Source organism: Ictidomys tridecemlineatus, chromosome 5, assembly GCF_052094955.1.
Source record: "Ictidomys tridecemlineatus isolate mIctTri1 chromosome 5, mIctTri1.hap1, whole genome shotgun sequence".
Classification (NCBI taxonomy): domain Eukaryota; kingdom Metazoa; phylum Chordata; class Mammalia; order Rodentia; family Sciuridae; genus Ictidomys; species Ictidomys tridecemlineatus.
Window position 1 is genome coordinate 143,461,531 of NC_135481.1, and position 72,089 is coordinate 143,533,619.

Here is a 72,089-nt window from a genome sequence, read left to right on the forward strand (position 1 = left end):
CCTAAGTTCTTCTTTCTCATCATTGTCTGTAAACATGCCTCTTTATAGCAATGATTAGAAATTCCTGGGATGGAGATGCTGATGCAACTTATGCTGTCACCATCCTAATTTGGTGCAGAACTTTTGATGCTACACCCAGAATTTGGCATTGAGATTCAGGCAGCCAAAATGATGGTGAGGTAGAACACATCAACCATGGATGAAGCTAAGGAATCTTGCTGCATTGTAGGTGTTGGAGTCACAAGATTAAGACCTTCTTCCCCTCTCTATGTTTCTTTTGGGAGCTAAGTTAGCCTGTTCTGACACCTCTACCTTGGTTTCCCAACAGAATGGGAAAACTAAAGAATAGTGCGGTGCAAATGACCTGCGATGATGGCAGAAAAGAGCATGGGAGGCCAATTTTTGGCTAATTAAACATGGCATTTTAAATTTTTTTATGTGATGAAATAATTTCAGAGAAGCTTTTGCCATTATATTTTTTTTGCGGGCAATTATTCATTCATTGCACAAATACAGCTGAAGAACTTTTCAAAATTCTACAGGAAACAGCAGAGTTGAAGGAATTTGAAGTCCATTATTAGAAAACTGGTTTCTTCTTTCTATTGGCCGGAGGAGCTGGGAAGGAAAAATCTCCCTGAACTTCAGCATCTGTGAAATGAGCTTACTGCAGCCATTACCTGGGCATTTTATCTTATAGTGTTGTTAATATAATCAAATAAAACAGCATGTAGTAAAGGACTTTATAAGCCCTAAGTATATATACAAATATAACGTGGCATGTGGTCAGAGGTTTAGAAAACAGTGGCTATTATTAGAAATCTCCAAAATGGCAGTAAAGACAGTTGGCAGACTTTTAAAGAAATAATCTTTTGAGAAATTGTTTATGTTTCTTCTTATGGTCCCCTCTCCCTCCTTCTCCTTCTTTCTTATTTTTGGTTTCCTATTTAAATTGTGGGATACTGCTAATTTTTTACATTGCATTAAGGCATTTTGTAAACTTATTAGTAAGAAATATTTAACCTTAAATCTAGGGCAGAGAATCCAATGATCCTTAAATTCTACCTTATTCTTTGAGCTCCTCCTAATTGTCCTAGAAAATGTAATTTTCTGACTGCTTTGAATTTCTGAAGTGATTTTTTAGTATCTGTACTTTCTGTGTTCTTAATTTAGTTTCTTCTCAGATTTCTTCCCGTTAAATTTTTTGGTTCTTTAGAGAGAGGGACAAAATCTAGTTCCTTTACCTTCAGCAACAAACACCCAATGACACCAAACATAAAATTGCTCAAGTGACTTCATTTTCAAAAACATTTGTCAGGAATCTACTCTCTGCTCGTCTCTGTGCATGTAGTATAGAAATAAGTGACCTGTTTGAGGCTACATATAAATATTTCCATGAACAGAGAATGAATAAAAAGGAATTTGATAGTTCCCTAGGATCTCATGTAATTGGGGTTTATTTTTCAAAATGTAAAATGAATGTCTATGGATCTAATACTTATTTAAATAAACAGCAGCACCCAGTCAACTGTTAGGCAAAAAGTGCCCCCTTTTACTTCTATCAAGGCCACCAGCCTCAGAGTGGTCTTCCAGGAGATTGTAATGTTTGACCTGCCACTCCCTGCTCTTCTCTCTGGGGTACTTTGAGGTCAGTATCACTCTTCCCTTTGGAGACTGACTTTTCTATTATTTTTTTTTCTCAGAGCCCTCAGTAACTTGGGATCCATGGATTTGTCTGCCTTGAGGACAGGAAGCATCACTAAGAGAGACTGTCCTAAAATGATCTATCAAGAAGAGCCAAGGAACTCTCAAACTATTCATCTTCTCCTAATTCTTCCCCCTAATTCACAGGTTTCTGAGAGACTAGCCCATCTTCTCCATCAGCAGACATACATCTTTGCATGTCCAAACTCACCCATTCCCCCCTTTCCCCACAAAAACCCAGGCTGATTGAAGGGCTGTTTCTCTGTGTGTCCTCAAAGTACACCACCCATCTTCTATCACCACACTTGCCCCATGGACATGACAACGGTCCATCTTAGCTCTTAGTCTTGAGATCTGGAAAACTGGGAAGAAGTCTAATTCATCTTCATCTCCTCAGGTCTTAGTGCACCATTCATACATACACTAGGCACTCAATACATGTTTGTTGAATAAATCAGTCATAACTAGCAGAAGTAATCTCTTCCTCCTCTCCTACATTAATGCTCCCTTGTTATGCTTCTCCCTTGAACCTTGAACTTTAAAAATGACATAAGATTTGTGTCTTCCTAATAGCAAAGTCCCGCCATACACTTCCCTGGAGAAAGTTGCTTGAACATAGTTTCCAGGTCTGTTTAATTTTTAATCTTTACAAAACTTGATCCTTTTCTTAACCAATCACAATGGAGCTTTCTCCACATGCGATAAATATACAGAAGCTGGAGACAGTGGCAGGTAAGATGGACACAGTATTCCTACCCTCAAGGATTGTAAAATCTATTAGAGGAGACAAGCCCCTAAACCACAGTGTGAAGGTCCTGGGAGAGGCACTCAAGCAGGATTGTGTGGTGCCTGAGTGTTGCATTCTGTCCTTCATGTTTCCACGGGGCCTGAATAGTGCCAAGCATGGTGTCAGCAGCATTAGAGAAAGGGGGGGGCATGGTCTCTGCCTCCAGTGTTTGAAAAAGAGTAGAGAGATGCAGAGTGGCACCTACACAGATGACCAAGACGTTAAAATCATCCCAGTGTGAGATGCAGGTACCAACTATGACAGAACACCAAAGAAGGACTGAAGGGAAGATATTTGACTTTATGCCTTTACAGGAAAAGAATGGAATTGCCAGGGGGACCTGATGGGACACATCAGGAATGCTGGTAAGTCTTGTTAAAGGGTTTAAGACATTATCCTTTGAGCAGTAAGGAGGCACTGATGGTTTCTAAGAAGGGAAGTGACATGATCAGATTTGTGTTTTAGATAGATGGCTCTGGTCGCAGAGTAAGATGGATGGGTCGAGAGGAAAGAAGCTCACAGCAGTGACAGCCATTCCAAGGTACAGTTGACCAGGCTCCCATTAAGGTTTGTTTTTAAAGAGACAAATATCAAAGGACTCCGCTGGGCTGGAGGCCCCTGAGGGAGGATTCGTGTCTGTTGGGGTGTCACATGTGAAATGGGAGAGAGATAGCTTTGCCCCAGCTGCCCCCACCCTGTGCCTAGTGTCCCCTGGAGGAATCCCTGAAGGGCTGGCAAGCTCCATGCCTAGAAAGGACTTTATTGCTGTCCCTTTCCAAATATAAAATGTACTCCAACATTCCAGGATGATTAGATCCATTTATAAATGTAATCCAAACATGTTTTTCCTTGGTTTCCAGGATGGAATCAGAAAAAATAATGTTTAAAGAGAGAGAGAAAAAAAAGTCATCTGTTATTATTTCTGCCTCCATTTTTTAAATGGTTCCAGGCTAAACAGCTTAGAATCAGAGACTCTTAGCACAAGACGATGCAGGCATTTTTTCATTCCTACACACATTGGACCATGGCAACAAGGCACACATCGAACTACCCTGGCTTCTAAGTAGGATGAAATTCGTTGAAACTCAGATCTGGAGAAAATCCCAGAGGATATTGGACAACTTGGATATCTCGAGAATTGTTTTACTCGTCCAAGATGTGTGCTGCTATGAAGTTGGTTCTGTGCTCTTAAAGCCATTCCAAGCCCATTCACATGCAGATCTGAGCCCTGAGTATGACATAGAATCATGCTCTTGTACCTGAATGGTTTCCTGAACTGTGGGCTCCTTAAAACCAGAAGACCAAGAGGTCCTGAGACTGATAATAGTTGACACCTGGAGGTTGAGACATTTACATTGAATAAACTCATTCCTTTTGAGAAGCTGGCATGAGTTGCCAAAAATGATGAAAGCAAAACAAGGAAACCACCAACAACGAAAAAGTCATGTCGATGACAACAATCCTGCCCAGCACATTTTATGGTGCTGGTCTTTCACTACACCTTGTGGGTGCCATCCTCCCCCTTTTTATAGAAAAGGGTTAGAAAGATACTTGATTTTCTGGCTGGTTAATAGCCAGTCATTTATCAGAGGAGCCGAAAGAGAACACAGGAGCTCTGATCCCACCAAGAGCCAGGCTGTAGAGTTACCATTCAGCGTTCAGAAAGCAGGGATGGTGTTTGGGTTTTTGCTAGTGGAACTTGTGTCAAGAGATGAGACTTACAGAGATAGGAGCAAAACCAAGGAATGTGACTATTAGAGAAGTAATTCTTGCTCTTCAGGAAGCAGTAACGCATGAACAAATGGATGCAAAGAAAAGCACTGGAAGTGATTTCAAAGATCAGTGCTGTACGCAGCCACAGAACCTAAAGACTTCGTAAGAGTATCAAAGGCAACCCTGATGACCAGAGTATTTCCCCAGCATCAGTGAAGTACCCTTTTGCAAACCTTTCTGGAATTGAAAAGCAAAATCACAGAAGCTGCAGAACCCAGTGAAGTTAAGGCAGCCCCTTTGACCTTGGGGGAGTCTCTCCACTGGGATGAACAATTACATTCCATGTCTAAGAAGCTCCCTAACTTGCGTTTCAGAAACAATGTACAAACACGGGATATCAGTGTTTATTTTTAAGTACCAGGATGCAGGTCAGCAACCTTTTCTATCAGTGACCAGATAATGAGTATTTTAGGGTTTTCAGATCCTGGGGACTGCTCATCTCTGTTCACTGTTGTGGCAGAGAGCATAGATACTTATATACCTAAAAAAAACTGATTGGGCATGACTGTAAATTTCATGATACTTTATTTTCACAAAGAGATCGTGATTTGGATTGGCTCTGCAGGTTGTGGATAGATATGGACTTGGCTCCAGAACTTCATTAGGTTGGGATCATAAAAAGAAGCCAGTCATCCATTCAATGACTATTGATTAAATGTTCATGCATTCGTTGTCTACTGCAGGAGTTTCATATATAAAGATCTAATTATAATCAATAAAAATATTATGAATAGAGAAGTCCAAGCACTTCAGGAACATGAAGGAGTGTTCTCATAACTCCTTCTGAGGGAGGTTGCTTCAAGGTTTCATGAAGGAGTAACAATTTAATCAGGTCTTCATCAGAACTTCTCCTTCACTCTTGGAAGATATTGCTAATCTACACTGTTTTGGTTTCAACTACAGAAACCATGTCAGAAACCTACTGAACACAGAGGTCAAGGGCTGGCACGGTGCTCACAGAATAGGAAGACTTCTTAAAGAAAGGAACAGGTTGCTCAGAGCAGAGAGGTCGTGGTAAAAATGGACTTGGAAACTGCACTCGGGGTCACCAAAGTCACCCTATCTATTCCTTCAATTTCAACCAGGTAGAGTTTTGGTCCCTTGAATATGTTAGAAAACTCCTTCTGGCCGTATGTCATAGGAAAGCTGGAGAAAGGATGGGGGAGAGAATCGGAGAGCAAGCGGGGAACTGTTGAGATGTTCTACTTACCTGTAAAAATAACAGAGACCCATCCTAACTCACAATGGTGGGCATGCAGAAGAGAACATAGCTTTCAAGAAAACACTAAAAGCACAGAATTTATGGTTCTTGGCTATTGAATTGGATGTGGAATTGAGAGGAAGGGAGCAGGATCGTGATCCAAACTTGAGTCCTGGTGTCTGTCTCCCGCCCTCCGATGACTAGACAGACACAAGGAAAGGAAATCATGGAGCCAGCACCTCATCACCTGATGTGAAGGAAACCTTGAAAAATCTGTGCAAAGAAGAAGAACTTGGGAGAGAAAGGGAACATCAGCCATGAAAACTGGGGAAAACCTCAGCTGATTTTAATTTTTAATTCCCCCTGCTTTATACTGCAGCCACAGAATCCAGTAAGACATCGCATCCCTCTCGTTCGCTCATTAGCAATAAAGGATCTGATCTTTAAAAAAAAAAAATTGGGAAATTTCGCCACAGATGGGGATGCCTTGATTGCATGGGAGCCTGGGACTGCACAGTCAGCAACAGGTGCTGCTGTCTTTGTACAGCCCTGGGCTTCAAAGACAAGCTGAGCCTCCGAAATGGTTGGCGGATAACAATTTGCACTGATTGCGAATCCCTGATCTTGTTTTTTTTTTTTTTCATATTTCCCTCTAATATTGAGCAAGTGGAGGTACTGTTTCCCATTCCAGCCGTTTTAAACATGTACTCATGATTTTCTTTTTCTTTCAAATAGTCCCTTATCCATCCATGCCTTGACTCCCCTTCCATCTCATCCACCTCCCCAATAACTCATAGATCGCCTTACGACCAGAAAGAAAGGTGACTCTTCCCAAGAATCACTAGCAAGCTGAGATGATATTATTTTTGATAATCTGGAAGTGATTTGTCTTTCATTTTTGGTAAAAAGAAAGTGGGAAGAAAATTCAGTTTTTAACCTTGTAGGAAGTTAATGACAAATTCGGAGGGCGTCAACAAATGCGGTGACAAGTGTCAGCCTCCTGTTGTAGGTGGATGTGTGTATTATAAGGGCATTTGGAACTTTAAAAGCATGAATGAAGTTAGTAGTTCCGTGAATGGCATACAGAAGATGCTGCGTCATTGTGGCATAGAGCAGAGACACTGTACGTCGTAGATCATAGGTGCAGCTGCCTGAGTGATATTGTTCCTCTTCCATGAGACAAAGAAGCCCCCATGAGTGACCATCACCTTTGTATTTGTAGAGAAAGAATAATTCATTTGTAATGCAGTTTTGATGGTCTTATCCAGTGTGTGCCAAGATGCTCCTTAAAGGTTAAATTTACTTCATATATTCATTTTTGGAATAGCATTTTTAAGAGCTAAATGGCCATATTACTTTATCTCTGAAAGTCTATATTGTACAAAAAGTTAGCCCCCTCCTAAAAAAAAAAAAAAAGATCAATTTAAAAATAGACCAAGGTACTTGGTTAAATCCTCCAGCAATGTCGTAGTTTTATAATTCTTTTAATCAGTATTTATGACTTAGATGACTTTATAGAAGTTACTTAATCTCTCCTTAACTCAATTACCTCATCTATAAATTGAAGATGGCTTTGACACCTAAATTCCAAGATTGTTAGAAGTAGAGAAAATCTTTTAAAAAGCGGTACACAATTCTTGGTAGATGGTAAGCAAATTATAAATAATGGCTCTGATGATGCTTGTGGAGATTATGATTTAAAGGACAATAGCATTTGTGGTCTCTGTAGACCTTCCCCAGCCTGGAGCGTCTTTTTAGTTTACTGCTACCTCCTGGAAGCACATATGTTTTTGAATATAGAGCTAAATGGTCAATGGCCACTTTTTTTTTAAAGTATGATGCTCTTGTTCTGTGCCACTGACCTTTCCTTCAATGACCTCTTTACCTCCCCACTTCCACTTAGACCCATTAGCAGGATGTGCTGCAATATGCTGCTTGTCATCTGTTTCCAAGACACAGTGACAGGATGCAGGTACACCAGATGGATAAACCTAGTGTGACTAATTATTGTGTATTTGCCTTTAATTATTATCATTTATTACCAGAGGAAAGACAATAGAGCTTCTTTGACTTAGAAGAAACTGTTGGCAGCAGGGAAGTTTTTCTTGTTACATTGTTGAGTGTAGCTAAAGTTTTTATTGTTAGTAACAAGAAAAGAAAGGAACAGTATATGTGTTTGATAGGAAGATGGATAGATAGATGGTAGATAGGTGGGTAAACAGATAACATTTAGATTGCTGTAACATTTAAATCTAATTAGTTTTGTTAAATATCTAACAATAGTTTTTAAAGACTTTTCTAGAGAATGTTAAATATTAACCCACAGTATCTTTTCTAGTCTTTCATAGAGCAGTTTGTGGAAATAATTAGCCAACAAGTGTGTGGTAGTGATTGAGGTTTTAGAAGAGAAATGTGAATCAAGAAAATAATCCCCAGATTGTTCAAAACAGGTATTTGCTTAAGAGTCTCATTTCTGTTTTGATTTTCCTTTCATTTTCAAATGGTATTTTAATTTTTTTTTTACTTGTTATTGACTTCACTTATGATAGAAATAATTTTAAAGGTATGGAAGTAAGGATTTTAACCATAATGTTAAAGAACTGAGACACTTTACGAGCAACTTCTAGGAGGAAAATTTGTACTTAAATAAACTTATTTAGATAAGCATACACATTATAATGGATCTTAAAATCAGTGTAAGTGGTTTCATATATTTACATGCTCAAACTATAAAATAGGAACAATTTCTCTGCCCATGCAATAATGAATTGGAAGAAGTCTAAATGAGAAAAAAATATGCTCTGTAGTAATATGAAACTTTCATTTTAAGAAGACGATTTTATTTCATAAAGAAGTTTCTTTTAGCAAAACATCTGTGTTGTAGAGTTTTATTTGGTGAAATAAGAAATGGTAATGATGAAATCTCCTCCAACAATAAATTTTAGTTAAAGTTAATCCTTCAAAAGACCTTGAATCCGTATTTTTCCCCTTTTCTGAAGTCTAAAACCAGAACTATAAAAAGAGGCATTTGGGTGTTTGCCGTCGGGAAGAGAATCAGATGGCGAAACTAGAGAGGTTGTTTTGAAATGAAATTACAGGAGTGGACCCAGAAGATGACATGAAGTACAGTCAGCCAGAAATTAATCTGCAGGGTTGGAGAGACAGAAGCCCAGTTCTAATCAGGGCAGGTATGAGCCCATGGATGCACAAATAACTACTTTTTTTCTGAGCTATGTGTGGTGAGCATTTGTCGTTCTTTTGACTTTCCAATACATGTCCCACGTCTTAAGTTCTTTATTTCCTCCTTCTTCTTGTTGGAAACAGTCTTGTCTTAGCCAAGAAAAATCGTTAGAAAACCCAGAAGTCCTCACCATAGAATTTGAATCTTTGTAAAGAGGAATAAAGCAAACCCTCGGGTGTTATCACACTTTGCCTTGACCACTTTGTTAAGTGCTTCCAAAATTACCTTGTGTTGCAACCGTGTATGTCTTGTAATAGCAGACACACCTCAGGTCTTCTTGCCTCTCCAGCTTTTGCCAGAGTCTCAGATTTAAATAAATTTCCTTCTCTCAGATAGAATCAGCCACTCTTCCTTGCAGCTGTAGCAATCTTCTTAATAACATTACTTAACCTGCAGATATATTTTAAAAGCCACCTATTACACTTTTTCTATTGCCAGCATCCAAGTTACACTGTTTTCCTGGGACCCAAGAGGTTGGTGTCAAGAAAGACTTTGCAGTTGATTTGCACATCAGATGTGGCTATTAAAATAAAACACACATGTAACTCCATAGTTGCCATGCCTAAACTTTGCTTCAAGTCCACTTTCATATTTTAATATGATAGCATAAAGCTGTGACATGATTTACTCTAAAACAGTATTTGAATATAAAATTAAAAGTAAATACCTAAGTACTCAATCAGTGACTGTGGCAGAATCATCTACCATTATTTTCTCCTCTTCTTACAGAATTAAAGTTGCCCATCTGCTTGTCCATTGCTCTGCTTTGACCAAAGACATGTGCGGGAAGAGATATATATCATTTCTGTGTAAAAGTATCTGATTGCTGGTGTTTAACATACTGACTCCTTTTTCTCCTTCCCTTTCCTTTTCACATTTGGAGATTCCCAAGGAAGAATCTTCTCAATACAAACCCTTAAGTTAGGATTTTGTAGGGGAAAGCCCCTCACTCATACACAAAGATGAACATGTATTATATGTGAGAAATAAATAACGACTTTAAGCCACTGGGATATTTTGCTATTATTGGAGCAAAACTTAATCTACCCTGCCTAACACAGTATGGCATGATTCAGGGAATGTTAGATGGGTAAAAAGGAGAACTGAGTTTATTTCCTTGTCTACTATGAATTAATTAAGTGCCCTTGAACAAGTCATTTAAGTCCACTTGAACCATTCATCTACTCTTGAAATTTGTTGGTGAAGGAGCAAAGGAGACAGAACATCACATCATCTCAGTGGAACAATGACTATGGTTCTTGGTGCCCACTGAAGGAGCATGCTTGGTGGATGGAGAGTCTCCCAGGACTACCTGGAGAAGCCCAGGGGTCAGTACTATAGGACCTTCACTCTGCTAACTTCACAGCAACTTCACTTTATTTGTTTTATATGATATGATAGTACATTCAAAATTTAAAATTTATTATAATGTTTTCTTAGTAAATAAAATAATTGCGAACCACAGGGTTTCATCATTTCTAAATTCCTAAGTTCTCCTGCTATTTAATCCTTGTAAAAATGAACAGCCTTATCTTGTAGTTCATCTATCAGAATCTGTGTTATTTCCTTCTTCCAAAGGAAAGACGGTGAAATAAAACCTGTGCAAACATTCTTGGGTATGTTCTCATCCTTAACACACTCGCCCACCTCCCTGAGCTCTAACTTACTTCCTCTAGCAATGGAGGAAATGAAGTTCAGCTGAGTGAAGTTCCTTGTCTTGGAAGAAAGAGAACCAGGAATTCAAACCAGCCCTGTCTGCTCTCAGGACCACGCTGCTTTGATTATAGCACACCTCCATGCTGTATCTTGTGAATCAGGATACTGCTATCAAATAATGGAAAGTTTTTAGTAAATTTAAATAAAATGTATGTCTGTCATTACTTTTCCCTCTGTGAGTGATTCTGAATATTCTTCATTACAAGCAAAGGTTTGCTTTGAATAGTGATTCCATGGAACAATATGGATTTCTCTACAGCCTCTTTGCTGTTAACAAAAATTTAGAACTATGGTGCTGGATTTCTGTTCTCAAATAACAATAGTTTGAGCTGAAAGCAGAACTGTGACCAAAGGAGTGAGTTCATGTACAGACTCCTTTGCTGGGCTGGGGCCACAACTTAGCCATTATCCTTTGATGCTGTCTTCCCTGTCATATCTGCAAGCATTTTCTTAAAGGTCTGTGAATAAAAATCACTAGAAAGAATCAGATGAAGTCTTTGTAATTTCTCAGTCCACATCTATCCCTAGAACATAAAATAGAATTGGGTGGAAAGATTCAAAGAATGATAGTAATATAGCAAGACCTTTCAGACAAAGATGGAAATAGGAAATCACAAATTGATTGAAAAACCAAGTACATAAAGAACAGTTATTTGTTGGTTGAGGACCTACTATGTAACAAGCACTGTTTTGAGTCCTAGACCAAATAAGATTTTTCTCCTTGGTCTCTAGGGATCATTCAGTAGGTACAAAATAGTAGAGTTCAAAAGCTATCCAAATTCCTGAAAGACATTCCCATCAAATTAATCTATAGGACTTTACATCTTCAGACAACTAGGAGAAATCTCTACAGACCTTCCATTCCCAAGGGTCTTCAAGGTGCTTGGACAGGAGGTACCGTTAATGATGTTGAAGTTGTATATTTCATGACTTACTGAACAAACATTTATTGAGCATGTGCTATGTATTAACACTCAGAGTTCCATAAGTGTAACCCCAACTAATGTAGTTCCTTTATCCATTGGGTATATATTTCAGGAGAGTCAACAGTAAAGAAGTAAAATAATTTAAAAATATTTTAGAAATTTAATCAGTACTATGATGTTATAAGTTTCAGTGGCCTATAATGTCTATTTATGGAAGATACCTGATTGAAGGAACAAGCCTTGACATAATTCCTTACTAGCTTAGACAGTTCATCTACAGATTAATTAGTGAATGCACTCAGTTACCCACTAAAGACTCATCAATGTCCTACTATGCAATGAACATTATGTTAGGAATTAGATCCTCGAATAATATTCTGCCCCTGCTCATATGGTCAGTCACATTCTGATGGAAGAGATGAACTTACAAAAAAATTGCATATTCATATTAGAAGTGTATTTGGAGTCCCATGGACAAAGTGCTTTGAAAGCACAGAGGGAGGGAAACTATCTTTGCAGGAGGAACAGGGAGGATCCTCTGAGGCATCGACCTTCCAATTGGCCTTGATATGTATTAAACATAAAGTTGTAATTTGATCATTTCATTTCTCAAATGAGTAGAAGAACTGGCCAAGGAGGAAGAAGAAAAACGAACTCGTTTCTTTGCCAAATCCCTGATCTCAGGGCTAGCATGGAGGCAACACCCAGGGCAGCGTTCTGAGTCCTTTTCTTTTCCTAGGAAACTCATCATTTCCGATTGGACACACATGGTCCCTTCATGATCTTTGAGAACACTAATAGTTACAAATATGTGAACAAAACCATAAGGATGAATGGGAAATGGCCCGAGATCCATTTTTATCCTAGAATGAAGTCAACTGTAACCTCCTGAGCTTCTGGAATGGGTGGACTGGAGGACAACAATGCAGAGATAGAGCTGACCTGTGCAGCTACAGGTCTACCAGGTGGTCTACCACGGAGAGTTGTTCCATGTCCACCCATGAGATGCTGCAGTAATGGTAATAGTGTGCAGGTCACATTTTCCTTTTTTTTTTTTCATTTAACCATATCTTCCATTGCCATTAATCACTTGTTCCACCAGGCCTCCTTATCTTATATTCTATAGAATAGTTCTTCCTAGCTAGAGGAACACAGTCTTAGTGAGAAACACAGAAGCTAGTTGGAGAAAAATACCACTAAAGAACTTGTCCTTACTGCTCAGGGGAGAAAATATTACCATGGGGAGATGCTTTCTAATCTCGGCATCCACAAAAGCTGTGTGTTCTTGAACAGTTAAAGCTGGGGGCCTAGAAGCACAGGATCCCCAAGGACAAGCAAAATCAAATTTTTGCATAGACTGGGCTCATACCCAGGACCATATGACAGGGATCTTCACCCTGTAGAATTTCTTAAAAGGCAGTACTGAATGCCTTCCTCTGTGATTCTGGTCAAAATCAAAACTTTAGCTTCAGAATTAAATCCCAGAACCACAATCAACTTATTTGTGAGATGCAAAGAATGCAAGAAGTCAAGGGTATCTAGCATGCAGCCTCCACTGACTTTTTGTGCTTTCTGTAGCAATGATAGAATCACATCCTGAATCTCAGAATTCACAGATCAGATGAGAGATAACTCAAAGTATGTCTTATATTTTGGAGAAACGTTCTTTTTTCCTGTCAAGGAAAAGTTTTTTAAAAAATTATCATTTGTCTTTCACCAAGCTGATGGTGGACAAGGAAGTTGCTGCCGGCTTATTGTGTGCATTAATATGTTTAAATTTTTTGAAATGTTTATGTGAATATACATTTCTTCTCAAACTAGGTTGTGCTAGTGATATCTGGTCCAGGCTCCACAATCAAATAGACCTTTCAAGGTTTCTCTCTGTTGTTTCCAACCTACGTCAAGCAGAGCAAGGTACCCCAACTATAAAATGGATGTGCTGAGTAGACCTGGTTCTTGACGGATGTCATCAAGATGAAGAGAGAAAGGAAAGGAAATTGTGTTACACAGTGTTCAGCCTGCAGTTAATGTCCATATATGTTCATGAATGTTTTTATGTTCATGAAAGTCAGTGAAGAGGTCCAACAGAAGGACTACCTCTTGTTGTAGAAGAGAAAGGAACATTAGAGAAAGACTGAAGAGGTCACTTAAGGTCAGAGTGACTGTCAAGGCCAAGGATAAAACTAAAATCTGGATTCTCTGTTTTTAAGTTAATACAAGCCCATTTTCTGTAATCATTATTATTTTCTTTTCAGGGAAACCACTTTAAATGAGCTATTACTTATTAAGAGTCATACATGTAGAAAGTATGTGAGTGTGTGTGTGTATGGGGGGGTTAATTGTGTTGATACAACTACAGAGAGTATGCTGATTCATAAATGAGATGGGGGCAGAGCATGGGAAGAATGGAGGAACTTTACATAGGGCAAAAGGAAGGGAGGGAAAAGAAGAGGGCAGGGAGTAGGAAAGGTGGCAAAATGAAATGGACATCATTATCCCAACTACACCACGAATGGTGTGACTCTACATCAAGTACAACCAGAGACATGAAAAAATGTACTCCATGTGTGTTACTATTAATTGAAATGCATTCTGCTGTCATATAACAAATTAGAATAAATAAAATAAATTTTTAATAAAGAATCCCCTTTTAGGGCTTTTTCAAAAATTGATGAAGAAAATCTATATGGTAAAAGTGGAAAATTTTCATTTGTAATATGGTTAAATTTCAAATAACATATAATGTATACACATATATATATATGCATAATTAAGATTTATCATAAGTAAATATGACTAAAACAAGGTACATATTTGGGAAGAGAAAATAACTTTGTGTCTTAATTTCACTTATTTTACTTTCTTAAAAGCTTTTAAAGTCAACTTGACAAACTTATTCATATTCTACTGTGGCTTTTTGCATGTACAAATACCTAGGTGTGTAAACAGATAGGATATGTATATGTATGCATATGGCATGCATACACCTAGACTTGAGTGTGTGTGTATACAATAAACACAGACATAATTTTTCTTGTCTTCTTATCCTCCATATGGATTCTCACTTAAATTTTCCTTGAATTTTGAACAATGGTTAGGCACTCTATATGAAAAAGGATTCCTCAGCTGTTTCTTCATTCAAAATAAGCTTGTGATTTTTCTTGATCCAACTTCGATAGAATTTCTTTTGTCTAAATGGGATGGTCATTTTCCACCACCATCTCAAGACTTTATAAAATCAGCAGATAGAATTGAACAAATAAACCAAGATAAGTTTCATATTTCCAATGAAAAGGAAAAAAAAAACTACTTTTTTTTTAATACTCAGAGAGGAAGATATGCATTATTTGCTTGTTTACTTGTATTGAAGCTTTTCCTTTGAGGATGACTGCATCTCTCCAAACATTTTCATCTCAGTGGCAAGCCTCTTTGGAATCTGAATAGAAGCTTCCTGAAAATATTATTTTTGGAAAACTATCACTAATTGAAAGTCAACACTAATAATGTAAGACTGTCATCAGTGGTGCAAAGCGATAGGAATGAGCTGAGTTTATGAAGTTGAGCCAAAGCATCTGGAACCCTTCTCTGTACAGGGACCATACTTTCCATTAGAGAGCCAGCACTGGAGCCTTGGAAGAGACTCTGGAATCATCTGTGCCCAGTCATCCTTTCAACTGTATTGTTCATCATCTTGTGTATGAATTACTTTCTTTATTATTCATTCAGGAAGAGACATCCCTCTCTATCTTGATGTTATGGCTTTAAAAAAAATAAACCTTGAATCTTTATTGAATGTTTTACCAGGAATTAAAACTATGGCATTCATTCTAGCATGATTTTCAGCCATACCTTGTCCTGAACAACTTTAATTTGATTTAAGATATAGACCAGAGTAGCTTTGATTTGATGAGTTATGATCCAAGCAAAATGACAGTATGGAAAGAAAGGAAGCAAAGATGACTGTTTAGACTGAAGCTCCTATCTTTCTGCTAACTAGTATAACCAGTACCCAGAACTACACTTAGAATAGAGTAGATGCTCAATCAATGTTGTAAAAGAAAGGGAAAGCAAATGGGATTTGTGCAATCAAATCTTAAGATGGCCGTGACATCTGGAGGTTCTTTAAGGATAACTTGAATTTCTCAGGGTATGTGGAGAGCAGAAGGGAAAAGTCTTTCTAACAAGAACACCAGTATGAAGAAATATGAATTAAACATACTAGCAAATGTAAATGAAGGAGTTCCCTATACCAAGAGGACACCATTGGTAATGGGTACTGGTAGAAGTTGAGGTTGTAAAAACTAAAGAATGAAGGCTTTTATGAACAATATTGAAAACTCAGGGTGTTAACACAGAGGAAATAAAAACCAATACCACGTGGTGGACTTGGAGCCTGGAGAGCCAGTTGGAAGGCTATTCCAAATGGCTTTCTTCTCTGCCAGAGGTGACTCTTTTACTTGCCAGTCTGAGTTCCCATCATCCAAAGAGAGGAAAGTTTTATGGGGCTCAAGATTTAAGTGGGTAGAATTTGGACTGGACTTAGATTAAGTTAGAAATCTTAGAACACATGAGGAAGGACTAGAGCTAAGAATAGATTCCAGGAAAAAAAAACGTACAAGACAAAAAAAAAAAAAACTTTCTTTTTTTTAAAAGTGGATGATCTTCACTCAGAGTAGATGATGTTTAAGTCACAACCCTGTGAAAGCTGCTAGTGGTGAAGTCCCTGGCTCCTCCCCTTTTAAACAATGCATACACATGTCAGTAATACCGCGCTTCTAACTTGTTTTATGGCTGCTCCTTGGAGTAATTTGAAATAAGAATGTGATTGCAAATGTATAATTTAAAAACACTCTAGTAGCAATTACCCTAGTCATTAGCTGAAGAAAAAATGCCCTTCTAAGACAACTGACTTTCCTGAAAGATTGGATCTGTGATTCCAGATAAAAGATGCTAAGAAGCCTTTAGGGGAGGGAATGCATATGGATAGGAATTATGAGGTAGAATGTACTGTTTTTGAATCAACAATATTTAGGAGGCTGGAAAAGAAATGACATATGTGAAATAAGAAAGGCTCTCCTATGGATGCAAAGGAACTCGGAATGTTGTTGGTTACAGGTAACGTTTGAACCTGTGACTTTCAAAGAGAGAAAGGAAGCAGTGTAATAATTATGGTAGACACCACTTGGCTTAGTTGCTAACTTGAAATCATAGCAGCTTCTTTGATCGCAATGATGAATAGGAGGGCTAGTGGTCATGTTTGCATCATGGTCATCTGAGTTCATACCATGTGACCCCTGGTGTAGCTGTGTTATTGAGTGCAGGCTCTGTCTGGATTTAAATTATTTCCCCATCTGTAGGAGCTACGAAAGCAACATTCCTTTAGCCAATGGGTGCAATGTGTTTGTTGACTGATTAAGAACTAGTTCTGCCTGTTTGGCCAACTTGTTTGCATCTACTTCCTGTCTTCTGCTGAAGATTTATGGATATTGTCCAGAAAAATAAAAACGTTTCTGTTCTGCCGTTACCTGGCACACATAATTCAGTGTGAGCCTTGATGAATCCACCTTCAATAAATCAATAAAGGACTGTCAGTAAGCTTTATATATCTTCAAGGCTGGTCCAAGGAAAAGCATGGAGGAGCTACTCAGGAAACAAGTTTGGGACATCAACTAATGTGACAGCAGTGGAAGACTGCCTTCTCCTTCACCTGGAAAAGTGGCTGCCGCTACCTTGCCGTAATCTCTTCCTTTCTACAAAGAAGAATGGAGGTAGCTGGGTGAGGAAATTCCTAGATTTGTGGCTGCTGAAGGTTTTTTCCTGTGCAACTCAAAGAGTGCCACCTTTCCTGTCAACTCACAGAGTTATAATAACCGTCCAAGATCATCAGACTCCCAGGCTCCCCTTTGATCCCTTCCAGAGGTATTGATTAAATGCATGATTCAGTTTCCTTTGGCTTCTGGAATTTCCTGTAGTGTTGTTTTGGGGAGTTCAAGAAGTTGCAACATTGAAATTGTTTCACTGTGGAATGAATTGGTTGTGGGTTCAGAGTAGGGTTTGATGTTTAGTCGAGGTGCCACCCAGAGGTCAACATCACTGACAAGGCCCTGTGGGTGAAAAGCACTGGACCAGGAACCCAGACCACTAGATTCTAACCGCAGTTTGACGTGAACCTGAGCCATAGAAAGCCTCGCCTGATTTCATTCTCTCTGACGTTAAGTGAGAGAGACCTGTCTCTTTTTGCTCTGGTGCCTGTGCTCAATGGTGGCTTCCAGAGGGGATGCCTTTAATCAATGGATGCAGGCACCATGCCATTGCACAGAACTCTGGGAAGCTTGCCTTGTTTTCTGAGTTTTCCCTCTATTTTCTTTCCAATTAGTTTTATGTGTCTATTTATTTTCCTCAACAAGTTCATAATTTCATTTTTTTTTCTGTTTATGTTCCCTTTCTGTTTCCACCCAAACCCTGCAGTGCTCCACACTCTGAAAAAATCTGCTTGCTTTTTAAATCCATCTGCATTGAATTATTTATAGTTTTGATAAAGTCCTGTTTTGTCTGATGTTTATTTTCTTTAATAACAAGAAACCTGGGTGAACTTTTCTAAAGACCAAAAAAGGATTCTAGTTTTCAAAGATGCTAGGCAACCTTGGCCAAAATGCACAAAACAAGCCTTGGGTGCCCTTTCTTTTTGTGATTTGGATTTTTTTCCCTTTTCTATTAAACATTCTTTCATCTAAGTGTGTTGGGGAAGAGAAAAAGTAAATAAATCCTCGGGGCATGGATTCTTTCCAGAACAAAGTTAGGTGCCTCTCTTGACTAGCCAATTGCTTCTTTTGCATCAATTGCGCATCAAAGATGATACTCAGACTTTCTGGGGAGTTCTGGATATGATTGGCAGGTATGGTCACATGGTATAGATACTCAGCCAATTATCCTATGAACTCTTTTACACTTTTTCCTCCATGGAAACAACTTAACTCTTAATGTGATTTTAATTTACATCTGTGCATTCCCCATTGCTATCTTCGTAGCTAACTTCTCATGTCACTTGTGTCATTGATGAGTTTGAACTTTTGCAGCTAAAAACAATTTTCAAACTCTTGCTTCCTCTCTCTACCCTTCTTCCCGCTCCATTGCCTCAGACCCTCTATCAAACATTTCCTGCTTTGAATTGATTAGCTTAGGCATTAGGAATGTGTCAGTAGGGGTTGGGCAAGAGAGAGCTTTTCGGACTTTGGTGTGAGACAAATACAGACCACATACACCCACACTTGCACACACCAAGTATGCCTGCACACAGGTTGCTCCAACAAGAAGGATAGCCAGTGCTGCAAAATGACCAAAACTGAGGAGGAAAAAAACAAACAGAACAAATATAAAAATCAAAGGACGTACGTTAGCTACAGTAATGGAGTAATTTAAAATAATGAATACAGGAAAAACGAAAGCAAGTCTCATATCCTGGACAGGTATAAGGATATTTTTTATATTCAGTTACATGAAAAATAATAAAAAAGTTTTATTTCTTACCTTGCCATTTATTTTCCCTTTTCCTCTTCTTGCATGTGTGTGTGTGTGTGTGTGTGTGTGTGTGTGCATGCGCCCCCCACACCCACCCCTTTCCAATCCTTCCTTTAAGGTTTAATTTAACAATAACATTTGCGATCGGGGTCCTGCGCATCTCAAGGGCATTGCGCTTGAAATTGCACACACTCTGCACCATTTATCATAAGCTGACATGTGTCATGTTCCAGACTGCGGCTCCAAGAGGTTACAGCTCACGACTGCTCCTTTGTTGATCAGCTGCTGAGACAACTGAGGCACCTTTTCTTCCTTTCTCCTTTCATTTTTCCCCCTTCTTATTATTAAATCTGCCTCATCCCCTTTTAAAAGGCCTAACTCAGCCTTTCCCAGAAGAAACACAAAAGAATTTATATTGTGTGGGATGCTGTGTCACTCATTTCCTGAAATTTCGAATGGGGGCCACTCAACATTTAATAAGATTGGAATGTTCCACTAATCAACTTTAATCTTGGTAGAGAAAAACGGAAGAGGCCATTAAAGTCAGCACTGACCAGGCTGTGCTTCCAAGCAGACTGCAGCCTGCGTAGGAGGAGGACAGGGGAAAGGCTGACCGAATCCCGGTCACACTGACAGACCTGCCCCCTGTCCTCTTTCCAGAGCATGTACTTAGAGAGAATGGACCCTGATTCGTGATATCTTCCCAACCAGCTGGGCTTTGAACTTAACCCTGAAAGTTACTTTCATGCAAAGTCAAGTTCTGAAGCAAAAGGGACAGGATGACTAGTTACCAGCACAAAGCTTCAAAGGGGCCTCATCCACCAAATACTCTACTGGTCGCCAACCTTTAATGTAAACTTGAGTTGAAAAGATTGCTTAGAAAAGTTTTAAGTGGCTGCTACCTAAATAATATATACTTACATGTGGCCAGTTTTGACCTAAAGTATTTTAAAGTCAGTATTCCCAATTGGAGGTTTTCTTCTGCTAGAAAAGACAGGCCCAGGTATATCACTGTGGTCTTAAATTTGATCTCCCACTTACTCTCACCGTGTTCACATGGGACCTTTCTCCTGGCCGCAATATCCCCGTGGTCTCCTTCCATCCTCAGCACTTGGCTCAAACAATACTTCCTTGGGGAAGCCCAAGGGATGCTTCTCTCACCTCTGCCTTTCATTGTTATTTTTCCCCCACAAAGCATACCACAGTGCTAGTATTTATTTTTGCATTCTACTACAAAATTGAGACTGTAATCATCTTTCTGTTTTTCCCGTTATTGTTTTGTTAGTATTTACCCTGGCACTTAACACAATTTTGAATCTCAAATTACTTGTTGAATGAATAAATAAAAGATGTTAGAACCCATCCTTAGGCTTTGTGAAAGGGAGTTGTCAATCTGTAATCTGGAAAGAGCTTTCCTTTCCCCTTAACTAAATCCCACAGTTAGGGCACAAACTACCCGACTACTGCAACCTCCACCCCACTCAGACTACCACTTTAAGGAACCTCTTACTTCTAAGAAGTGAAGCACCCTCTACAGAGCTAGAATCAGGACTAGAAAACGCAGGGCCCTTGCAGGAGGGTGCATGGTGTACACAAACACATATATTCACATGCCATCTTTGCTACAATTTATCCATGAAGGTCATACCTGGGCTTGAGGTTAGAGAAGCATTCAGATAAGTAACACTAAGACTGACCCAATATCAAGCACTGGGTAAAATTTTAGAGCTTACAAAGATGATAAAAGTCAATTACTAGAATCTAGAAGAGGAAATGGTAAATTACAACACAAGAGTTTGATCAAGGAGATAGAGTCACACAGAGACCACCTACCCATATACACAGTGACAGACTCCCAGGAGGTCTCATAGACTCACTGAGGCTGAGTATTTAGGAAAGAAGTGAAGCATTAATCAGGAGGATAAGGGAACACAGCAGAGGATACTGTAGGGATAAAGGCTTGGGGGAGTGTGAAAACAAGCAACAAGTTGTTCCGTGATCCCAAGCATCAAGTTGTTTATAGCCATTTCTATCTTTGGCATCACTTAGACAACACATTGACATGATTCGTTCGACATCCAGGCATCTTAATATCTTCAAAGCTACATCCTAACTGCCATTTAACTTGAGACCAGTACTTTAGCACAATGCTGAGTCAGCGAAAGGAGTTCTGGAAAGACTGAGGAAAGGGTAAGGTATAAAACCTGAAAGTCTAGGTAAACACATACAACTGAGTCTCTTTCTGCCACATATTTAGCCCTTTTCATATTTTTGAGAGTATAATTATTATTCACACTCTCCTAAAAGAGCATAATGTCACATGATTGTGAGTGACTTTCAGACGATGAGGTTATTTCCAATCTTAACCAAATAGCACACAATTATGAAGTCAAAGTTGCCACCATTAATAGATAGTATTTTTGAGGCTGTTGTTATTATTGTCTTTGTGATTTTCATCAGAATCTTAAAAACAAGCTGCAACTACTTAATGTTCTTCTCTTATTAAGAAAGAAACCCATTTGAGATATCTATCAGCTACCGGGTATTAAGACCGGGGTGAAACAAAGGCTAGAGAGGCCACCTGATTCCTGAAACGGGAAAGGTGTCACCAAGCCAAACAAGCAAGACAAAAAAAAAAATAGATAAGACATAATAATAAGCTCAAAACTATTTAAAAGCAATCAAGTGAAGATGTTGAGAATCTTACACAAAAGAATAATGGCGTGTGTACAGTAGGTAAAATATAGATTACAATTTGTAACAGGATACAGGAAGGAGACAGGAATTGTTTATTGGACCTTATGACAGAATTTCAACAAATGTCTTTTAAAAGCTTTCTCTTTGCCTTGGCATTGATTCCTGGGCAACTCTGGCAGCTACATCTAATGAAATAAAATGCCCAGGCTGCCCAGCCTAACAGTGTCTAAGAAACAGAGTTGATCCAAACTCTAGATACGGCTGCGAGAGCTATCATGGGCCCTGTTCTTCCACTAAGTTGGGTGTCTTGTGGCCACTGTGTTCCAGGCCATTTACAGAAAGAGGTTTATTCTTGAAAATCAAGTGGCTCCAGTGAACTCTAAGTTGACGTCTTTGGTTTCCATCACTAGGTGATTATTTCCTTCAAGGCATCAGATTAAAGATACGTGTCTAAATGAAGGTGTAAGAGTTGAGCAGTATTCTCAGGAACCATTCTTACTCTATGGCTGGACAGGAACTGCATTCTAATGAATGGCAACACTGCCATTTTCTATCTACCTTATAAAGTCCTTGTGGGAATTGAATGGATTAATCTATGTAAAGAGCAAAGAAGAGTGCTTGGCAACTGGTGGAGACTGGGAAATGATGGCTGTTGTTTTGTCATTGTTATTATCATTAGAATGATGTGGGTGAGAAACCAGGCTATATATTTCCACTGTGCCTAAATATTCCCCTAGCTTTACCTACCCTACTCCCATTCCCTCTTCCTTTCCAGGTCAATCTTGCTTTGACTTTGAATTTGTCCCATCTATCAATTATAATTACTAACATTTATTACATAAAATTTACTGGACACTGAGTTAACTATCATACATGCTACATCTCTTTTAATCCCCCCCCCCTAAAAACTTTTAAGACAGGCACTATTATTTTTCTCACTTTACCGATGGGGCAACTGATCCTTAACTAATTTGCATAAAATGTCTAAGTCTCTATTTCTAGTGTCTTAGTCTATTTTCTATTGCTAATAACAGAATACCACAGGCTGTGAAAGTTATAAACAAAAGAGGTTTATTTTGGCTCACAGTTCCAGTAAGAGCTTTAGGGGGTGCATCTGGTGATGGCATTCTTGCTGCCAGAGTGCCAAGGTGGTGCATGACATCTGACAGGAAGAGTCCAGGATCATGAACAGAACTAATCAAACTGGTTTTATTTATTTATTTATTTATTTAATATTTATTGGTACCAGGGATGCTTAACAATGAGCCACTTCCTCAGTCCCCCACCCCTTTGAGGCAGGGTCTTTCTAAGTTGCTAAGGGCCTCCCTAAATTGTTGAGAATGACTTTGGACTTGTGATCCTCCTGTCACAGGCTCCCAGGTTTTTAAGAAGATCCACTCTCAGGATAACCCCCTAATCTATTAATGTCATGAATGGACTAATTCATTCATGAGGTCAGAACCCCATTACCTTTTAAACGTCCCAGTTGGTCTCATCTCTTTATATCTCAAAATGAGATTACATTTTAACATGAGTTTGGAGACGACAAATCATATTCTAACCAAACAACTAATATGAACTGACCTGGAATTTTATTCCAAGTTGTCCAATGCCAGAGCCAGAATTCCTACTGCCAACCAGCCCTGCTCCCATTCCCTGCCTCATCATCATGACGACATTGAGTGAATTAATTTTGTACCTAATAGTCACCTGCTCGTTCCTTATAGACCAAATTTTTCCTTAATATCCCCTCTCCCCCATCACGTTCTAGCTCCTTCCCAAGCTTAGGCCCTTAGGTCAGAACCCTGCAGCACCTGACCTGGGTAGTATCCCAGCTTGATCAGCCATGATAACCTCATTTTGTATTTATTTTATTGAATAACACATCTCTATGGCTACCTGGAAGTTTTCCCCATCAAAGGAGATTTTCACACTGAAGGAAACAATGATGAACATTACCTCTCACGAAATGTACATGTAATTAAGAGGATGAATATAATTTTACAACTCTCTTCATTTCCTTACTGGCAATCATTTTGAAATGAACTTAGTGTTTGTATCACCCCCCGAAATTCATATGTTAAAAAACCTAATCTTCAGTGTAAAGGTATAGAAAGGGGGAAGGAAAGTAATTCAGAAGAGTGAAACCTTTCTTATGATATTAGTACTCTTATAAAAGTGATCTCAGAGAACGCTCTCTACTCTCTACTGTGTGAGAATCCAGGAGGAGACAGCCATCTATGAATAGGAAAGAGAGCCCTTATTGGACCCCAAACCCCTTGATTTTGGACTTCTAGTTTCTGTGAGAAAGGAATTTCTGTCATTTAAGTCCCCAACTCTGTAGTAATTTTTATAGTAATTTTTATCCGAAATTCAGTACTATAACTTACATAGAGATAAAATGTCAATTAACCAGAATGTTTAGGAAAAGGTACTGTCCAGGAAAATTAAGGGTCTTGTTGTTGATTGATTATCATGAAAAACTACCTTATATTTTCATTGCCAGTATCATAAAACATTAATGGATAAATTCACTTTTGTGTCTCAGCCACTGTAACTGAACTTTATTTATCTTTTTTGATCATTTAGAACCTTATAGTTCCCCAAGTATATTCTGTAAATATGAATTTTTGATATTTATTTTTGTAAATATGGACTATGTAGGAGATTAGGCACAAAGAGCTTTCCTAATTTGTTTTCTTATGTGTGTGACTCTATAGGGTTTTTCCCCCTTATAAATGACTGTTTCTTGAATGTAAATCAAATAGTAAAGAGAAAGTTCACAGATATTGTTTATGCTTTCTCAATCATTTCATTATTTTACTTCAACTCACACATTTCTGTTTTGTGTAGAAATAGAATCTTTCACTCCCAGACAGAATTACCCTGCCCTTCCATGTGTTCCTGTAATGCCATGCACAGCATTATAAAAACTTGTCTCCTTGCTCCTTTTCTGCAACCCAGTCCCTTGTTCTCCTTTCCCTCCAGGTTCCCTCTTCTGATTCCTTTCCTTCTTAACACCTTTCATCTTCTCCACAGGAACTGATGAGCCCCACCTTGATGTTACTGATGAGGTCTAGAGTGACCAAGGTGGGTGGAAGTAGTGAGGGCCTCAGACTTCGAAGGCAAAGCCTGCCAGTGGTTGGTGACCTTAAGCAAGAGTAGAATGTTCACGCTGAATATGACTTGAGAGAACTTGAACTTCCTCAGGCTGTTACAGGACACCAAAGCCCAGGTAGATCAAGTTTCTCACCCACTCTCGCTGCACCATGCTAGAACTTGTGGATTCTCATTTTAGGTCAAGCATTCTATCTTGTCTGTCACAGGAAACCCTCTTTATCCAGGCATAAGTTGACTTGAAGCAGAAAAATTAGACAAGGTTATAGTTGTGCAGGTGCTTTGAAAACTTCAAATGCTAAATATATTAACACCAATACCTCGTAGATACACAACACGAACAGGTACTACTGACTCGAACCTGTGCCGAGAATCTCAGCAAAGGGTGACCTAATGGAAACGTTTTTGTACATAGCATAGTGTTCACTATTCAGTCTTTCTTTTCATGCCTTATAGACTACTGAGCCAGAAGACTGAAGCATTTGTCATATTTCCAAAATACAATTTGGGAAACATTTTTATTGGCTCTGAGGCAAGACAGAAAGGCAAAGATTGCTGATACTAATCTAAAGACTGATCACTTCTTGCTATTACAATATCTGTTAAAAGAATAAAAGATACTAAATCTGGAACAAAATAAACATGAAAAACACAGACTGATACAGATATTTCATTAAATATAGGTGTGGCCAATATGGAAAGCAGTATGGAGATTCCTAGGAAAGCCGGGAATGGAACCACCATTTGACCCAGCTATCGCCCTTCTGGGTCTATTCTCTGAGGACTTAAAAGAGCATACTATAGGGATACTGCCACATCAATGATCATAGCAGCACAATTCACAATAGCTAGACTTTGGAATCAACCTAGATGCCCTTCAATAGATGAATGGATTAAGAAACTGTGGCATTTATACACAATGGAGTATTACGCAGCACTAAAAAATGACAAAATCATGGATTTTGCAGGGAAATGGATGGCTTTAGAGCAGATTATGCTAAGTGGAGCTAGCCAATCCTTAAAAAACAAATGCCAAATGTCTTCTTTGATATAAAGAGAGCAACTAAGATCAGAACAGGGAAGAAGAGCATGAGGAAAAGATTAACATTAAACAGAGACGAGTGGTGGGAGAGAAAGGGAGAGAGAAGGGAAACTGTATGGAAATGGAAGGAGACCCTCATTGTTACACAAAATTACATATAAGAGTTTGTGAGGGGAAAGGGGAAAAAAACAAGGGAGAGAATTAAACAACAGCAGATGGGGTAGAGAGGGAAGATGAGAGGGAAGGGGAGGGGGGATAGTAGGGGATAGGAAAGGTAGCAGAATACAACAGTCATTAATATGGTATTATGTAAAAATGTGGATGTGTAACCAATGTGATTCTGCAACTTGTATTTGGGGTATAAAATGGGAGTTCATAACCCACTTGAACCAAATGTATGGAAGATGATATGTCATGAGCTTTGTAATGTTTTGAACAACCAATAAAAAAATAAAAAGATAAATAAATAATTAAAAAAAATTAATCTAAGGGAATCCCAATAGTATTTCAAATAAACATTCAAAAACAAACAAAGCAAATAATCAAGTGCTAGCAGCAGGTACTTCAAGAAGGTCACCAGTATATCCCAGATGCATAAAAATGAAGATTGAAATTGGAAGTTAGGGTTGGGGATGTATCTCAGTGGGAGAGTGCTCACCTAGAACGTGTAAGGTCCTGGGGTCAATCCCCAGACACTCAATAAAATAAAATAAAATAAAATAAACAGTGAAGGCTGGATCTGACCTGAGTAGTCGACACTGCAAGGAAGGAGTGAGTAGGCAGTGTAAAAATAATGATGCTACAAGTGTAGACAGAATAAGCAAACTTCATCCTCAAATTCTGTGATAAACATAACAGAGCCACGTACACCATGCTGAACATGAAAAGCTAAGATGGGAGGAGGGTTGTTCCCACAAGGAAGACTAAGGTGCCCATTACTTCCTCTTCCTGGACTCTGAGCTTGTGAACTAAGCGAGAGCTATGTAGATTCAAAATTACAAAATTGCATGTAAATTCCTAATACTTAATTTTTTCCTGTCTTCAAAATGAATAAGCTTTAAGGATCCTCCATTTAATCTGTTTTTCTTATTGTAATGAGGCTGGGTAACTACATGAACAACAGAGGGTTATGGAGCTTGCCATGCAGGAGGTTCATGGACTTGCTTCTGGTAATGATCTTCCAAGCAGAATCCTGAGGTGCTGAAAAGCATCACGCATCAAGGACAAGGTGCATGTGGATGCATGTGTGTGTGTTTCTGGTTCATCCTCCTCTTCTTATAAAGCCACTAGGATTCTATCATGGCAGGTCTACGCTGATGACCTGATCTAATCCTAATCAGCCTCCACCTCTGAACACTATAGTCAGAGGAGGTTTTTACCTGCTTGTTATTTCACAATAGGAATTAAACTTTAACCCATAAATCCTTGGGGAACACACTGAAACCATATCCAAACCCTAGTATTCACAATATCCACATGAAGTATTTGTATAAACTTCAGATATTAGCTTGTTGCTTTTTATGCTTGCATCTAATTACTATACAAGGGGAAACGAATAGAAATTCACCCCAGATTCCCTAAGAGAAGAATATTCTTACATAAAAAAAAGATGAAAAAAAAATCAAATTATTGGACACAAACCAGGTCCTTAATAGGAGTCTTTTGTCATTAGTGAAAAATCAGTTACCTATTAATATTGTCATTTTCTTTGAATAAAATCTGTTCAAATGGACTATGGGAAGATATTCTTAATTTTCTTCCCTGGTTGGTGGCCGCCTGAGGATGGGAAGTGGAACTGCTGGTCCCAGGAAATTAAGAGAGGTGGTGTCAGGGATCTCAGTAGGAAGCTGATTTGAGACTGAAGTAATTGCCAAGATGATTAATTATTCCTCTGCGTCACTTACAAGTGTTCCTTTCTCTATTGCTCACTGGAAGAGTAACTCCAGAAGAGGAGGAACTCTCACTGGCAGACCAGCTGCCCAGGCAAAACCAGTTGCATAGCCCCTTCACACTCTGCCGAGCAATGGCCAAAGGACATGGGACCTTCTCTTTACTCTAGAGAACAGTCTGCAGCCTCATCTTGTCACAGCTTATAACTCTTTGTCCAATGTGTCCAATGGAATGTGCCCTTCCACATACTTCTCTGATCATTGTGAGAGTGCAGATGCTCCTCAATTCATGATGAGGTTACATCTTGGCAAACCCAATGATAAGCTGAAAATGTTGTACATCCAAAATGCATTTAAGAACCTAGTCTATTGAAGATTATAACTTAATAATATGGCATACTGTAGAGTTGTGGCTTTTCTTCCTTGTGATTACATGGCTGATTTGGAGTTGTAGCTCAATATCTATGATCCAGCATCTGGAGAAAGAATTATAGGACAAATAACTCAGTTGGAAAAAGATGAAAATCCAGAGTATGGTTTCTATTGCCAGCGTATCACTTTTGCACCATTATAAAGTTGAAAAATCTCAAGTCAAACTATCATTAAGTCAGTTGATTAGGGATCACCTCTATTTGTATTCAGGAAGTTTCTTTGTTCTTAGCAGGGAAAAGAAGGAGCATGAGATCTTCAAATTATACTACTTGCTTTTAGGTAAGGTTTTTTTTTTTTTTTTTAAATGCAATTGCTTGTGACCCACCCCCAAACCCTGTCAAATTAGTATACATTTCTTTATTCTACAAGTAAAAGAAATTGAAATCGGCAAGGAAAGGATCTGATCTTAGATAGCTAGAAGAAGCAAGGGTATAATACACGTCTCACTGAAACAGAATACACCACCTTGCATTTCAGGAAGTCCCATCCCAAACTGAGCCCCCATTCAAACCAAAAATATCTTATAATAGAACCCACATATATTGTCTTCCCACAGAAAAACCAATAGAAAGTGAAGGAGATCAAATGATAGAATGGTCTCAAAGGTATGTTTGGAAAAAGTTGATCAGTTTGTTGACTGAAGAAACTTGAAGGTACTAATGGCTGTCTTCATTTCATCGTCCAAGTGCCCATTTAAGAAGACAGATAAATCAAGATACGATATGGTACCATAGTTAGGAGCCCTGCCCTTGGTACCACCTTGCCAGGGTATATATCCAGGTTTACCAGCTGTTACATGAGTGACCCTGTGTGATAAACTGAAATCCTCTTTGACGCACCGTTTCTAGCCTTGTATTTGTATACATGACCAGGGTAACTCCACATCATATACAACCACAAGTGCCGGAACCTAAATAGAATAAGCTATACTCTATGCATGTATCTTCTGCTAAAATACATTCTACTGTAATATTTAATTAAAAATAATAATAAAAAATTGGGCCAAAAGTCAATGGCAAGAAAAGAATCAGGCAAAGCCAAGTATACAAAGAAGAAAATAATCCAGTTGTCTTTAGAAATTAAGATAAAGAAGATCTGGAAGTTTGAGCTGGCCATAAGTTAAAGATGAACAAAAGTCTGATGCAATCATTTCAACAGCTAAGTGAGTGCTATGCAAAGCCAGAGGAATATACAGAGGGTCCTAAGAGTCTTCTTCCTCCTGTTTTGGCTTGTCAGTCCTGAGCCAAATGTTTTCAATAAGTGGGGAATCAATAACTCCAAGGATGAATGTGTCCAGAAGACAGCAAAAGGAGCAGAGCTCTCTTATGCACTCCATTGAAGGAACACTTGATGAACACCAGGATGTTAAGTTTAAGTTCATGACTAAGGGAAAAATCTTGATTCACTACTCAGGTGAATGCTTCAACTACTATGGATGTCCAATGGTGTAATGAGCTACTCTTCTAGCTTCTGCCCTCCCTGTGTCTAAGAGCATACGCTCAAAGAAGGTGAAGAGGAACTTGCCGTGGATTTTGCCAGGAAAGGTGTTGATGAAACTCTGAATCATTTAAACTGTTTGAAGTCTTCTTAACCATCTATCTTAATCCATATTCTATAGCTAAAAGAGAATATTAGAGACTGGAAAATTTATAGACAATTGAAGTTTATTTGGCTCCTGGTTCCAGAGACTGGGATGTCTAATTATCTGGCATTTGGTCACCCTGTGGTATGAGGTGTTACGTGGGTGAGAAAGCATGCACCATGCAGGAGGAAGCCAAATGACTGCAATAACCAGTCTACTGCTGCGATAATGTAATGATAGCTCTGAAAACTTACACCTATCAACACTGTTCCACTGGGATTAAGTTTCCAACAAATGAGCCTTGAAGGAAACATCAAACCATAGCATCATCCCTTATATTTAAGGACTCTGTGCAGAAGGAGACAAATCTTTCCAGGGAGACCTGCCTCTGAGAATTAGCCTCCCCTTTTACAAGAGGCATTGTATACCAAACTAGCACTGGCCATTTCTTGTGATTCCCACGGTGAACAGTTTCCCCATCAGGCAGTACAGTGCTCACTAGGATACCCATGGATTTCTCTTCTTCCCCCCAAACTAGATGCTTTCCAAGAACCAGGTGTATTTGTCCCCGTTTCTATTTAAACTAGTTGCATCTGTTACTGTAATTGCTTAGTTTCATTAAACATTATGTAAACTGGTGAAATATTAGTGTTAGAAGAAAGCAAGATGTTGTGTCTATGAAAACTAAGTTGAATGCTTTGGAAGATTTGATGAAGGCGATTTGCTAAAAAGTAATTGCTGTTAAATTAGGTGTGAGTGAGACAAATGGATAAGATTGGGAAAGATCATTAAAATTTAGATGGATTCTCTTCTGAGATTGCTCTGCAAGTCTTTAAGTTCTTGCTCCACTTTGTGGAAACTGAAAATCATGGATGCTGCCTAATGGGTGTGATTTATGCAGAATAGCTACGCAGAACTCCTACTGCAGGCCCGTATGCAGAGAGAAGGCCATGGCCCTCTATCAAATGACTGACAAATTAGAGATCCGTTTTTATATTTTAGAGTTTAAGAAGTTTAAAATGTGGTGTTTCTTTTGTAGGAGTCCTTTTTGCAACTCGGATTTTAAAATTTGTTATCAACCATCTACCAGCCATAATTCCACGAGAAAAGGGCTGCTGTGGCTGAAAATGACAGCCAAGTGACTGGAAGGTGGCCTCCTGTGTAACTGTGAAAATGACTGGTATTACCAAGAGACTCCAGAATTTCATGTGGGTGTTAGAGTTTAGATATTAGGTGTCCCCCAAAATCTCATGTGTGAGAAAATGCATGAGAATTTATAATGAAATGATTGGGTTATGAAAGCTTTAGTTGGGTTATGAAAGCCTAATCAGTGAATCAAACCTGTGATAGGGATTAACTGAGTGGAAACTGAAGGCTGTTGGAGTGTGGCCAAAGGAGGTGGGTCACTGGGGGTGTGACTTTTGGGTAGATATTGTGTATCTGGCAAGCGAGGTCTCTTTCTCTGTTCCCTGGTGTGATATCTTGAGTTGCCTCCCTCTGCCACACTCTTCCACCATGATGCTCAGCTTCACTTTGAGCCCTGAGGAATGGAGTTGGCCATCGATAGACCTCTGGTGAGCCCTTAAATAAACTTTTCCTCCTCTAAATATTTTTGACGGATCTTTTGGTGACAGCAACAAAAAAAAAAGTTGACTGAAACAACGGGCAGTGGTATGAAGAGTGTTTATAAAGCTGAAAGAGAAAAAGGCAACCATACAACTAGGCAGAGTGGAGGGCCTTGGTCAAAGAGCACAATTTCAGACTCAATCTGTGAAACACTACCCACTATGGGTAGTGGGTAGAAGGCAACACCAAATACTGGATGCTCTTAACACCTGAGAAGTGGCAGGGTCTGAAATGCAGCTGAAGAAAAATAGCCAACCACCAGGATGTGACACAAGCAGGAGAGAAAGAAAAGAGCCACTTAATGGCTTACCCTAAACCTGGCAGTTGGTTCAAGTCTGGTCTGCCTGCTCCAAATGGCCTCAGAAAGTGCTGATATCTCTCTCAGAAGTTGTGTCAAGAACCTGTTGGTAGGATCAGTTCTTTGTTTTGATGGAGAAAGAACATTAGATAAAGAGGCAACCAAACTGTGTGGGCTCCATGGTGGTAGGGCCAAGATGGCAGGCAGACTCCAAGTATCACAGCCTCTTCATGACTCTTAAATTCCACAGCCTCATTTTCCTTATGCCAAGGTCCAGGGACCAAAAAGATAATGTGTGTGTGAAACATGTAAGAACAGTTGAGAATAAGTCAATAAAAATAAATGTTTACTATTGCATATAAAGATTTGACCCCAGAACTGTTGTTTTGCAATTCACTTTGAATAAGGTTGCCTGCCTGGTGTGCAAAAGGGAAACTGGGGTGGAATCTAAGCTGATAGAACCATAACAATAAGAATATTGCAAATAATTATTTTCTAGAGTATTGATTTTATTGTGAATGGATCCTTACTAGTGCAGAAAAAGTTAAATGTTTCCAAACCACAGAACTGGGCTTTGTATTGTTTTGTTTTTTCTTTATTGTTCTTTTGCCATTTCTTTTGATTTAGTTAAATTTTTCTCTTTTGTCATATAAGAAACTATAATGTGTGATGCATTTTCAAAGTAAGTGACCAGATGTAAATTTATGCTAGATATGAGATTATAATCTAAACTTCAACATTGTTAGCTCATTGAGACCATGAGCAAGTAATTTTCCTACCTGTACAATTCTCAGTATCCTTTGCCTCTAAAATGAAATGATAGCAAAGCTAATTTCATAGGGTTCTAAATAGTCTCATAATAATGTCTGTAATTTATCTTGTTTGATTCTGGATACCAAAGAAGCCAGCACTAAAACTTAGTGATGTCAATATTATACAATGTAAAAATGAATTTTGTATACTCAGTATAATAAGACAAGATTATCCTTCCGAAGTTAAGTTATGAGGGATTTAGTCACTTTGTAAAATGTACTTTTATTTTCTTTAGGTACTTATTGTTATGGGGCTCCTCCTAATGTGTAGCATTTCTGTAACACTTCAAATATTATTTGACAAACAATTATCAGAGAAATACCAATTATATACAATAATATGAAGTATAAGAACTCAAAGAAGTTAGATGTGAAAATCAAGAGCTCAATTTTATTTGAACCCTCTGCTGCTGAAAGGCAGGTTTGCTTTACTCAAAAGCTCACAAGAAGGAAATAATAATGAATATTGAAAATTAAAAAAAAATACTGTATAATATGGATGCAAACTGATGGTCACAAATCGTTTTTTAGTACTGCTGTGTCCAAATTTCTGATCTAAGCACTGGAATTAAAGTTATAAGGAAACAATTACAGTGCCTGCCTTCAGCATCTCTACATTTGTGAACCATACAACAAACATATACACATTCTACACATTCTTTTTTTTTTTAGAGAAAGAGAGAGAGAATATTTTTTGTAGATGGACACAACACATGCCTTTATTTTTATGTGGTGCTGAGAATCGAACCTGGGTCCCGCCCATGCTAGGCGAGCACTCTACCACTGAGCCACAATCCCAGCCCATGTACACATTCTTAAGTACAGATTCTGTAAGTGTTATGAAGAAAATAAAATAGAGCATTGAGAAAGTGTGGCCCAGTGCTGGGGAGCAGTCAAGGACAGCATCTCCCATGAATGAATTGAGAGTGAAACCAGCCATGTAAAGATTTGGAGTAGGTCAGTGTGGTTTTAGCAAAAGAATGAAGGGGAAGTGACAGGATCCGAGGGGCCAAAGGTAGGCCAGACCTCACAGCCATGATGATGACTGTTAGGGTTTAAGTGGAAGGTTTGGAGTCTGAGCTTGTTTGGAGGGACAATCAGAGAGAAGGAAGAACAATATATTCAAAGACACAGAACTGATGAAACTGTGACTATTTCATGGCAAAACAAGCAGCCTGATTTGACTGGCCTGAAGGACAGAAAGAAGCAAGATAGAAATATATTAAAATAGAACTGAGAGAAATGCTGAACTGGCATTAATTTACCTTCATGAAGCAGGGAATGAAACCAACTCAAGGGTTATGTGCAGAGAGGTTTGCGATAAAAATAATATTCCCAAAGGAAAATCTTGGTGGAGCTAAGCTCTGCAGGGAAAACCTGAAGTCAGGATGTCAGCAGAGAGAAGCCAAAGTCAATGTCCTCACACTTGATGGACATCCAGTCCAAATGAAGGGCTTGCAAAGCCCACAGAGTGTCAACTCTTGTCCTCAGATAATTTTCAGTAAGTAGATCTGGGGTGGGACCTGAGAATCTGCATGTCTCATCCTGTTGCTGGTGATGTTAATGGTACTGTGTATGCAACACACTTTGAGGAGTTCTTCACACAGTAACCTGGGCATGAAACAGTTGGGTACAGTGAAAGGGATGCATTTGGAACTCAGGCCTCAGAGCTTCACATTGCTGCAAGAGGTGTGGATGTGGGAGAGTCCCATCACTGCCCTAGCTCAATGTTCTCTTCAGAAAATGGAAATACGATAACAGTATCCAAGAACTTGATATGGTAAATGCTTTTTAGTTGTATTGAATCTGAAAATGAAGAGAATTTTAATAATGCAAAAACAAAAACAGAGAGGAAGGGATGTATTTACTAGCAGTGGAAGGGTTTTTTTGTTGTTGCTTTTGGTTTTTGGTTTTGCATTGTTTTGCTTGTTTGTTAAAGCAAATGCCCTCTTTTAACACAAGATAGCTAAGTGAAGTGCATCCAAGTATATTTGCAAGTTAATGCCACATTTAAGTCCTAAGTGAAAATTAGGTCATTGAAAACAGCTAATACTTTCATACATAATGACAAAATTCTCTAGATGATTATAAAGAATGGTTCTCAAATATTATAAATATATTGGTGAAAAGACCATGCATTGTGTGTTTAAAGCATTCTTAGTTTTTTGTAAGGATGAGCTATTTGAATCCAAGTGTGTATCTTGGGTTTCTGAGGAAAGTGACATTTTCCATTAATAATTCTACTATGAAGGCTTGGCTGTCTATCTTGTTTCTGTTTCCCTTGACCTTATTGGAAAAAGGGAGAAATAATTCATCATTTTAAAAGTTTTTATGTACTTAATAAACACCCTTCATGTGCCAGGTCCTTTTCTATGGTCATTGAAGAATACTCCCTATGGTGTTAGGGGGGTATTCTCATCCTTATGTGGCAGATGGGGAAACTGATGCACTGCCATTAAGCAAGAACATAAGACCATTAAGCAAGAATATAAAGCATGTTAAAATCAGGGCTAAGATGTGAACCCTTCCTATCCAGCTCTAAAATCAGCACCATTCTATACCAGGCTGCAGTCCTTGTGCTATTGGGATCTTCAAAGTAGGAACTCGCACTTCATAGGTCCCTTTGGTGGAATATTAAAAACTTTGGTGGAATATTAAAAGTTGGAAGGCAGAAGTATACGAAGGTGATGTACATTATTAAAGAAAATCCTGAAAGAGCAGGAGAAGAAAAGACTATATGAAAATAGAATGAAATAAATCCTGTAAGTGGAGAGCCACTGTTCCTCTCTATATAGTTACTCTGGAATGGAAACTCCATAAGCACTGGAAATTTTTGCTTGCAATTATTTGACCCCACTGATTTACACCAAGTACATAAACACAGTCCCTGGAAAACAACATGTGTTCAAGAATTATTTGTTGAATAAATAAATGCAGAATGTAAGAACACTATCCAAATATAACTGGGTTCCCGATTTTGTTCAAAGAAAGTTGTATGTATAAATTCGTATGCATTTTTCAAATTCATAGAGTTAATCCACATTTAAAAAAATATGCAGGCAAGGAATGATAGATTGCAGGCTGTGATTGATGAGTGAAATTTGACCCTTGGGCAGCTTATTTGAGATCCTTAATCCTATAGTAAAAAAACATTAGCCATATCAGAGTAGTGACACTTAGAATGGTAGTATGCTTATTCAGGTATTCTTATAGAATCTGACTTGGCATTTAAGAAAAATTCTGGATACAATTTAAAAACCCATACAGATTAAGAGATTGGGTAGAACAAAATTCATAAGTTGAGTTGCTTCATTTCCAGGTAGTAATCCTGGTTATTGTAGAGCTCTGCTTTACTTTAATTTGTTTGGTGTGGAAAAAGCCTTCCATGCCTTTGATTATATAAAGTTTTGAATACACATCTAAGAAGTACTAATATGGCTTGAGTTGTATCATCTACTTTTTAATATCAAATTACGGTATCAAGGGACGGAAGCCAATTTCTACCTGAAACACCAAGTCCTAGAAGCAAAATAAGAATGTTTGGTGTAATTTATCACCCCAGTCCAACCAGCAGGAGAGAACATTGCCTTGACTATTTTTCTAGGTCATGTATTTTGACAATGTCCACCTCCTTGAACTTGAGAGTTATATAGGAACAAAAGAAAAAAAATACACCCTAGAAGCTATGGTTCTGTTCCTTATAAATGTAACATGAGTTGACTAATATGCTAAATTTAGCATGAAGCAGGCAAAAGAACACTTGACTTTACATGAATGCTTGGGAGAGTAGAAAGAAAAGATTTTTCTATCTTAGTTGTATTTGTAACCTGAGAAGAAATGTTTGCAATGTAAATAAGAGAGACAAATCATGCCAAAGCCTTGAAGTTCTGTCAAGGAGAAGCCTGCACAAAACTTTTCCAGGTGTCTGAAGGTGAATCTTTTTTAGCTGAGCAAAGTCCTTGTTTGACCTAATGATTTCACATCATTGCTAAGGGCTTGGTTCCTAGATACCAGACTTCCTCTAGGTGCTTTATTGGGTTTGGCTCCTGATGACCTCTTCTAGCAGAAAAGCTTCCAACATCCTAGAAGCCTCATCATCATCACTCACTTTGAGATGAGATTTTTTTTTAAGAGTCCAGCACAAAGAGAAGAATTTATTCCCCCAACTATTCCTCAGTATATCCTGAATGAAAAACTCAAGCAATCCAAGAAAATGAATAAAGAGAAATGAACGCCATGAGCAAGAATTATAAGGAACATATTATCTAATGTATGATTACTTGAAATCCACATTTGGGGTCTTGAAATAAGAATGCTCAGGTTCTGTTCCAGGCGTTAATCACTACTCCCAGCTGGTTAATGACATCACTTATATATAGGTTTCTTGTAAAGTCAGGATAATAATTGTATTTACTTCCATGGTTATTATAAGCACTGAATGAAATGATGCACGCCAAGTAACTATCATAGTTTGTCCACTCATTCAAGTTTATAAATCAATGTTATTACATAACCATTTGAGGAAATAGAGCAAAAAATCCTGAGGATTTAAAACAAAATATGGCAGAGAATCCAGACTCGTTAACCTGGGCTACGAGGTTCAATCTGTCCAGATTAAACTCCCTATAGCTTCATGAGGCATCATCCTCATAAATTAGGATTTAAATAATGTCCCGTGGAGAGTACATTATAATTGTCCACCATTCATTCAGATTAAGAGTGCAGAAAAGTACTTGTACTCATTGAGTTACAGAGAGAACATTACCTATGAGTGTAGGTATAATTGAGGGTGATGGAGTGACAAAGGAAATATGGATCTTAATACTTTATCTAGAATCAACAGCTGCATTAAACTTTGAATGTGGCTTCTTCCTGAAAGAAAAATTATTGTTTTGATTTTATTCTTAGAGAATATTTGGTTATTTGTGGAAAAGAAGGTAGGGGAGAAAAAGAAGTGAAGTGGGCAGTGTTGTGAAGGCTGGATCCCTGGGAAAGAGCTTGGCTCATGATAAGTGCTAAGTATTACCCATAAAAATTAGGATCAGCATGATTTTGTCCTATTCCAAATGTTATTAAAGAAAAGAAACTAGATTGTGATTTTAGTATCAAAACTTAATAGAATGCTATTTTGAGTTTAACAAAAATGAGTCTATATTTTCATCTAAATAAAAATTGTGTTGCTTGCTCCTCTTCTTTCTGTGCCTTGTTGCTAACCATATCATTCTACCAATGCAAATCCTATCCCATACTTACTACTTCTAACAGATGATAGAGACCAACGTAAGTATACATGAACCGGTAAAGTTCTTCATGTCTCAGTGATCAGGGGTGTGCACACCAGTGTTAGGCTCTGTGTTCTTACTGGTAGGTTATGTGTCAACTGATGTAGTCATTCATTAACATATTACTGATTTGAGAACAATTTTAAGTACCTATATGTTATACTAAGCTCTAAGTATGTGAATACAGATAAAGCATTCCTACCCTTAAGATCCTCTATGAGATGAATCAGTTTATATAACTATATTTTTCTGAGCCATCAACACCATTCTAAACAAAAGGTGCAGTGTTTCTGCATAGAAAAATCCTTCTCTCTAAAACAAATAAAACAAACAATAAACAAAAAACAAGAAACTTTTGACACATTTATGAAAGTAAATTATGCATATTTGCACTTTAGTTGTTTATTATAGAAACATATATCTCACATCTCCCTAATATACTCTGATTGGAATTATAAGAACATAAAGTCTGTAGACTCTAGGTAACTCCCTCATACTTAAACTTTCACCTCATACTTCTGCCTTACCTGTAATAGAGAGTAGGTTTTTCCTAAAAGATCATTCAATCAAAACCCTCATTTGAAGAAATGCTTATAGAAGGCTAGAATTTTAGGAAATTGAATGCAGTTATTCTTTAACACAGCAGAGTTGTATAAGTCTTTTCTTAGCACTGTGGTTTTGTTCTAAAGTAGAAGTAACCAACCAACTCAATTTATCGGGCATGTATGGCAGCCTATTCTGTGCAAAATTCTGCATTGTTAACAGCAAAGTGACCAGGAATTGCCCTTCTCTCTTGGGGCATCATGAACTCACAGACATAAAGAAAAATATACCTAGAGTTACTAAGGAAGTTAGGTGTGAGAAGAGAGGAATGACCATGGTTCAATCACCTGGATAATTAGAAAATTTAATATACATATTTTCACTTAGGTAAATATTAGAGGGTATCTCCTGCTTCTCCCTGTTCCATATGCTTTTTCTAAAATAGACTTTATTCCTTATATATTTCATCAAAAGCATAAGAAAGAAGACAGAGATCTTGAAAACACTCGTATGGATGCCTAATCTGATAGGACTAGTATCCTTCTTATGTTTTAGGTATAAATTGTCTCCCCAAAGCTCATGTGTAAAACAATCAAGAAAATTTAGAAGTGAAATATTGGATTATGAGAACCTTAAAATAATCAATGAATTATCCCCTGGTAGGAATTACCTGGGTGGTAACTCTAGGTAGGGAAGGTGTGGCTGGAGGAAGTGTGTCACTGAGATCATGTCTTTAGGGTTTATAGTTTGTCTCTGATAAGCAGAGCTCTCTCTGCTTCCCGTTATCCATGTTCTGAGTTGCTGTCTCCACCATGCCCTTCTGCCATGATGTTCTGACTTACCTTGGTTCCAGAGTTATAGTCAGCCCTCTGTGGAATAAGACTTTTCATACTAGGATCCAAGATAAACTTTTTCCTCCTTTACTTGTTTTTGTAAGTTCTTCTGGTTACAGCCACAAAAAAAACTGGCTAAACCATTCTCATAGAATATCTGGGGAGCTTGCTCTCTCCCTTTCTCTCCACCATGGGAGAACCTAAGACAGCCCTCACCAGGACTGACCATTCAAGCCAGATTGCCTTGTGCTTCTCAGAGAGAGGTCCCCAAAGAAAGACCTTGCGTCTTGGTTTTCTTCAGGGAGTAGTGTCACCAGGGAGTGGTGTAACCAGCTGCCCAACAGTTGTCTTTAAGAACTCTTGGCCAACATTAAAGAATTTTTATACAAACAATAAACTCTAGCCTTGAAAAAGCCAAGAAAGAAATAAAGAAAGAAAAAGAAAGAACGAAAAAGACACCCCTCACCAGAAACTGAATCAGTAGGCATCTTGGTCTTGGACTTTTCAATCTCTAGAGCTTTGAGAAAACAAATGTGTATTGTTTGTACCACATGGTCAATGACATTTTTGAATAGTAACACCATTGCAAAAATACAAGAGTAGAGAAGTATGGAAATTGACTCCCATAGAAACATTTAAAATAGTAGCATAAATTGTGCCATTAAACTGAAAAAATATCCAGATATGTATTCTGGTTCTCATAACTAAAATTATGTAAATTTTGGCAATTTATGAAATGATCAGAGCATCAGATTTTTTTTTCATCTGCACAAGTGTAAATATTATCTCTTTTCTCTAGAGTTGTTTGGGAGAACTAAAGGAAAGTTGTGTTTAGTGCACCTAGCACAGTACATGGTCCAAATTGGTATTAAGTAGGTAATCACAGCAGTGTACCTAAACTAAATTCTGTTCCATTGCTTTTTGACTTTTCTTGCAATTGCTAGCCTGAGAAAAGTTCTAGGAACCTTCTTGTTTATCTTAAATACTATTTCCCAGAAATGATAATGCCCAGGTAGGGGTATTACTTTAATCTTTTGATCTCTTTCCTATTCAACTACAAGTTTAAAAATGGCTCCTTTAATTTTGAGCTGAAACCTTCTAGAAACAGTGATATCCACCTATCCTACATCACAGGACAAAAGTAACATAACTTCATGTATTTTCTCTTCCAGGAAAATATGTGAGATAGTTGATATTTCCTGCAATGTGCAAAGGAGGAAACCAAGGCTGGGAGTAGTTAGGGGGCGTTCTCAAGGTCACAGAGCTGGCAAATGCTCTTGTAGGGATGAAGGTTAGAGCCTCCCTGAAGGTGAGGCACCTATGTCTCCTGAAGCACTACACTCTGCATTGTAAAACTCAAAGATTGTTTTGAAAATAGTTGGAGAAGCAGGAAAATGTTTTCATGAATGAGACCACTGCTGCCCTGCACATTTCAAAGGTGGATGCTCTGCTCTGTGATTTCCTTCCTTTCATTCAATAGGCCTTATGAAACAACCACAGCTTAGCCCCAGGAACTTGGCGGAGACTGCATTCTTAGAAAGCTGGCATGGATGTCTTCTCCCTGTCCCACACTACAGTAATTACAAATGAGGGTTACTTCATGTGGCTGCTCCTACTCTATAATTTTGTTTTCAGTTTCCAAGATCAGTAAATTTGAGGTACAATTACTGGGTTGGACTGCAAACCTAGAGTTATTTTTGCTGTAACTTCGTGGAGGTTAGAAGTAAATTTTAAATGCTCATTGTTGCCGTAGATCAGTTTCAGAATTTGCTAGACTTAACTTTTAATCTTCCATCTCTCCTAGTGTATTTCTGGAGGCTTTTATAGCTAATATCATCTCTCTTTCTCTCTCTCTCTCTCGCTTTCTCTCTTCCTCTTTCTCTCCTATTTTTAAATCTCTTAAGTCTAGCTGAATTTAATTGTATATAGACTTCACCTATGCTTGCAAAAAACATATTAAAATTATCTTAAAAATAAATTTAAAAAACTATGCCAGCAGTTACTGAAATATACATGTGAAGGTGGAAAATTTTAATAGTATGAGAATTATCCATAAAGACAGAAGGGATCTATAGGAAGGAAAATAAAATTATACAATCTGGATTTGAGAACCAAACTTTGAAAATTGAAGCTGTGTGATATTCAACATCTATCAAATGAATTTGTAAAATTAGACCTTGAGCTCCTTTTACTTAATGAGCTCTAATCAATACCTCCATGGAATTTGCTTTGCCACACAAAATGCCAAGCCTGCAGCCACTCTCAAGGCCTCTGAGGATGGGATGGTGACTGGCTTATCTTATCCCACAAACTTGAGGTCTGGGCTACTCAGGAAAGATGCTAAATAAATGTTTGAGTGAAAGCCAATTTGGTTGTAAAGATCAGAATCATATTCATGAAATGCTTGGAACTTAGTGGTACATTGGTTAGGAATCCACAGTGGCAGGCAACAGAAAACTAGCTACATACATTTTAGAATGTGAAAGAATGCAGTGCTTTAAGTCCTTAGGCACTGTTGGTCTCAGGTAAACCATGGTTCAGACAAGCCAGAGCAGCCCCATGATCTACTTTTCACATTGTAGCCCCATTCATCTTTCTTCATTCATTGTGGAAATATGACAGCCAGAAGCAACTGGGGCTGTCTATTTTCACCTTCAAAATCAGTAATACAGAACATGTCTGCCTCTCTGATGATTCAAACAAAAGTATTGGGATTGAGATTTGCTGGTCTAAATTTGGCCATGGATCCATCTCTCTCTATCTTTGTGGAAAAAATGTTGTAATCCCCTGCTCTAGTTCTAGAGTTAGATGGTGGCATCAACTTCCTCTACAGCTAATGAGATAAGGGCATGACCTTTAAAGCAAAAATCAGGGTGCAGTTACTGCTGAAAGGGGAATACCTGTTGGAGGAGAAATGTAATAAATGTCTAAATATGTGCCAGGTGTATGAGGAGAGCTATAAGTCTTGAAAGATGTGGGGATCAGCTAACCCAGATGTTGTCAAAGATGACTTTAAAGAAGGGCCATATTTGTTTCTGGAAGGTCTTCACCATATAGTAAGGTACAAGTTATTTGGTAAGACCTTTGAAAAGGCTTGGAAAATATAAAAAAGGAAGCAAAAAATAACATCTACATCCTAGATATGATTACTAATATTATTTGACATATATGTAAGTATTTTAAAATGCATGATTATATACCCAAGTAAAATATGTACATCTTGGGCTGGGGTTGTAGCTCAGTGATAGAGTGCTTGCCTAGCATGTGTTTCTATTCTCAGCATTGCATATAAATAAATGCATAAAATAAAGGTTCATCAACATCTAAAAAATATTTTTTAAAATATGTACATGCTTATATTACATAATTAGTATCGTAATTAATATTATGATGTAATATTTGTTTATACTATATCATTACTATATATACATATATATAGTGCTCCTTTTTATTTCATATGTATGCATTTTACTGAATTGTTGATATTTCTAAAATTATTCATTTTATATATAAATTTCAAAAATTTTCTGTATGAAAGGACACCACTATTGGATTGAAAAGGCCACCAACATACAAAATGGGCAAAAATATCTGCAAAACGCATATCTAATAGTGGGTTAGTATTTATCACATATAAAGAATACTTGCAACTCAACAACAAAAGGCTAACAATCCACAATGAGAAATATCTTTATTCCCACTAGATTACCATAATTGAAACAACAGAAAATACCATATATTGATTAGGATAAGGAGAAATTTTAAACTTCATGCATTGTTGGTAGGAATGCAAGGTCTTCATCTGCTATGGAATTAGTTTGGTTCTTTAGAAATCTTCAACATAGAATTACCATATGACCAAGATTAGTACCCTGAGATATATACTCAAAAAACTGAAAATTTTTATTCAAAAAAATACTTGCAATACATTAATGTCCATATTAGCCATTTTTAAAACAGCAAAAAGTAAGAACAATTCAATGTCTATCAACTGATGAATGGATATGCAAAATGTGATATACCCATACCCTAAAATATGATTCTAACCATAAGAAAGGAATGAAGCACTGGTATAAGCTATAAATTGAATAAACCTTGGAAACATTATGATAAATGAAAGATGGACAGAGAAGGTCACCTAATATATGATTTCATATATTTGAAATGTCTAGAAGAGACAAATCCATGGAAGTAGGTACAAGATGAATGGTCTCCAGTGGCTGTGAAAGAGGGGGAGAATAGGAAGTGACTATTTAATGGATACAAGTTTACTTTGGGGTGATAAAAATATTTTGAGACTATAAAAAGTGATGATTGCAATTATTGTGAATGTAATAAATTTCACTAATGAACAACATTTTAAAGTGATTAATTCTATATTTCATAAATGTTATTCAATAAAAATAAAAGGACTCAAGCAAAAAGAATACTAATAAGGTGTTAGAAAAAGGGATATATTTACAAACTAAAATGGCTCCACACTTTAACTTGGGGAAGAAGGAAGGAGGTGGCAAGTGAGAAAAGAGCCCAATCTTACTGGGATAGAATCAAGTACCAGCCTATGGGGTGAGCCCCTGGCCCATAGCCAATGCATATCTCAAACCAAGGTAGAATCATTTTGGATTGTTGAATTACATACTCTACAGGACTAAGGAAATAAAAAGGAGGAGAGATGCAGGGGGGAAATTAGGACATTTTCACAGAGCACTAAATAGATTAGTGGGAGAAGAAAGAATTTCAAGAGAGAGAATGAATCCTAAAATTAGGCAAAGTGGTAAAACAGATACTTGAAAACAGGGAGAAGTTTAGGCGTGATAGTTTATAGAAAGAAAACTTTTCAAAGATTTATTGGCCAAGATTATTATGATTTGAGATAAGACAACAGGCTATTCTGTCAAAATTACTCAAGAGATTTATGAGGAAACACCTCAATTTTTAAAAATAGAAAAGGAAGAAATTGTACTCTTGATTTTCCTCTCTTTGCCAGCCACGATGCTAGATGCAATATATATATATATATATATATACACATATATATATTTGAGAATATTAAGCAATACTGTACTGAATCCCCTGTGTGCCACATCTGGTGTTTTCTGAGGGGTAGGATTTAATTCCTCTTAGCTTCAATCTCCTCACCTAAAAAGAGGGATAATAAAGTTTATGTCACAGAAGTCTTGAGAAGTTTGAATGAGATAACATGTTAAACACTTGTCCTAGTATGCATACACAAAAAAATGATGCCCATTTATCACCTCAATTTCTTTACAAATGTAGATATAGCATGATCAATAATTCTCAATAATACACAATGGGATTCCTTTGGAGGGCTTAAATGTCTCTAGTACTTGGGGCCCATGACTAGAGATCTGTTAGGAGCAGGGTAAGTTTCAAGACCCTCCCAGTGGATGCCAATACACATGAAAAATAAGATTCAGAAGAATAAGATTCAGAAGCTCTAGACTAGAAGTTTAATGAGAGATTTCTTCTCTCAAGAAGTTTATATGGGGAATTGTAAAATATAAGAATCAAAATATTGCATAATAAAATATTATGGAATAGTTAAGTTATTCAGAGCCCAAAATGGCATGGCTAAGCTTGATTGTGCATCTCTGTAACTACCAGTGCACCATAACCAATAAGAAAGTTGACAGAAGGTCAATGATGGATGTGCCCTCTATCTGGAAATGCCACAGAAGGCCAGAGTCTGCATCTTGGGGTTTCATTATTTTATTCTCTATCTTGGGGTTTCATTATTTACCCACCTGAGCAGCAATATGATGGCATGCATGCTATGTGGAAGAAGATGCAGAGGAAATATTACCTAATAAGTTAACCAAGAGCAGAATTGCATTCAAGTGAAGTGGAGAATGGAGTTGGCATAACCAATGAAATAACTTGAACCCTCAGAGGGTGTCTCCTTGAAGTCTGGCATGTGTCATAGCCTTGACTCATCACCAATGAGTCTCCCTCTTGGAGACTGCTCCTTCACTGAGGATCCTGTGTGAGTGGTGAAAAAGGAAGGCCAATCATCCTCCATCCCCCAATATCACCTTCCAAAAAATGTAGAAAATTCTGGCAACTAAAGAGATGGTACAATCCATTGTTAAGCCCCCTCAGAGTCAAGAGTAGTGAAGCTCAATAAAACTTGTGTATTATTCTCATCTTCTTTCCTGTTCTTATAGTCCTACTTCCTTATTTGTCCCTCAGTTTCCTCAACTATAACACAAAGGGTGGAGTATATGGCCCTGTGGGTTTCTACTGGCTTTTAAAATATGAGAGGCAAGTATAGGAAAGCAACTTTGGCTTCTTGCAGAGAAGAACCCCTGAATATATGAAATCCTTACAAAGTCATGGTTTATGAGGATTCCTTATCACGTGTCTTCTCAGGTCAGTGCTCTCATCCCTCATCTTATGTAGATTCCTCTGTAAGCCATCTCGCATTGTGGAACTACAGCCCAGGTGGAAATTCTGGTTCTCTCACTGACTAGCAGTGGGACTTACAGTAATTAATTTAGTAGATTTCTCTGAGATCCTGTTTTATTCTTGGTGATACAGGTATTCTAACATCCCCCCAGTCTTTTAGAGCCAAAAGGAAGCTGCGTGAGAGAAGATATATTGAATGCCTTGCCCAGTGATGGTAACACAGGGCTGATTGGTGCTGCAGATCCTGTATTTCTCATGTTCTTAAAATCTACCTTATCTGTATACATGTGTGCTTCTAGTTGAACAGTTCGCAACTCGGTACCCTTGTTATCTGCAGCATAATACTGTCTCCTTCTTTGAAGTATTTCTTTCCTGTGTCTAGTAAAAAGCTTAACATACAATGAAAGTATATTAATATTGTTCAGAAGTGACAATGTGGCAGAGAACAAGATCTAGGCAGAGTTGTGTAGGAGTTCTGCTCTGCACCCATTGCATGGCTTTGAGGAGTCATTTAACTATCTCTGTCTTTTGGAATATCTATGTTACAAATAGGAGTGGCAAGCATTTTAAGGAGCTGTACCAATGAAGAGTGGAGCTTGTTACATAGCTAGACATACATAAGTACACATTATTATTGCAGTTTATAAAGATTCCCTTGAAAGATGAAACTCCATACCTTTCCTTCCTACAAAGTCTTTAAAACTTTTCTGCAGCACTGAGAGTTTTTTCACCCACCGCTAGCACATCCTCAAGGTGATTTGAGAAAGGCATCTTGCAGACTGGGAGGCGGAGAAGTCTGTTTTGCCCCATCAGCCCTGTGAGCTGAGACTACACCCACACGCACACACATGCACACCCCTTCAAGAAAATAAATGAGTGAGTGTGAAGCACACATGTGTCCATGCAGACACCTTTACAGTGACCCCAGATCCTTGGAGCCTCCAAGCCTATTCCAAAAGGAGGAGGAGATGGGCTGTCACAGGCTTCCAGCAGGTGCTGCAGAGGCTCCCACACCCTTTGCATCCCAAGCCCTCACTTCCCTTCCATTTATTTCTGTGGCACTGATGGCATGTGCAGTGAGCCATGTTGTAGCAGAGATACCCCCAGAGAAAGAGGAAACCCGTTGAGCTATTTTTCACCATTACATACTTCACTTCCTAATAAATGAGATCCAGAGCATGCAAACAGCCAGTCTTGTAGATCATCATCTTAGGGAAAAATCACAGACCTAACACAGTACAAAGTAAAAAACAAATGAACCCAGAGGAGAGTTATTCCAGTGCAATTTGATGCCATAACTCTCTTCCCATAGCGTGGCATAGAAAAGTATCAGGACTCTAATAGCAGTGGCAAAAATGAAGTAAAATAAGTGCTAAGCCTCTCTCTGTCCAATCGTGGCTCCTTTTCATCATGAGAAGGAGATTTATGTAAAAGTAGAGAAGAACTCAGTTGAGACCAAAGTCACAATTCAGCAAATTCAACCCCCTGTTATCCCCAATTAGTGAATGGCACAAATTATGAGGGTCTTAACAGCTTTTTCTGCCAAGCAGTGTCTCAGACTGTATTTCGGGACTATAATGGCACCGGGGCAGGTGGATGCATGGTCTGCCAGTCTCCAGGAGCCCAGGATGTTCAGCTTTCTACATCCTCTTCCAAGTCTCTCCGTTTCTTGTGGTCCTCCTGTGGAAAAGCTCCACATTTGGATGCAACCCCGACTGTTGGGGTCACCAGCACTTCTCGCTGTGTCAACTAAGGGAATCAGCAGACAGTAATACAATCTCCCCACATCCGCCAGGGAATATAATATTTCACACAGAAAATAACAAAATACTCCCACGGCCCCGGGGCAATATCCTGAAGTTGTTTGAGGTGAAAGAAAATAACTGTCTTTTGGGCAAAAGAACTTAGACCCTTTAGCAGTAAACTTTTGTTTCCTTTTGTCTTACGCCATCTGAATATTTATTCAGGCCCACTCCAGGTGGGTAAAGGGATAGCTTTCTCATACCAGCTCATCTTCGCGTTGATCTTAAAGCCATCTTAGATGATAAATTAGGTCATTCTTGACCAAAATCCTGGGATTTCCTAGGACATTTCAAAACTTAAACTGGTGGATCTATAAGACTGGATAAATCATGAGGTTCTTTCCCTCACGTGTGGCTCGTTCTGAGGGCAAAGGGAAGAGAGCAAGGCATTTGTTGATGTCTCTGTGTCACTTTGCTGAGAACTCTGGGTTGAGAAATGGAAAATGGAAAAAATTACTCTTCTAAAATGGAAACATCAGAGAAGCTCCCTCCACTCTCAACAAGAAGTCTACAGGTCCACAGTTCCCTCCTGTGGGTGATGGTCTGTCCTTGCTAACGAGCAGGCATCATCTCCCCTTTTATTCCACATACATGCCGGAGGGAGAAGTAAGTTGAGGTCCTTAAATCATATTAGAATGAAGGGACCTCCACATCTCTTTCCTCTGCAGCTGCAAAGGCCCAGGGAAATTGAGAGTGTAGAGAGAGTGAAAGGGAAGCACAGACAATCCCTCGTAATGTTTACCACGACACCATTTCCCTCTTGTGTCCTTTTGATATTGGTGGTGAGAAGCTGGGGACTAAAGAAGGAAATCCAAAGAATTAAAAAAATTGGGGTCAAGTCTTTATGATTTCAAAGAAGTCTTTAAACTTTTCTGGGTTCCACTAGTATACATAAAAATGGGGAAATCATATTTACTCTCCGTAGGTCTTTGGGTTTGTCAGGAGGAATACTTGGGCAGAGACTGTTTTGCTGCTCCTGGGCTCAGAGCAGCATGATATATCTGAGATTTGTCTTGATTTCCCCCAGGTCACATGACTTCTGGCCAATGGAACATAAGTGGAAGCATTGGGCCACAAGAGCCTCCTGAGACTGGACTGAGCACTAAGAGAAGTGGTGTGCACCCAGTAGCCAAGACGGGCAGGCCAGTGCCTGATAGGGAAGCAGAAAACCACCCACCTTCAAATGGACCCTGAAGTGTGAACACAGAGAACCAGTCACTGCTGAGGTGGTCCACAGACCAGAGGCCCTTGTGCCAACCTCACTGCCCTGGTCCTTGTGCACCTGTGTAGAAATAAAGCAACCTTAAACAAGACTAAAGGCTTTAGTCTTGTCCTCTGGAGAGATAAAGCTCAAATAAAATTTACAGGGTAAATTTTATTTATAAAAATATAAACAAACAAACCAAAAAAATCTCCCATGAGTGACTGTCCGTGATAGTGTTTCCATAAATACTGGTCAAATGCAGAGGTTTCCAAAGCCCAAACAGATGGAAATAGAAGCAAAGGTCAATAGCCCAGGTCTTTGACTTTGCTAATGAAAGTGGTGTGCCAACTAAGCCTGCATTGGATGTCTCTGTGAATAAAATTAATGTGTTCCTGTATGTTAAATCTCTGAAGTTTTAGGGTTTGTTACAGCAGCTAAAAATATGGAACTAGAAATATTACACCAATAGTATACATATTTAAGGTTTTTATCAGCTTGGTTTTAGGAAGTGTCAGGAGAAGACAATATATAAATATATATTCTATAAAAAGATGTACTATCAGCCGATACTTACTCCATATTGAACACAGAATACCAACCCTTTACAACTCATGCAATGTGTTCTTCCTGGCCATCTTAAAGTAGATGTCTTTGTTTGTTTGTTTGCCATGTTTACAACTAAAGAAACTGAACTTTTCAGAAATTAGGTCACTTGCCTAAAATCATACAACTTCTCATGGCTGAATGCTCTCCTTTTTTTTTTTCCAAATCTTCTTTCAAACTCTATTATGGCATTGAACATTTTAAATCTTTCTCTAGAGAAAGGGCTAGTTCTTCCTCCATCTCAGAAGAGAAGCAAGTTGTATTTATAGGGAATGCTGTTGTTCATCCTAACAGTCCTTAAAATTCTGATGTGAGGGATGACATTCTTTGAAGTCATTTTCCACTTCGGAGCAGCTAATTTTCACTCAGAACTATGCAGTTCAGGTAATGGAGTTCATTGCATCAAAATTAACCCAGGACAGCTGAAGACTTGGGTATATTAAGAGGCTTCCTCCCCTCTGTTTTTCTCAAAATTTAAAAGTACACTTGCCCAAACAGTGTGATATGAGCTGCTCTTTAAATATTTTTTTGCCAGATGAGGAATTGCTAGCATATTCCATTTTGTCTGTAATGATTTTACATTTGTCATTCTTAGCAGGTAGAATGTCCATGGACTTATGTACCATTTTCACATTCATTTTGGATACTATTTGGGGTATTATTTTCATTCAAGGGCAGGCGTTGGAACTGAGCAGATTATTTATTTCATACACTTTGAAACTATTTGGAGCTGTAATGGATGTTAGCCTTGACCTGGGACATTTCAGATGCAAAGCCTTCTCAATCAAAACTCTGTTCTTTATATCACTAAACAGTAAGAAGATTTGACCATTTTCCTGTGGTTCAAAGACCTGCTTCCCATCTCTCTGTCCACAGGTAGTTGTGGATGCCTTCCTTAGTCTTGAGAATTCTGGTTTGGTTAAACTTTCTGCTGTTCAGATAAAAAACAGCTGCAATTTTCTGCTTGAATTTCTCTGTGACTAAATCCATTGATCATCCTTTCTCTCTGTGAGTGAGAAGTGTGTTTTCTCCTTAATAACTCCTATCCTTCTCCCTGGGTTTTGTTTTATTTTTTTTTCTCCCTTCACTTGTTTGTGTTGTGTTGGTCAGTCCAACGCACAATTCCTCTGAGAGACAGAGAGAGCGCAAAATTGAAGTTATTTTATGCTTGGGCTCCTTCGGTCCCAATTTTCAAATCTTCATGTCAATTTTCACACATCAGTGTCATGTGGTGAATGTTATGGAAATTTCAGTGGGGTCCTTGGGAGGCAATTTATACACGAATCCCTCCCCCCACCCACCACCCTGCTGCAATTCCTGTCTTTTCTAAGAATAAGTGGATCTATAATTAATGTGGATTTTAAAATATAGCGGCATTCAGCATTCTCATAGCAGGTTTTCCATGCCATGTCTTCTTTGCAGTATAAACACAAAAGCACAAATGCTTGCTAGCACTCTCTTCTAATAAATGGGCTTGTGTAAAAGGAATAAAAATTACAGTTTGTTGGCGGTAAAGAGCAACTAATTACTCAGGAAGAAGCATGTTTTTATTTTTCAAAACTGCACTGAAAATGGTTTATCATGCAATAAATTTGCTAATCACCAGTTAGGAAACACAGTGCCATCTCCACCTACCCACAGCGGCTTCCTTTGAAAGTTGGTATGTTACAGTTTGGATAGGAAATTATATCCTTTTGAAAATGAACATGACAGAAGACGTTCATTGAATAGCTTACAACTCCTCAGCAGTCAGAATTCCAACTGCATAAACAAGAGTGTGCTGAATGGTGCCCAAGATGACAACCCCTGACCTGGGCTTTGCTTGGTGAGCTGACCCTACTGACCCCTTCTCATGAAGATAATTATTCATATCCTTTTGCCCATCCCCTTTTCACAGTGAATGTGTAAGATTTTTAAATGTAGAATATAAAGCCAGTGTCTAAATTTTCTGTCTTCCCAAATTCCTTTTTCCCAAGACTTTTGCCATGTATACATGTTGATTTCAAATAGATTTGAGTTGATTATTTTTTTTTTCAGAAAGAACCTGGAGAATCACTTTCTGACCCCAAAATTGCAGGAGTGAGGTGAAACTCTGCACAGGAGATCCACATCTAGCCCTTCTTTGCTGCTGGCAGCTCTCTTGGTTCCCAGGTGCCTAGAAGCCTCCTTCCCATTGTTCTCAGACAGGATCTTCTCCTCATCCTCATCCCTGATGTTTGTTGTATTCACCTACCTCCAACCATTATTATCTCATAGTTTCTTCTTAGACTTCTTAACATAAAAGCTATCTCATTTATTTGTGTGCTGTTGATCTGTGATATGGTTCTCCGTTAGAAGCTAGGTTCTATGAGAAGAAGAAAATCTTACCATTTTGATGATCTCTGCATCATCACCAGCACCTGCAGAGCCATCTGGCACCAACTAGTTTTCAGAGAATCAACAATGAATGAATGAATGTTTTGGTTTTTCATCCCTATCACACAAAACAAACCATCCATAGACTCCAACTTAGCTCTTTTCCCACCTGTCAAACTTTTGAATGTCCTCTAAAGCCCATGTGTTAAAGGATTGGTCCCAGACTATCTGGTGGGAGATGGAGATGGAACCTATAGGAGGTGAGGACTAGTGGGAGGGAGGAAGTTAGGTCATTGGAGGTACACTCTTGAAGGGGATGCTGTGACTCTGGCCCCTTCCTTTTTCTCCTCTTTACTTCCTGGATGCCATGGTGAGCTGCTCTCTCTCTAACCAGTTCCACCATAATGTGCTGACTTGCTACAGGCCCAAAGTCATGGGACCAAAGGAACACGAAAAGAAACCCCTGAAGCTATGAACCAAAATAAATCTTGGCTCCTATTAAATTGTTTGCTTCAGATATTTTTCACAAAAGCAGAAAACTGACTAACGAAAATATGGGTTTCTGGAGGTAACAGCTTTTGGTGTGAGAGCCAGGAGGAGGCATTGGCTTAAGTTTTCCCTTTGGCCAAAAGCAGCAGTAACTTCTTTGTCATCAATAGCTGGTGCTGTGGTGCACACCTGTATCCTCAGTGGCTTGCAAAGCTGAGGCAGGGAGATAGCAAATTTGAAACTAGGCTGGGTAATTTAGCAAGACCCTTGCAACTTGTTGACACTGTCTCAAAAAGAAACAACAACAACAATAAAAAAGAAAAAAAAAACAAAGAAAACGTGAATCTGTAATTAATGTGGATTTTAAAATATAGCAGCATTCAGTTTTCTCGTAGCAGGTTTTCCATGCCATGTCTTCTTTGCAGTATAAACACAAAAGCATAAATGCTTGCTATCACTCTCTTCCAATAAATGCACTTGTGTAAAGGGCCTGCTGGAGATGTAACTCAGTGGTAAAGCACCCTTAGATTTAATCCCCAGTACCAAAAATATTTTTCCATCATTACCTTTCCTTTATTTAGAAAGTACATACCATGTGGAACATCTTCAATTGGGTCTATTGCAGAAGAACCAACCCCAGTTTCCGATATGCCTGTTTTGAGGATTTCCAAGAAGATGCTGGCTGGTACACTGGGGATCCGGACGAGATGTTTCCTTATCAGCTGTACAGCTTGGAGCAATACACTCAATGCCCAAAATAATTTACCTCTGTGAGTGTTATTGGTTTTGACAAATGTATGGTTCTCAGTGGCCTCTAGTGAAAACTAGCCTTTATGATTCTTACTTAGCCTCCTTAGCTCAACTTATTGGAATGATATAGAAATGGTAGAGCTCCATTTTTATCATCTTAACATGACTTGAAAAAGACAGTTCATTTTGGGGATCACTTTTAAAGAAAGTTCTGAAGTTTCTTTCCCTTAGGACATATCTGGGTCTTTAATAGTTTTTTTAAAAAAATATTAGTTTAGTATTAATTTTGTACACTAAAGATGATCTTTACATTTTGAAAAGTACCTCACATGAACTACTTGTCTATGAAGAGTGTGTGGTGTTCCCTAAAAATATACACAATAAGTAACACGTGTTTTTCTGGGATATTGGGGTGGAGCCCTGCTTTATAGAATGGAGTCTGCAGACATTGCTCTGGGTAATTTGTTACACAAACTATAATGGCTACTCTGTATACAGCAAATGAAATTACACAGTATTTTATTTTGTTCTTTTTAACTAAATTTGTCATTACCATTATCAGGCTTTATGTCATTTAACTCTTTGTTTCACCAAGTCACTGAGAAAAGTTTCTCAGTGGCAAAAGAAGTAGAACAGTGACAGAGTCAAGTCTCAGAGTCATAGCAGGCATATTCATCCAGCTGAAATTCCTCTGGAACATTTCTCTTTCCTGTTTCCAGGTGTTCCCAGTACCATATTCATTAGTCCCCTGATTGAAACCTGGTTAGAATGTGACAGTCTTCTGATTTTGTGGAATCAAAGAGGTTGTCTACCTTTCACGGGAAACATTCTTTATGAAGTCTATTTTCAAATTTAAGATCCCAGGGGAATGAATTTGCTCAATGTCTGTCTGTCATTTAGAGGCATTTAAGCAACATTACATTATGTCAAGTTTCATCTTCTCTTTGCTTCCATTTTGATTCTCCTCCTACAAAATTATTGCTTTGAAAACAAGGAGCTGGCCTTTTCCTTCTTTCTTGTTTCAGTGCAAGAAGATGGAATTAATCTTTACATGAAATTACAACTGTAAGCTCAAAGACCCTAATCCAAGATGTCCCTGACATGATTACCAGATAGCTGTTCACTTGTTTCTTGTGGCAGCTTCTTCATTTGTAAAATGGCATTAATGCTTCTTACTTTCAATATGGGCAACATTAAAATAAATGAACAGATATGTCCCTTTATTTATAGTTGCCTGTATGTATTCTGCCAAATCAGTGAAGGGTTCCATTGGACGCCTTACTGGTACCAGTATTTGGTAAAAATAACAGGGCAGGGAATAATATAGGGCTCAAGAGGGGTGGATGCTAGAGTCTGATTGTATGTCTCCACTGTGTGCCCCCAGGAAGATTTTACACATGCAATAATGTTCCTGTGCCTCAGTTTCTCTATTTATAGAATAAACTTGTCATCATAGTTTTTAACTCTTAAGGTTATTGTAAGGTTTGAAGATGTTCTGTGTATTTATTATTACATGGATTAGTAATACTAATTAGAAATGCTGAAGCACTCAATAGTATTACCCATTTCCATAATTATTTTGATTGGTGAGTTTTGCCCATTTGTTTTACTATAGACTTATGAAAGAAAATGTAAAAATATGTATGTAACCCCTAGAGCACATGAGTATATGTGCTTTTGTTATCGTTAAACAAAGACCATATATGCATAAATAGAAGCTGGTACTTTGCTCTCACCTAAATTTCTGTTGACTTCAAGAATGAATTCATTAATTCTGCTTCTATTTTTGGAATCTATGTGAGCATGTGAGCTTTCATACCCTATTTATTTTTCCTTCTTCCTTCCTCCTTTTTTCTCCTTTTCTCCCTGCCCCTCTTCCTTTCTTTCTTTCCTATGAGGGTCAATGAATCAGGAAAAACATAGTAGGTGTCCAAAATAATTTACCTCCATGTGTGTAATTGGTTTAGACAAATGTATGAGAAACATGCCTCTTTATCCACATGGAGAGACCACTACCCGAGTCCTATTTCTTCCCAGCTGGAAGGGCTCACAAACTGCTAGCTTCGCTGGCTCAGCTTGACATCCCACTTCCAGACCAGCTAGTAATCACTGACCATAAATCTAATGAGAGGGAGCCATGGAGTATGGAGGAAGGGGCCAGTGCACATGGTGAGAAGGAGGAGACAGACTAAGGGAAGTAAAGAGAATAATTAGCCTATTACCACTGACATTGAAGCACCTGCAAAAGGCACAGGGCCCAATATAGCCTATGGCTCTTTTTCGGTTATCACCCTCCTTGTAGGACTCTAGCTTCCAGCTACTGAATAAACCCAGGAGTCTGAGGTGTGCCTCTAGGGCTCTGTAGGATTCTGTATATCACAGAGCATCATAAGGCAGGATTTCATTCTAAATCAATCTACTAGGGAAGTTAAACATCTCTGATCATGTAAAAGGGGTATCTCTATGTTTACTGCCTGAGTGGGCAAGAATGGCTACGTGTGTAAGAACAGAGAAAGTTTTAGGTGTAGATAGAACTGTAGGTATAAAGGTTTAGCTATAGATGTAAGTGTAGCATCTAGCCATCTAGGTATCACCTACATTCTGTCAATCATCCATCCATCATGTATTCTCCCATTTCATTGTGTCACTGTTAAGCTGAGCTCTTTGGTGTCTGCAGTGAAGGACTCGGGTGTAGCTCATCATACCAACCACCATGCCCACCCATTCAAGCTGGACCCTTGCTATAATCCTTATCCTGGTGCTTTTCTTTTTTTCTTTCCAGGCAGCTTTGGATCTTTAAGAACAAGAGTGTTTTCTGGGATTTGCTTTTTGCCTGTTCAGTGAATGCTGGTGAAAGGGCTGGCATGACAACCCCTGGAGGCTGAGTCCTGTTGATTAGGGGATGGATTTTGAGCAAGCAGCTGTACTTGCATGCCCCCCTCAGTGACCCTTGCCAGTCTCCCTCACCCATGACCTAGAAGGACTGTCTCCTGGGGAAGCAGGGTCAGTCTGGGTGTCCATCAGGCTGTGCTTCTACTAGCTGGGTGATGGAGCATTCTCTGATGTTGACACCCATGCAGGGCAAGCTGGATGGAGGCTCCTTTCTTGTTTCACATTGAGCTGTCATCCAAAAAGGCCCGCTGCTTATCCCTGCCTCCACAGTCCTTCCAAGCCACATTGACATTCTCAGCCTGCTGTTCTGGCTGCAGCCATAACTTATGAACTTGGGGCACTTTTATGCAGACTAACGTCTGGAATATTTTCTGAAGTAAAATAAAGGTACATGACTATTTTTTGCCTAATGTATAATTTTCCTAAAGAGTATTCCTGCTATAATGTGTATTTCTTTCCCTGCCCCTTGTGCTCATTTTGACGTTAAAATAAAAACATAATAATTAAACATACTAGAATACTTTATGTGTTTTGATTGACAGGCACAATGACTGTGTTTACAGAAGCAACTGGGAAAACTTTATTTTATCTTTAGATTATATTCAACTGGCTTAGCCAAGCAGCTCCAATTATATGCATTTCTACAGTGGCAGATTGTCCAGGTAATTCTATTCCAAGACGAATGGCACCATAGGATATGGACATACCCTTTGCCATTTGAAGCTCAAATGTAAGTGTTTATGGTCTTTTGTTTAAATATATATTTGTCAAACACTGGTTCTCTTACAGGAAACTTCCGTAACATAAAACACTTTTAATGTAATGCATTCTAAATTAATCTAGTTAGAAGTCACTCAAGTATTGGAATTCTAAGTTACCTCCATGATCTATGGAACCATTAGGATTTATCTAAGAACTCCATGTAAAATAGTGTCCAAGAACTCAAAGTAACATAGTGAATTTTTTGTTGCAAGGCATTAACATGAAACAACTTCATATTTTTTTTAAATACAAAATGACTACAAATAGGGCAAATAGGGATTTAGCATATAATTAACTATATTAGGTAGATTAATTATATGCTTATAGACTATGTACAAAATCCTGTCAGATCAGCTAAGAAGTAAAATCTAATAGAATTTTCCTTAGTTCCATAAGGCTCTGCTCAGCAACCTGAGACCAACTGCATTCTTGCCTTCCCTGACCCCTGCATGGCTTTCAAGGACAGGGGCCTTTCTTGCCCAGTGGGGCAATGTTGTCCTTATTCTGGTTTCTCCTAAACCAGCCTCCCCACTTTGCAACAGGTGGGTCCTTGCTTCTGTACCCCTGTGTTCTCTGCAAATCTCTGGCTGTCAATCCTATGGAGTAATTGTGATCTTCATCGTCCTCTCTATTTACTCCTCTCTATTGGTTTCAGATCCAATCAGGACTCTTTCAACTACTATTCCCATCTCCACAAGAGGATCTCTGTCTCATAATTACTTGTTTTCATACCAACTTACCACAGGTGGCCCAGGCAACTTTACAAGGGTAGCCTACTCACTGCCCAAGGTCTTACTGACAAGCTGGGAAGTGGAAATGTATCTGACTTGAGCTTCCCTGTAATACATCCTACCCTGCTACATATTGTAGGGATTCAGATTTTGCAGGATTCACATCAGTTACTTTGATTTATGAATTAAAAATTTTCTGACTTTTGTCAACTATGCAGAAACATACTTTTCACATGGACTTGAAATTGATGATTCCATGAAATATATCATACAACTATGATTATCACTGTTTTGCAAATTACAGATGACGAAACTGAAGCAGACAGAAAGAAGTGACTTTTTCTATATCTTGTTGAAAGTTATTGCCTGAGTCCGAGTCAGAGCCCATGAATAAGGATCTATGTCTTTATTTGGAGTTGAAAAATAATATCAGGACAGCAGATCAGCTTAGCAATATCTGAATATTGTCTATGGTAAGTAGGAGATATGCCAAAAGCAAATAATTAAATGACATTTTCTTCATGGAGGTAGTAACAAAATAGAACAAATGCACATCCATTGCTGTACTATAAGTTCATATTCTAGTACTGTCTTTATAAGTACAAAACTATTTTCCTGCAATTTAGGAATTCTTCCAGCAAGTTCAGAGTTTAAGAAATTTGTGAAAGTTCTCACAGGTAAGAAGTAGTAAATAGAGCTGAAATTTTCAGTTAGCCTACCTTTTTTTCTGTACTCTAGCTAGAACATACAGAGGTGCATAGCTCTAAGTTTAGTTCAGTAGAACATGTGTGAACTAACCTCACCCACTGTTCTGTCCTAATATTTCTATGGCACCTCATTATTGACAATAGGCTATTCCATTATGTGAAAGGGCCATTCATCACAAGGCATACAGGATTAAGGTGTTGGTGTTTAAGTCAGCTACACCCTTTGAAATAACACATCCAAGACTGTGCAATATGTATCAGCAACCACCTTATGTTATACTTTTAGATTTCATTTGCTATATTTTTAAACTTGTGCATCTTTTAAAAAGTATCAAATATTGGGAGTCCGCCAGGCTCCAAAGACTAACCTCCCCATTCCCTGAGAAGAGCTGTCCAATGGTGAGTCCTGCTGACTCACATGATCCTTACCCACCAATCAGAACTTCCCCATCACTGTCTAATGGTGAGTCCTGCTGACTCACGTGATCCTTACCTCTTGCTGACTCACATGATCCTTACCCACCAATCAGAACGCACCCCATGCTAGCTGCCAAAACCTTTAAACTGTTAAACTGTTTCAACCCTCAGACCATCCCCAGCTCTATAATTATGCAGAGCTGCCTCAATAAATGGGCATTTTCTCCAATGGCAAGCCTTGATTGTTCTTTCATCAATATTTACTAATAAGTGAAGAATTCAACATGTTTAAACTGTTACCCAGTCTCTTCTCAAGCCGCTGAAGCTCCCTTTCTAGAGGAAACCAATGCCACCAGATCCTTGTGGGTTTTTCCAGAGATCCATGAAAACCTCCACATGTGAATCCTTTGCTGCATGCCAGGGCCAGCCTCCTCTGAGAGTGCTCAAAACCAATGCACAACTAATATGTCTCATTCATTATAGCATGCTTTGCAGGACACTGTTTCCCTGCACCCTCACTTATTGAACCAGATCCTCTTTGATAGGCATTTAAGTTGTTTCAAATAATTTACCATATCAAACTAGGCTGCAGAGAATGTTCTCCACACACTTCTTTTTACACACTTATCAGCACATCTGCTTGATAAATTTCTACAAAGGAAAATGATGGGTCATACAACCTGTAGATTTATATTTTTAATAGGTTTTGGTAAAACTACTGATCCTTATCCCCAACAGGGAGCTATGGGAGATCTTTTGACCTTGATTAGCTGAAAGGTGGAAAGCAATGTCTCATTACGATTTTAGTTTGTACTTTATATGAGTAACAACAAACATTTTTAAAAATATTATGTATTTAAGGCCTTTAAGTATGTCTTTTTCTGTGAACTCTCTCATTACATTCTTTGTCCATTTTTCTACAGCCTTGCTAGTCTTTTTCTTATTGACTTGTGGAAATATTTTATTTATTAATGAAATTATTACTTTACCAAATTGTCTCAAGTACTTTTCCTGGTGCTTAAATAGACTTTGCTTTTGCTGTTCATGCCATGTGTCAGATCTTTAAATACACAATCACTAATCCTCAGAAGGTATGTTTTATCATTCGAATGTACAGTTGGGAAAACTAGAGATCAGAAAGAGGGAAAGGCTTTCTCAATATTACCCAGCTAGTAAGTGGGGGCCAGAAAGGGCTGAGTACAGATTTGTTTGACTCAAATCCAGGGTTTCTTTCATCATCACCTCTCTGGGGGACAATATCCTTTCTCACCATGTCACGCATCTGAGCAAATCCTCTCTCTCCATATGTACTTAGCTGGTGGGAATCGTGTGATTTAGCAGTCTTTACTGATTAAGTGAATCACAGATTTCCATTTCATTTGCCAGGCAGGGGTACACGGAGAGCCACGAGTGTATTCACTCCACCACTTCTCCAAATGAGTTCTCATTTGTGGGCCCTTGCACTGCTTATTCCTTTTCCCCTGTCCTCCTCATCCTCACTGCTCTTCTGTCAAGTTCTCTTCCTCTGGAGATCTGCCCTCACTGCACTGGAAGAAGCCAGTCTATGTTCGACTTCCACTACAGTCCTGCCTGTGCTAAGCTGTCCTGCCCAAATGGGCCTTTTCATCCCTCCATCCTGAAGACAGTAGAGGCAGAGCCTCTGTCATGGGCATCACAGTCTCCCCATCACTGGATCAAAGCCTGGCAGATCACATATATTCAGTGCATCCTTGGAAAATGAGCAAATAGATCAATAAATCACATAAGGACTAAGAGCTGTGCTCCAGAGAAGAAGAACCTGGATTTGAATCCAGTTTGTCCATTCCCTGGGGGTGTGACTTTAGGTCACTTCATTAAAGTTCCTATTGTTCATTGATAACATGATTTTACAAAGTATATTAGTGGATGGGGTTGCAGCTCAATGGTAGAACACAGGCTCAGCATGTGTGAGGCCCTGGGTTTAATTCCTTGCTCCGAAAGATATAAGTAAATAACACCTCCATCATAGGCTAAGTATGAGGGATTCATCAGATAATCCTTGCTGAAGATCTGTTGTTATTTTAAATAGGATGGTTATTTCATTAGCCTGAAAGATCATAGAGAGTCAGAAGATCAAAGTTCTAATCATAAGTTTGCCTCAAACTGGCTTTATAAATTCACTTCCCTGAGCCCCCTTCTTCAACATGGGGATGTTGAAATTTCTGGCAAAAATTTTCAGGTCTGAACTAACAGCAATGTGGCTTGACATATGCAAGCTCATTCTGTTCTGCTTCACTAGTGGGTAGTTTCTAAATGGCCGGAACATATCATGGCCTGACATAGTACAAGTTCACTATGTGGTAATAATATTAAGTGAAAATATACATATGCATATATATATATATGTATATGCATACATTATTACTAACTTACTGATATCATTAAATCAATAATTTTAAAATAAGAGATTATTATACCTTATTAATATATGTAATGTCCTATTAATAGCCATAATCATATCCATAAATTTAGTGAGAATATGTCAAATATGCAGATTTCTAGGCCCTCGTTGGAGTCTAATGACTTTGCTCATCTCTGGTGTCAGCTCATGAATCTGCATTTTAAACCAAGCTCACAAGTCCAGCTCAAATCTAGGTAAAGTTTGAGGATCTTTGCTTTAATTAGCATGTTTTCTCATGTTTTTAATGCACACATAATTCCCTCCCATATTTAGGAATTATATAAAGAATATAATGCTTTTGACTAACCAGGGAATTTTTTTTTTTTTTTTTTTTTTTTTTTTTTTTTTTGCATTCCAAGGGAAGAGCCAGCAGGAAATTTCGACATTTTTCATGATCTGTTACCTCTACAGACCCAGGTTGAAAGGTGTACTTGATGGGATGGGGTGGGTGAGCCGGGAAGAGTTCCTCTCTTTCCAATCTGAACCGTCAGGACATGTCAAACGAAGCTAATATAAATGTCAGCATGCAGCTTTCCGTGGTGAAATCTGAGTTCGTTGTAATGCAGTTCATTTTCCTTCTTCCAGCTCTGTGGATGCTATCAGCTCATGTGTCTGACAAGCATTTCCTATGCCAAAATAAAAGCCATCTCAGCAGATCTCCTGAGTGAGACGCCCTGCGTGTGCGCACGTGTGCCTGTGGAATTCACGTCACATTCTTCTTGCGGCTGCCATGAGCTAGTCTCTGTGGGCTCCCAACCACTGTGCCGGAAGCCCTGGAGCTGTCTCCAGGAGCCATCACACCAGTTCATAATGACCGTTGGAGTATGGAGTTATATAGACATCCAAAGGAGGAATTAATTATGGGGAACATGAAGTCCCTCTGGGAATAGACTGAAGATTTAACACCTCCCAGGTGAATACCATGCCATTTGAGTGAGAAGCTAGCTCTGTTGGCTCAATATAGCATGGGGCCTATTCTACATAACAATGGCCCACGAGGTACACCTGATTAAACCCCTCAGCTCTGGGAATGCCCTTGTCAGGGATGGGTTATCATTCACTGGAGAGGTGCCAGATTGCAAGGTAGGCCAGCCTCTAATTTTTTTTTTTTTTTGGTCCCTTGTTATATTATTTATCTGTTGTGTACCTTCAACCTTCTTTTGGTGGATTCCGAAAGAAATTAGGCACCTAAAATCAAAGCAACGCTGAATTATAGTCATTCCCCCAGATATTTTTCATGGGGGTCAGAGTGTCTCCTGAACTTGACCTGTCAAATCCCCACCTAAATATTCTCAATCAGTGGTAACTAGGAGTGATTTAAAATAACATTGTTTAAATGTTTTATATTGCTGTTATTTCTAACATAGCTGTTTTTATCCAAATGGAAGTTTTATCCATTCTTTGGGAAGTAAGAGCAATTCTGCTGGCTTTCCTTGAAATCTGGTTCAACCTATTAATATGCTTTATGAACCCATATTATTATTAAATGCATATTATTATTCTCTCTTCCCACTGATAGACATGTGAGGATGCTAGGTAAGTGGAGGGTATATAACTCTAAAGAAAATAGAAAAAGAAAAGAAGGGAGGCATAAAAGGAAAGAAGACAAACTAACAGAAATACAACAATAAAAGTTCAGTAGTGCTCTTTATGATACTTGCAAAGGTTAAAAAAAAATACCTGAGTTGCACAAGTTGATAAAAATACTAAAAATAGGGCTGGGGATACAGCTCAGTTGTAGAGCGCTGGCCCCACGTGCATAGAGCCCTAGGTTCGAACACCAGCACCACAAAAACAAAAACAAACAACAACAACAAAAAACTACAAATGGTATCTTGAAAAGAAAAGCTTCCTGGTGCCAATGTGGCTAAATTGAAGGTTGCTTAGGATCAAAATCTTGGTAAATCTAACTATACACTTCACTCTTCCCATTCATTCTGTTCAGAAGGCAAAGGCAGTTTTGCATATGGGACCTGCAGGGAAATTAATCACAAATGGGGGTGAACACCACATGCACGCGCATACACACACACACACACACACACACACGCACACGCACACACACACACTCCCCTGTGCTGGAGGTGTGTTTCCAGCTTTCCACTTGCCAACATGACCCTTCAGCACCTTCCCACAAATCAAATCCCACAGATTGAAAAGTGATGACAGTCAGGTAAGGGTGGAAGCCACATATCTTACTGATGGTTTCTGTCAGACACTCAAAGGTATGGGGAGAGCACCTCTCTTTCATTGTTCACTGTGGTCTTTCTAAAGTAGCAAAACATCCCAACTGATAAGTCTTGGCACACAACAGATTCTTGTGACCTTGTACTTAAGAGAGGATTAAGCACAAGGCATTTTAGTCTTGATCAGAGTGGAGAGGGTGTGTGGTGTTTTTGTGTCTCTGTTTGTATGTGCACGTGGTTTCCGTGCAGCAGCTGGAGAAGAATCCGGCTCTGTTTTGCACGCTCACGCTGAAGTTCTGCTCCAAGTTTTCGACTGCCCCTCCTACTCTACCCGCTGGCTTCTCTCTCTGCTCTAAATCTACCAATTATTTCCTTTAAGTGTCAGCAGTACACCAGACACAACGAGATATAACCTTTCCTCGAGTTGATGCTGTTAAACCATTACTTGAAACTGAAGTCACAGTTGTCAACTGCGACTTCAGTCACTAATAACTACTTCAGAAGTGCGAGTGGAGTCTGGGCTCTTAATGCTGTGGCCCAGGGCTCCGGGAATGTCTTTACAGGTCATTTAGAACCATCCATCTGATCTGTGGCAAGATCAGTCAATCTTTCAGCCGAGTGCTTCCCTCTCTCTTCCCCTCACTGCCAGGGCCTTTATTTGTTCTCTCAGGGCCATATTGGGGGATGATCTTAGGCAGCCATATCGACCACTTAGCTTGTAAAGACTTTGAGCCTAGGGCATCACTACATGCTTGGATCCTGAATTCTGTCACTTGCCTGGAAGGATTTTTTTTTCCCTCTCCGTCTTTTTCTCTTCTGCTGTTTCACTGGGCTCTTCTTTAAAAAGCCTTTTAACCAGCCGTGCATGCATGACATAACAAATAAAAAAAAAAAAAAAAAAAGGACCCAGCTGTCAGTTGATACAAACAACATAGATGGTCCTGGTTTGGAAACATTTATGGTCTCATTGGGACTGTGGTTTTAGAAAGCCCTCAACTTGTGTCTGTTGATTTTAGTTTTTTGTCGTTGTTGTTGTTGTTGTTTGTTTTTTTTTTTTTACGATGAAATAGGCTTTGGAATTTAGCTTAATATTGATTCTTGTTTTATGGCACAACTCAGAATATCCCCAGCTAACATGTATTGAATGTTAGTTTGCAATTAATGAATGCACATAGATGCACTGATGCATGTTCTATCACTTGTCCATTTTACAGATGGCATAGTGGAGTATTTAAGGAATATGCCCAATATTACTTGGTTAGGAACTGGAAAAATTACATTTTGAATCCTGATGCTCGACATGGGAACCCACCCTCAGTCATGACCCCATTACTTCTCCTCTCTTGCAAAAAAAAAAAAAATCTGTATTAATACCATACGAACTGGAATGTTGTCATAATTATATGTGGAGATGTTATTTCAGAGTTATTGCAATTCTACAACACACAGAAGCCTCATCTTGAGGGTGTTTACAAGCACCATCCAATGTAAATGCAGAAATAATATATTAGACTCACCAGATGAATTTTTAATGTGGTACTGGTGCCTGCCAAAAAGTAAGTGGATTGGAGAAGCAGAGAGGCCAAGAGTGCTGATACAGAAAGGTGCCCTTATGTCTGTCTAATTTCCTCTTTCTGCCTTCTCACCTTCTTGAAAGTCTCTCCACCTCCACTGCCCTCAGTAGAATTGTTGGAATCTGAGGGCAAAGCTCTGATTATATTTAGGAAAAAATCCTTTTCCTCTTAATGTAAGAGTAATGATGTTAGTGCCGGTACTCAGGCTCTGTTCCAAGGCAGGTAATTATGCACTGCCTCCTGCAATTCCCTCTGCAGCTTCTATTGAATTTTTTTCTTCTTTTCTTCTTCTTCTTCTTCTTCTTCTTTTTTTTTTTTTTTTTTTTTACTTCCTGTCCTAAATAGTTGTGCCACATTGCTGGGCTGCTGTTCAACATCGCTTCCCTAAAGAAGTATACTTTAAGTGTGAGCAAATGAGTTCTTTCTCTTGCCCTCCTTTTCTGAGAGTAAACTGATGGACACAGGTGCTGGGGTACTCCTTTGATTTGGGTCAGGGGATGCCTTGCAGTTTGCAGGGATCACTTGAGTTTCTTGCCAGAATAAAAGTACACAGAAATTCTTGTAAAGATGATGAGGTTCTCTCCTGGACAATATGATGGACTTGACCACCTACTGGCCCAAGACCAGGCAGGCACTGACCTCCTCAGCTGATAAACTTGTTCTAAGTGCCTTTAAGCTGGCATGTCACACCCTTCTTAGAGAGTCCATCCACGCCCACTGGGGGCCAGGCACGCTCCATTCTCACTGGCCTCCAGTACCTCAGGCTTTGACCTGCTAACTTTGTTACCAAAGTCTTACTCTCATTTGATCTCTCCTTTCTTGGAACACACACACACACACACACACACACACACACACACACACACAAAAGGTTTTTTTTTTATGTCATCTCATTTCATTATGTTATTTACAATTCCTTTTTTTTATAATTGTTTCTTCCTATTCCCTTGAGGTAAATTGCTTCCAGAATGACAGCATGCCCAGAACTTTTAAGACATTTTTAGTCAATTTTCTCATTCCAAGAAACCCTGAACAGGGTCAACCTCCCTCCTGCATTGTCAGTACTTCTTTTTATCCACATCTCATTCCCCAACCCTGCAGCATTTCTATAAGTTTGGTTTTTGTTGCTGATGTTGTTTTGTTTTCATTTTTTAAAATTTTTTTGATACATTTATTTTCAACTCACTTATATAAAAACTGAAAAAAAAATGCCACTGATCATATTTTTTCCCCCATGTAGTGCTAAAGATGAACCCAGGGCCTTATACATGCTAGGCAAGTTCTCTACCACTGAACTACATTACCAGCCCCCGGTCCTAACTTTAACTATATTATGACTAGTTGAAATGATCACAGATGAATGCCTTGGACTAAAAAACAGATGATTTATGCAGGGAAATTCATTACATTACTGTTTTGAAGAAGGGACCCCCAATAGTAGGGGGGGAAAACAAGAAAGGACAAACTTCAATAGAACATGCAAATATCCAGCAAATAAGGAATTGTTTATTTTTGTAGGTAAACAAAAGAGTCCCATGGCAGCATTGATAAAATTTCAACATCCTCATCAAAATTTTTATCAACTTAAGAGTAGAAGTGACTAGGAAATAGTAATTTGTAATAGTTTCAATTATTTTTTCAAAATCTACACACATTTACCTTTCAGATGTGTCATCTGTCAAAAACAAAGCAAAACTAAAACAAGTCACAGGAAAGACTCTGCTGACGAGAGTAGAAAACAATTTGATCAACGGAATAATACTCTCTGTACGAGTAATTTTTCCAGCAGATATTCTGCAGTCACTCAAAGGGGAAAACAATGACTCTAAAATACGTTAATAAGTAGAGATAACTCAGCTACAAGCTTTGTGTCACATTAGTTACCACAAGAACTTTACAACCCTTGTGTAGAGAAAGTCATGACTTCATTCATTCAAGCTGCTATGATAGAAATACTGTAGAGTAGGTGACTCACAAATAAAACAGCAGAACCATACAGAAATGCATTTTTCGCAGTTCTAAAGGCTTGGCTGTCCAAACAAAGGCACCTGCAGAGATCTTCAGAAGACCCTTGCAGAGGTCCCACTTCCTAGTTCATAAATAGCTGTGTTCTCACTGTGTAGTATATGGGGAGAAGCTCTCCAGGGTCACTCTTATTAGATATTAATAAGATATTAATCCCATGGATCAGGGCCCCACTTCCACCTTCAAATACTAATCATAATTTATAGGACTCCTCCTCCTAATAATATCACCGAGTGAGGTTAGGTTTTTTTTTTTTTTTGGTACCAGGGATGGAACTTAGGGGAGTTTAACCACTAAGCCACATCCCCAGCCCATTCTTGTACTTTATTTAAAGATACAGTTTCACTAAGTTGCTTACTGCCTCATTAAATTGCTGAGGCTGGCTTTGAACTCGTGATTCTCCTGCCTCGGCCTCCCTAGTTGCTGCGATTACAAGCATGCACCCACCACATCCGGCCAAGGATTTCAATCTACAAATTTTGTGGGAACACAAATATTCAGTCTATAGCAGAGTATAGAGCAACTGCCATGAAGAGAACATACCATCCACTTTTGTGGATCTGTGATCAAGAAAAAAAAAATGTATTATCCCTATAATTTAAGTCATAGCAGTTTTGACATGATGCTTCTTAAAATGGGTGATGAGATGAATCTATGCATTCTTTTCAAGCATGCATTGAGAAACTGAAAGCTCTTCCCCTTAAACTACTTCAGCCATTTAATGCTTTAAAGTTGTTTTTACATGAATTAGAGGGTTTCGTAGATGCAATGTCAGTTACAGAACCACACTCTTGTCTCCATCTAATTTTGTCTTAGCAGCTCTTTCAAACTGCTAAATCTAGTTTTAAAGTATGAGGATTTTGTTTTCTGATGGTGTTAAACAGCTGCCGCTTTTTCTGATGAGAAGCCCATTTTCCATTTTATATCTGCAAGATGTTGGCTACATCAGGCCCAGTGAAGTAGGCAGCTGAGAAGTCTCCTGCTGCAGAAAGCAGTAAAGAAAGGGCAAGAGGCCTTTCTCAAAGGCAGCTGTGTCCTAAAAGGGAGAATGGAGAAGAGATCAGAGCCAAACAGCACTCAGCCCATGCTGTCAGGCAGTTGAATTTGTCTTTACCATTAAGAACAGCGTGCTGACTCCAGAGAAGATGAATCTCTCAGGAGTATCACACCATGATTGGACCATTGGTCCCTGAATAGAGAGGAAAGAGAATCTACCTGGAAAAAAAAAAAAATCTAGCTTCAGCTCATCCTGGAAAAGCAAACTTCGATGTTCCTTTATAGTGTGAATTCTGCAAATTCTTCCTAGCAATGTGGCCCTGTACCAGGTTCCAAATGAGAAGCTGAGTTTCTGGCTTCATTTTGAAAACCAGGGGAGACACTTGGGCCTCCAAGCCTTGAGGCTGGAGCCCAGTAGAGACTGTGTTCTGGGTGGACAGATCTCTGGTCACCGCTGTCCTCACTGAACCTGTCTCATTCCTGGATAACCCTGGCATGGCTTCTAGAGGAGGCTGGCTGTGTCACCGTAAAAGGAGAGAAATCAACCTCAGACAGGCTTCTCCTGTGCACTACCTTGCCTCTAGCCCAGGACCCTAACCTGGAGTTGAAGAGCAATGGGACTTCCTCCTACCACCCACAAAACTGTTAGTGTAGGGGCTAAGGATGGAGGATAAATATGTGGTGGGCTCACTCATAGCTCAGCAGTGCTGCACTTCTGATCAAGAAATGTTGGATGCCGTTTCTTCTAGCTGACAAATACTTGCAGCTCTAAACTCTGGGAATCCCTCCCCTATCTCTAATCACAGCAGAAGCCCTGGTCCTGGTCCTGGGGACGATCTCCAGAACCTGTTCCACTACCATAGCCAGCATCAGTTCTGACTATCTAAAGCCTGTATTCTACGTTTTAAAATATTTTTTCAATATCCACCCTTAATAAAAGCTAATAAATTAACCTTGTAGCTGGAGTACTGACTCAGTCTGATTGATTTCCTTCTGCTTCCTCTCTGTTATCCCTGGAATCCTCATGTCATCTATTCCCTCACCATGTGCCTCACTGGGACGTCTTTCTTTCCAGAAGTTAAAGGCAGTTGAACAGCAGCAGGCTAAGCTGTTATGGAGATCGTAAGCTGCTGGATCCTTACAAGCTCAGATTGATTACATCTGAGCTTACAAATTTAGGAATGAGAGAACATGGCATTTGAACATGGTTAGAAATGTTCACATCTAATGTATGTGGGTTACTGTTGGCTGTTTTTATGTTGTTATTGCTTTTTCCTTTTGGCTCCAATAAGATTGGTTGAATCCAATTAATGTAGGCTCCAGTTATTCAGTTATGTTTCATTCTTTTAGTCCATTAAACAGTGTTGTTGTTTTTTTTTTTCTATTTTATGAAGCTCTTTTAAGTGGCATGTGTTTTTCTCCCACTAATTTTAATTGTGTTTTCATGGAGACAAAATAATGTTTTTAAATGATCTGATAGAAGTGAGCTAACTTGACCCAAGACATATGAATGCTTTCTCTATACATGTTGGCACCTTTGTTTTTCTCTTTTAATCATCCTGCATGTGGTTCACATCCCACTTTCTTCTTAACAGTTTCCATGTTAACCATTGTCTGACTGAGGATATGGGTATGTGCTAGACCAAATAAGGGCCTGTACTTAAGAGTCAATAGACACTAGATTATTAATCTAGAAATCATCTGTCATTCATTCAACAGAGTAACCTAAGAAAAGACACTTTATTTATGCCTAAAATTGATGACTGATGGACTAACAGGGTTGGACTAAGTGATAACTTCAGCTTCCTGCCAGCGGTAAGTTTCTAGGATTCAATGATGTTATTTTTGTATTCTCATGGTGGCAATAATTAGCATGTGTGGAGTGTTTTATACATCATCTCACTTGGACCTTACAGCTGCTCTAACAGGTAGGCAACATGAATAAAAGATCCCCATCAGCTTACAGCTTGAAAAGAAAAACAATTAGAAATTTGTGAATTACCCTTCTGAATCACCCACTCCAATTTCAAAAATTAAATGTTGGTTTATGGAAGTCATTCTTTCTGCCACCATCGCAGGTGTTAGCATCCAAATGTATTGGCTGAGCTTGGCATCCTGGTGTGAAATGATAGTTATGCATCTAGCTGCTAAACATATGTGTTTGTGTGTAAACATAAATATGTATATAACACAGTGGGAGGTAGCAGGGGGTGTAGTCAAGCAGAAGAATAAATAGGAGAAAGAACAGAGTTACCCATTAGCCTCTGGATGGAGTGGAAGACACCTCACATCTATTGACTACCCAATATATATCATTCCTGTCACCTTAATTAATCTTCACACCAGTCTTATATCAAGTGTGTATTATATTTCCCATTCTACAGATGGAGAAACCCAAACTCAGAGAAGTTAATTGGATGATTCCAGTTCTCAGAGATTATTGTCAGCATTTACAACCTGGTGTGTTTTCATTGCATTCTTAAAGGGAATCACTATTTCACTCACTCATTCAACAAATTTTTATTGTGCACTTAGTATGTGTTAGGCTCAGGAGTAGGCAATAAACCCACCAGCTGTCCAGGGTATAGAAACCCAACAGTTTTGAAATCTGTGGCTTCAATGGAGATGGATGGTTGGAAGAGTTTGGAGGTGAGGAAATAATATAGACAGAGGTGTCCTGGTAAATGTTTAATAACAGGCACTTGGAGGTTTCAGGGGTGGGGAACTCTGACTTGTTGTATTTTGAAATGTTTGTGTATTAAATACATATGATAGCCTATTTCAATGACTGTAATTACATTACTGAATGCAGAGGGAAAAGATGTGTACATTTTCCTGCACCAGCTGAGCCAGCTTCATTCTATGACTGCGTGGGTAAGAAGAAAGTTCTGTTTGATTACTAGATAAGGGTACTTGACTTTACCCCTGCACAAAATATCTAACATTTGCAGAGGGCTTTATGATTACCAGTGTCTTTTTCTCTGTACATTTATTTATTGTTAATCTTACAAGAACTTCATGAAAAAGGCATTTTGAGGATAACTGTGCTTCACAGCACCTAAATATCTCATATGATATCAGAATTTATAAGTGACAGAACAAAGCTCCAATGGCCATACCTTTCCTATACCATACTAGCTCCAAAACCAAAATTGATTACAAGTCCCTATGTTATAGGTCTAGGTTGATTCTTTTGGTTGGTGCATAACAATGGAACTAGAACTATATTACTTGACAAGTTTTTGTTACTTGCCATCCAAAGACAAAGAATACCCACTACGATCAAGACATGTCATTCATTATGGGCTCCCACACAAAACGATGAAGGAGACTAATGACTAAAGTACAATTCAGCAGACTTAAAGCATGAGTCAACACCATCAGTGCTGTATGAATTCCAAAAGCCAAGCTCTTGTTTTTAATTTACCTCTTGGAAAAACAAAGGTTGCTACATTCTTCATAATTCCTTGCTTTTCTACAGTGTTTTGAATTTTCCAGTCACTTTCTGTTAATCTACCTGATCCATCCTGACATCTTTGTTATATGAGTAGAATCAGTAAGTATTAATTTTCCCATTTCACAGAAAATAAACTAGCAATAGGCAAAGTACGGGTTTAATAACTATTTTTTGAGGGTGAGTCTATGGCAACACCCATTTTTCAAGATCATGTTTAGCTATTTCCTCTAAGAAACTAGGCCTAGCTTTTATTTTGAGTAATCATTACTTTATATAATTCTTATCATACTTTGGAAAATGTATTAGTATTAGAAATTCATTTTTACATTCAAGTAATTGAGATAATGTATTACATATTTTTATTTATTTATTGTTATCTAATCCCTTATGATATCTTAAATTGAAACACTTTCACAACAATAATTAAAGATTAGTGGTAGTCCTCAATATGCATTTGACATTATATAAACATATTCTTGTTTAGTGAAAGCAAAAAAAATGCAGTAAAACTAAATAGCATCATTAAATGGATTTCAGAACACTTAATCTCTTGCCTTCTGCTACATATTTGAGTTAATATGAGCATTTGTCAATTGCACCATTTTTAAATAAAATTGGTATCTTGTTTCCCACATGAGAGTTGAATTTCTAGGCCCTTAAATGTCATGAATTGCAATACATGGCAGATGACACTTGTCAAAGCCTCGTTGATCAATTCAGATACAAATCTGACTTAAGGACTAAAAGAATGGGAATCAAATCAATGTGAGAGATGAAGTCCAGTTTTAGCACATTGAAATGGGATCATGCTTCCAGATGGCCACTGAGATTGACATTCAAAGACTCCTTTCTTCTCCAGTCTGCAGGGCCATCAATTCTTTCTTACTAGCACTGTATTAGTTTGGCTAACAATTAAGCAACTGGACAGAGACAAGGAGAAATAATGGGAGGAAGGAAGGAAGGAAGGAAGGAAGGAAGGAAGGAAGGAAGGAAGGAAGGAAGGAAGGAAGGAAGGAAGGAAGGAAGGAAACGCAAGAAAAAAGAGAAAAAGCAGAAGATGCAGCCAACAAAATCTGCTTTCTTTAAATTGCTACAATTTTTGGTTTATGAAATTTTACACAAAAGAAAGTCAAAAATTGAGAAAAACTTCTATAGAAAATGTATTATTTCACTGGGAACATTTATATATAAATTTATATAATATGTACATAACATTTACATATATACATATATACATACATACAGGTTTCAAAAATT